This window comes from Rattus norvegicus, chromosome 3, assembly GCF_021556685.1.
Source record: "Rattus norvegicus strain SHRSP/BbbUtx chromosome 3, alternate assembly SHRSP_T2T, whole genome shotgun sequence".
Classification (NCBI taxonomy): domain Eukaryota; kingdom Metazoa; phylum Chordata; class Mammalia; order Rodentia; family Muridae; genus Rattus; species Rattus norvegicus.
The window spans coordinates 169,777,441-169,844,998 of record NC_141536.1 but is presented as its reverse complement, the minus strand read 5'-3'; the positions used below and the strand labels follow the sequence as shown (position 1 = coordinate 169,844,998).

Here is a 67,558-nt window from a genome sequence, read left to right as displayed (position 1 = left end):
TACCCAGATGCCCACACGACTGGGATCCTGTGGTGTCGATGACTTCACTGGGGACCAAGGTCCCACCGCGAGGTCAGCCTTGGCTGCCAGGCCTGGCAACCCTGACCTTCATGTGGGGAGAAACTCGGGAGACCGACCTGACTCTGTCTTAAGCAGCACAAGGCCTGTCCTGTGCCCCATTTGTCCTGGCAGTGGGTAAGGCATTGGGGCAGTAATGCCCAGTCGTCAGTGCACCCCAGTCCAGGTGGAGTCCTTTGTCACGATGCCCACATCTTGGAGACCTTGAAAGAGTCACAGGTAGGATGTGGGGGTCACTGTCATGGTGAGTTTAAGCATCTTAAATGCCATTCTCAGCAGGTTCTCTGACAGGTTTGAGGGCTGCTACTTACCAAGCATATCTGAGTTAAACCTTTGTCTGTTTTTGGTTATCTGCTCTAAACTGTCCCTGTGTGTTAAAATAAATACCTTTTAAAGAGTAAAGACAGAGCATAACCATAATTCTTGGAAGACAAAAACTAAGTTCTAACAATTGAAAACAATGTGATGCCTTCCAGATACCAAGTGGGTTACTATTATGTGACAAGGTTTGGCTGTCAGGGCCACCAAGCGAGGTCCGTTGCTTTTGTTTTTTCCGACCCATAACAGAGATGGCTGCCAGCCATGTGGCTGCCCTTAAGTCAGTGAAGCTATGACCCCTCCTTCTTTATCCCATAGTCAAGATGGCAACCAGCCATGCGTTGTTTAAACCATTCCTCCTGCCAGCCTGGGCGTAGCTGTCTGTGCAAGGTCTGAGACAAACCCAATTGGATAAATGTCTCAGCAGACACCTGGCAGAATCTGGCAATCGAGGTTTAGACCCAAAAGTGTCCATTTTCTAGTCTTAGCTGGAACCCGAAGGCTCAGCTGCACATAAGCCTGGGGCTGTACAGTTGGGAATAAGGGTAGCCTCGGATCAAACATCTAATCATCTTGCCTCTGACTCCTGAATGCTGGGATAACAGCCATGAAAACCACCATGCACAGCTCAAAAATGGAGTCCCGAATTTACATTTGTAGGTTTCCACATTTTCTTCTGTTTTTTTTTTTTGTGTGTGTGTGTTTGTTTTAAGCTTTTTTGTTTGTTTGTTTGTTGTTTGTTGAGACAGGGTTTCTCTGTGTAGTCCTGGCTGTCCTGGAACTCTCTCTGTAGACCAGGCTTCCTGGAATTCACAGAGATCCTCTTGCCTCTGCCTCCCAAGTGCTGGGTTTAAAGGCGTGAACCACCACCACCTGGAATCTTTTTGAGGCTTTATTCCACCTCCTTAGAAACTCTCACATTCCATGCATATACTTTTTGGATTGCTATGTATTTTAGTAATTATCTTTTTCCTCCCAAGAAACATCATTCTTCATAATTTTATCTTCTGAGTTATACTTGGTCCAACATTAGTATAGCGACTTCAGAATTCTATGGGGTGGTAACAAGCCGCCCCAGGTTAGTTCCTAATGTCTTTTTAAGTGTGGCTTTTCCTGTCATTCATGTATGTATGTATGCATGTATGTATGCATGTGTGTATGTATGCATGTATGCATGTATGTATGTGTGTATGTATGTATATATATTATTTTTAAATTTTTATATAACCTATATTCTACAAGAATATAAACTGAAAACACACTTTTGATAAATTAATTGACCAATCTTTCTCTATATATATTTGGGGAGGCCAAAGAAGGGACAGACTGACACTGGCCTCACCTCTGTACGCGGATCTGTGAGGAAGCAGCTCCACTCTCAGACAGGAGACCCGAGTGACTTGTCACTCACTCTCATCACCATGAACTCCTCATGCTTGATTCTGTCTTTATAATATTCCAACATCATCTTAAGTCTTACACAGAGACTTGCATGTACAACAACTGTTCAGTGTAGACTACACCACCTGTACTTTGGTGATAGGATAAACTACACATTATGCATATTAAGCGGCCTTTAACTCTCAAAAACATTAATTTTATATGGCTCAGTGTAACACTAAACTACTAAAAGATATTATAAATCCTTTCTTGAAAGACTACCAGGCAAAGGTCAAAGAATACTGAATTAAAAATGAAAAATTTAGTACTTAGGATTGGAGGTTAAGAAATCAGATTTTCATTATCAGTTTATTCTTCAGAATTTTTTTGGTCAACATTCATGTTCTGGCTAGTTTTATATCAATTTGACACAAACTGGAGTCATCTCAGAGGAGAGAACCACAATTTAAAAATTTTCTGTATAACTGGGCTGCAGACAAGCCTGTAAGGCATTTTCTTCATCAGCCATTGATGTGGGAAGGGCCCAGACCATTGTGGATGGGGCCATCGCTGGGCTGGGGGTCCCTTGTGCTATAGAAAAGCAGGCTAAGCAGACCACAGGGAACAAGGCAGTAAGCAGCCTTATATTATTATTATTATTATTATTATTATTATTATTATTATTATTATTTTACCATTTAGGAGACTTGGTCAGCTTCATTTTCTCTACCAATTAAACAATCAAAAGGCTGGAAATTTTTTGAGAGCCTGCTGGTGGAAGAATGTGTTATGCAAAACCTTTGTTTTAAGCTGCCAGGCTTTGTCTAAGGTCAAAAAATTAGAAGGGGGGCTGGGGATTTAGCTCAGTGGTAGAGCGCTTACCTAGGAAGCGCAAGGCCCTGGGTTCGGTCCCCAGCTCCGTAAAAAAAAGAACCAAAAAAAAAATTAGAAGGACACAAGAGATGGCTCAGTGGTGAAATGGTTTTTGTGCAAGCATGAGGACCTGAGTTCAAATGGCCAGAACCCACCTGCAAATTAGGCGTGGTGCCGATGTGTCTGTAACCTCAGTATCGATCGTGGAGTATGAGGGAGACAGACAGATCCTAGAGCTGACTGGACACCAGTCTCACAGAATCAATAAGGTGTATACAGGTGCGAGTGTGCATGAGTTGTATGTGACTATCTATCTATCTATCTATCTATATATATATATATATATATATATATATATATATATAGAGAGAGAGAGAGAGAGGGAGAGAGAGAGGGAGAGAGAGAGTTTGTGTGTGTTTGTGTGAGTGTGTATGAGTGTGAACGTGTGAGAGTGCGTGTGTGTGATGTAGGGTGAATTTGGGTATAGAAGCAGATGCCTATGACCTGTCTGGATTTGATGAGGAAAACAGCACTCATTCTGCACATTTTGAGTTTTTTAAGTATCTAAGATAAAATCAGAAGCTCTGTGATTTTTACAAGAGCAGGGAGCATGGTTGCCAGGAGCAGAGAGCACAGTGGTCAGGACGGCTGCCTGAAAGGCCAAGTGGGCTAACAGTATGGAGTAGCCACGTGCACAAAATGAGAGCCCCTAGGAGCAGCCAGCAATGTGGAGCGACCTGTGAACACATCTGAGCCACAACATTCAGGACGATGGCCTCTGACAAACCTGCCTTTCTGAACTTGATGAGGTTTCTTATCATTCAAGTCTAACACAAGAAGAAAAATGGGAGGTTCCAACTCGAACACAAGCAACCCAGGCATGTTTTGGACACTTTTTTTTTTCCGGAGCTGGGGACTGAACCCAGGGCCTTGCGCTCTACCACTGAGCTAAATCCCCAACCCCGTTTTGGACACTTTTATGAGACAGACCTTGAGTTGATTCAAATGTGAGCGCATAGCATCCTCCATTAAGTCATCTCACCCCAACTTAGCCACAGAGTTCACACAGTCTTCCACATTAAAAATCCACTTACTATAAAATGCTTATAGCACAATTATTGAGAATATGACCACGGTTCCTGTCAGCTACAATCTATTTCTTATCTTTTATTTTTTGAAACAGAAATGGATTCCAAGAAGTTGGTGGGCATCTATTAAAAATAATTACTAAAGCTGCAGTCTACTATGTGCAGAGAGAGGATGGTTAAGTGCCTGACACAGTAATTCACAAGCAAGAAAAGGCATTGTTACTTTTATTCAAAATAAACAGTGCACCAGGGGGTTGCCTTCAGGGCCATTTGCCTTATGTGTTCTTTTGTAACAAACCTATTGGGGCAGCCTAAACGCCATGACCCTGATGTAGCTACATTCATTGTTAGATGGCCACCCTCCCAGGTGTGCTTGAGACTCAGGTAAATGATGATTGGATCTCACTAAACTTGACGATCCCTTATCAAAAGCTGGACTAGGCTTGGCCACTGGAGCCTGGAAGGGGTGGTATCTGCAGTAGATCTGTAGGGAGGGTTTTATTCACTTAGGTGCATTAAAAAGTCCACGACAGAAAACAGCTTGTCTAAAGCCACCCTTGCCAAGCTTGGATGCCGTCCTCTTGGTGCATAGCCCTGGACAAAACCCATCCATAGCCAAGCACAGCAAGAAGACCGACTCCTGGTTCATAATAAAATTGGGGATATCAGGGAGCTCCTGCTGGGCCTCGCCCTTTCTCAGGACTCCTAGGGATTTTGGCGAGCATCGTCATTTACTTTCATTTAATTGGGTTTATTCTCCCATAGAATAATTTTACCTGATAACAGAACTCCTTACCTATGGCCCTAGATGTCCTTGGTAATCAAGTGAACAATTGCAATGATGGTAGGAGAACTATTCTACACCAACTGTTAATCCTGAGATTGGCCAGAAAAAACATTTTGAGCCAAATTTAAAGAAATCTTTAAATATTAAATATTGACCAAGGGATAGACTTTGCTCAGGACCATTTCCTGGAATTTCCAGCTGAGAATGGCCTCGAGCCATGCGTTGCAGGGGTTTATGAGGACAAACCTATAGGACACTTATTTTCCCATGGGACTTTGTTGTTTTCTAAGAACTACAGCTTCCAGCTTCCCAGGAAGTTACCTGGTCCCTGGGCAGGTGAGGCATACGGGTTAATTTTGGGAATTACACAACCTCGATCTGTTGTCATCATAGTCTCTTCACCTCTATCCATTGTTCCTCTAGTAAGCAGTGTGTATTATAAATGAGGTATTGCCATAAGGAAGGGGAGGGGGGAGGGGGATGTTTGCCCGGAAACCGGGAAAGGGTATAACACTCGAAATGTATATAAGAAATACTCAAGTTAATAAAAAAAATGTTATACTCTGGTAGATTGAAAAAAAAATAAATGAGGTATTGCATATCAAGTAATGGGTATAAATGAAATTTCTACTGCTATGATCCATTACTAGCTTGAGTCCATTCTCAATGTATTAAAATGAAAGCTCTCTCTCTCTCTCTCTCTCTCTCTATATATATATATATATATATATATATATATACTCTTATATTAAACTGACAAGATGATTTCAATTTGAATAGATGGGCACGTTTTATTTGGAAAACACTGGATTTTCTTATATTTGTAAGGTTCTACACTAATAGGTTAGTTCAATAATACGTATGTGAACCCTTCTGTTTAGGGAAAAAATAAGATCAGGCTGACTCATTACAGCAGTCTATTTTGGTAAGTTCAACTTCTCATTCTTACAAGGCTCTGTGGCCTGAGTTGGGGCCTGGTTCTCTCAATTCCAACACTTGGTGACTTTCCAGATCTAGCAAAAATGTTTTAAACATCTATGATTTAGGAAGCAACAAGGGGGAATGGAAGCGGGAGGCAGTGACCTTTAGGAAGAAATATCAACCTTTGAGGAGGATAGAAGAAAGAACATCTGGAATTTAAGACGGGCAGCGTAGCTGGAATTTCCAACCCCTTAAAAACCACACAACCCAGTTGTTAGAATCATAAGCTCTCTGCCTAGATTGGGCAGATACAACACAACATTACCTTATTCCCCAGCTACAGGACCCCCTTCCTACTTGCGGTTTCTCCTGGCCACACGGTTCTGGTCCAGTGCTTCCTCCTCCTGTGTCCTCTCTCCTTCCTTTCCTGTCCTCTTCTCCTCTCTACCTGCCCCACTCTCTAAGACCTCCCACCCCGCCTTTCCCCTCCACTGCCCAATCACAGACTCCGGCCTCTATTGTCCAGTTAAAATGGGGAGAAGGCTCACCTGTCTGGAGTTCCTGACAACTGTGCTCACCTGGGGCAGCCCTGGGAGGAAGCAGAATTAACATCAGAATGTGAACAGCATCAGGCCAACCCACAACAGGGCTGAACCAGAGAGTTGGAAAGGAGAGGGCAGTGCATGGGCAATTACTGGATGCAAGAGAGGATGAGAGAGGATGGGAGAGGACGTCGTGGGGCTGAGAGGAGAGAGAGTCCAGATGGAGAAAGAAGCAATGAGCCCTGAGGAATGTCAGCTCCTGAGGGGTCCTTGTGGGCTCTCGGCAGACAGGGGAGGCAGCCCCGTGTGGGTGGAAAACATCAACAGGAAGCAGAAAAGCCCCTTCCAGATGGCTCCAAGGGCCTTGAACGCCACAGCAAACTCTCGGGATTTCTATCTGTAATTCGTTCTGAGCCCGGGAGCGCAATGATTTGTTCTGGCTTTCCTAGGACAGGTCCTGGGAAAAGAAAGAAATCATAAAACTTAAGTAATTAATTAAATTAAAAATTTAGGGGTTGGGGATTTAGCTCAGTGGTAGAGCCCTTCCCTAGCAAGCGCAAGGCCCTAGGTTCGGTCCCCAGCTCCGGGAAAAAAAGAAAAAAAAATTAAAAATAATTGGAGAGGGAAAGAAAGTTAAGTTTAGCTTTTATATAAAGGAAAAGCCACCACTACTGCAGAAAAGAGAATCTGTTTGAATGAAAAGGTTGCCATACACGCATGTGGTATGACGTGCTTCCATGTCTAGAGCTTGAACGTTAAGGCAGAAGAGTGGAGAGTTTGAGGCCAACCTGAGCTACATATGGAGACCTTGTCTTGAAAAAAAAAAAGAAAAGAGAAGAAGGAGACAAGAGAGGGAAGAAAAAAAATGGGAGGGAAGGGGGCTGCTTTCAAGTGGGGGTAGCTCTTATAAATTAATGGTTGGAATTCATTGTAAACAATGCCAATGTCTACAGAAAGGGTAAGAACATGACAGCTAAATAACGATTGGAGATTTGAAAGTAAAAAAGCAATTTGGCTTGTGTTTGACCTCACGTACTTCCTATTAGAGGCTGGCTCTGCTGTGTTTTACAAGCACCAGTAACTAATGCTTGTAAAATACAGAATGTGTTTTGGAAAGCAAAATACTTTTCTTTAATGCTTCAGACTCATAAACTTAATTCAGGGAACACATAATTTGACTGTCCTATTAGTTCCTTGTTGGGAGAGATGCGGCTCAATCATTGAGAAAACAATCTGAGTGCCTAGGTCTTCGGAGAAGGCTGCTTAAGGGCTAAGGCTGACAATGTGGAAGCAGCAGATGGGTCCCTGGTCAAGGCTTAGGCTGTGCAGATCGTTCCATGTTTATTCCTAAAAATACACTTCCAGAAAGCTATGTGAGGGCTGGCAACATGACTCAGAGGGGATAAAAAAGCTCTTACCTCATAAACCTAAAGACCTGAATGCAAGTCCCAGAGCTCATGCAAAGGTAAACAGAACCAATTCCACAAAGTTACCCTCATCTTCACACATGTGCCATAGTATGTATGTGCCCACACATTCACCATACACTGTACACACAACAAAAATTAATAATGTTTGTCAGAAACTTTAAAAATAAATGTGATATGAATACCATATTTTATAACATTGGATCTTATTCAAAGTGCACTCAGATAACAAACATTAGTGTGGCAATCTCTTTGCATGTTATTTAGAGTAATGCACAATATGTGTGAGTAATATAATCCCTGTTGTTTGTATGAGAAAAGTGAAGCTCTCAGAAGACGAATGGAGGAGTGACAAACCAGCATCGGAGGAGTGAACAGAAGAGCCAGAGGAGAAGGGGCTGTGAACATGAGAGATGAGTAGCAGAGCCAGGCTCACCCAATGGACAGGAAGTGAGGGCTGCAGAAGCTCAGCGAAGTGGGACCAAGGTGGAGGTGGAAGGCAACCTGAGCAATGCAGGTGTCCAGGGCAAAGCTGTATGACTTCTGGGCTAGGAGTAGCTTAGGAACAGAGAAGCCCTCAGCACAGTTTTGCACTGTCTTTCTCGGTCTCACACCTAAGATGCAAACCATCCCTTTGTCTGTATCCAGTCTGTGTACGTCACCCACCCATGTGTTGCTCCATCGCTGTCTCTGTCCCAAATCTACTGTCACTGCAGCTCTGTGTGCAGATAACTTCCGTAGAAGCCCATTGCTACCACAGTGCTGTGTTCTCTCGCTACCTTTATCTTACTACAGAGTGGCATTGCCATTCCACATCATCACAGGAAGAGCAGTGCACGTAATATTTTAAGGGTAAAACAGCCAATTTGCGTCACTTTTACTGTAGGATTCAGTTAAAAATGGCTGTTAACTTGTTGTTGTGTTTAATGTATAGGCTAAAGTTTATCATCAACATCCATGTACAGAAAAACAGCACACATAAGGTTTGCTATTCCACTGGAGTCTCCACATGCATTTCCCATGGATAAGGAATTACTGGTGCTACTGAAGGACAGAGCACAGTACAAAAATACATACTGAATGCACTTGCCAGGACTAATGTGTTTATGCACACACCCAGTCCAAAGGAGAACATGGACACCACCATTTAATCAAAGCCTCCTTACTAAATGTGTTTTCCACATGATGACGCCTGCACCGCCATGGTACCAAGAACCAGGCATAGGCCTGCAAGGTTTAAGAGAAAATGCATATTCCGATCATTTGTGTTATGAAAATGCTCTTACTGAGGTTCACAGAAGATATACCCCAAGCCCACCAGTGAGAGCACAATGGAGAAACAAGTTTACATTCTCAACAGGAAAACAGAAACCTTAACCCAGCCCTGACTTGAAAAGATCTTAGTGCCCGGGTTAATCCACCATGGCCAAACAGAAAGGCCAGGATGTTCCTGTGTTAGGAACAAAACTCAGTAGGGGCAGCCACTGACCGGGCCCAGGAGGGTCCGACATCCACATATGCACAATTTTCAGCCAACTAAAGTTTAAGTAGCAAAATAGTTTTAGTTAAAGCTCTTTTATATGGGAATATTTATACAATGAGTTAATCCCTATAAAGCATGGAACACAAGTCCTGGCACACAGAGTTCAGTAAGTGTTAATGATTTTTAATGTTAATTAAGTGTATTTATGTAAGTGCCTGCCTTAGGAATCAGAGTAAAGAGCATAATTACTCCTCTTGGTCCTCATAGTAAATATTAATTACTTAATGGGGCTCTGAGCACGAGGACATCCGGGAAGTGGCCAGGAATTCTAGGGTTGTTGGCTCCTGCACAGCTCCAGTGCGAGGGCTGCCTGATGGTGGGACTGGCACTCAGCTGATTACCACTCACTCTATTGAGCCGTCGGTCCTCATGGCTGTCAATGTGCTGCACTGGCCATTTCTCACCTCACAGTTTCCTACCTCCGAGCATCTCTGAGCCGAGACACTGAGCCAGTTAAATATTGGAAAAACATACAAACAAGGGCTGGACTGTTTAACCAACCTCAACCCATTTCCCAATTGTTCAGAAACCTTGAGGTTTCCAGAGTGAAGTCTGTGAGTCTGTCCAGGTGCGATGCTGCATAGCTATAAGAACAGCAATCAAGAGGGGGAGGCAGGAGGACTGCAAGCTTGAGGCCAGCCTGAGCTACATAGTGATATTCTGTCTCAAAAAATAAAATAAAGGAACAGGTAAGAGGCCACCTGCCTCAGAACTTTCCCACGCCCTCAGTTTGGATCCCAGAAAACCTAACCAAGAAGGTCCCCAAAATCAAACGGGTGGTGTCTTAGTTGGGGTTTCTCCTGTCGTGAAGAGACACCATGGCCATAGCAACTCTTATAAAGGAAGATACTTAGTTAGGGTTGACTTGCAGTTCACAGGTTTAGTCCATTATCATCACGGGGAAGCGCAGCGGCTCGCAGGCAGACGGTGCTGGAGAGGCGGCCGGGATTTCTACATCTGGACTGACAGGCGTCAAGAAGAGAAACGGAGCAACTAGGCCTGGCTTGAGCACCTGAACTCTCGAAGCCACAGTGACAAATTTCCTCCAAAAAGGCCGCACCTGACAGTGCCGCTCCTCATGGGCCTACGGCAGCCATTTTCACGCGGACCTCACGGGCAGGAAGAACCTGCGTCGTCAGCCGCTGTGCAGGTGGAGGGGGCGCGGCGTGAACCGTGTGCAGACTGGGTGTTCGGGGCAGGGATGGCTTCAGGACCAGAAATACTTTCTTAAGTAAACAGTTTGCTCAAATGCCCACACGTCTCGTCCTTCGTCCCTGTCCTTTAGAATGCGGAACTGACATTTAATCAGGATTCAGGGGAATTAAAGCCCCACACTGCCGAGCTGGACTTGTGATAGATGCTTGCCTGGCCAACCCTTTCCTCTTATTCTTTCAGCCACGTCCTTCATCGCATCTTCTGAGAGAAGACGTGCGTTTGGTTCTGATGTCGCACAGGCACGGGCAGGGAGGAGGAAGGGCCCTGGCCGCTGCAGTGGAGACCGGGATGGAGTCGTGGGTCCTGGTCACTTCTGTTCCTCCTGAGGACGCGATTTTAAAGACAACTCCTCCTCGTGACTGAAGGAGATTGCCACAGCAGGACATAGACCGGCAGCCGGCGCATCAGTGCCTGTCATGGCGTCGCTCTGCACAGGTGCAGGGGAGTCACCGACTGGGGATGTAGAGAAGGGACTGCCGGGGTAGAAGGCGTGAGAATCGTAGTCTCTTGTTCACAGAAGTGAATGGCTCATCCCCACTCTCAGTCCCTCTTTGTTGAAGTTTGTCTTTCTCCTGTTGAACCCGCACTCCTGGAGACGTCTGTTTTCCAGTGCTCCTTACACAGGACACAGGTGGAGGACGGCGCTCAGGCGCCCCCTGGTGGCTTCTACTGAACGGATTTCATATAATGAGACGACGAAGGAAATTCTGAGAAAGGTGCGGGGCTGTGTACAGTAAATTTCCTTTACACAAATGTTCATGTGTGATGCTTATTTTATTAGAAAAAATTTATGATAGTTTTATAAATAATTAAATTTAATAATTACATTATATTATATGTAAATAAATTTTAAAAATAAAAGATTTAAAATAAAATTAAATTTAAAAAAGTTTTCACAGTCTTTAATTTTAGAATAACAAAAAATATTTTACTAAAACATAAGATTTACAGAAGTTTCCAGACACTCCATACAAAATGGTCACAAGCTTTTTCTTTGTCCTTGGGGGCTGGGAGAGGGGGCAGAGAATCTACACTTGAGAGCAAAGTCACAATGTTACTAGTGAGGGCTGTGATGTTTATTTAATGTTCCCATTTTGGACCAGACAATCAAGCTTGTCCATCTACAGCGTCTAAGGTTGGACTTGGCTACAGAGCATATTCTTAAAATCTGGTTACCTGCATTTAACCACTGCAATTAGATTCCTTAAGAGAGTGGAGGAGAAAGGAGGCCATAAAATTAAAATAAAACTACTTTCCCCCTAAAAAATAAAATAAAAATACCCACGCCCTTGGCAGCTAATCCTGACAGCTACCTTCATTCACAGCGCCTTGCATTTAGACCATGATGGGGAAAGGAGTCAAAGCAGAGAGTCCTGCTTCTCAGCAACCAGGGTGATGCTCCAGCCTCTGCTCATGCTTTACAACAGCGAATCAGGACAAGACAGGTCTGCTAATGTGCATGTGATAGCCAAAGATGAAGATGCCTGGGCTTTTATTCTGTAATGTTTCTAAGACTGTGTCCATTAAATGCGAACAAGAAAAGGAAGGAGTCTTGGTAGAACAGGAGACGTGGTATACACTTGGTGAACTGATCGACTTAAATGTTGTTCATGGCATAGAGCCTCGTCCATGCTCTCGCTGTTTCTATGGCTTGGGCTTCGTTGCTCCTCCACTGCTCAGCTACATCGTTTGCTAATGGATCATCTGGATTAGGAACACTTAACAAAGCCTGGATTGACAGCAGAACTGTCCAGATCTGCAGTGCTGGGGACCACTTATCTTTCAAAATATCTAAACATATTCTTCCCAACTTGTCTACGTTAGGATGATAAATTTTGGTCATGAAACGTACTTTAGGTGCTGCCATTGGGTATTCTTCTGGAAGGAATAGTTCAAGTTTAAAAGTCCCTGCCTCAAAGGGGGAGTTCTGGGGACCAGCAATGACCACATGAAAATAACAGGCGCTGCTCTCATCTGGTTCTGCTTTTGTGCCAGTAATTAGTTCTGCAGCAAACACTGGGTTTCCTTGGTGATCCTGTGGGGCAGCCCAGCCATCTTGTCAGATCCCGAGCTTGGCCTCTGTTCCGCTCACCTCACGCACAAGTCGGTCTTTAATTTTAAAAGAAAAATTGTTTCTGGGTGAGTGAGTCTTTGAAGCACACTTCAGCAGCCTATTCCCAATGTGATCTGGACTCCAGCTGGAGGTCAGGATGTGCAAACTTGCTCAACTACATGTATTTTACAAGACTGTGATCCCACACCAAAGGGAAACTTCTGATCTGTAGTTTAGGTGCAGAGCATCTGGGTGACAAACCATCTTCTTCAAACAGACATAGAGCCTTTTGTCATCTCAAATAAATCTCACCTACCTTCTTAGGGAAGAGACAAGAATTCTCCCTTTTTTGGCAAGGGTTTTGCATTTTTATTGTTTTTTAAAAGATTTATTTATTTATTATATACAGTGTTCAGTCTGCACACCAGAAGAGAACACCAAGATCCCATCACAGATGGTTGTGAGCCTCCATGTGGTTGCTGGGAATTGAACTCAGGACCTCTGAAAGAGCAGTCAGTGCTCTTAAGCACTGAGCCATCTCTCCAGTGCATTTTTATTCTTTTTTTTTTTTTTTTGGTTCTTTTTTTTCGGAGCTGGGGACCGAACCCAGGGCCTTGCGCTTCCTAGGTAAGCGCTCTACCACTGAGCTAAATCCCCAGCCCCGCATTTTTATTCTTAATATAATTTCCCAGGATCACTGTATCCATATTTTAGTGAATGTACTTAAATTTAGTTTTCTGATCACGAACAAATTTATAGTAGATCAAGATGACTGGATGGAAGGAACATGCGTTGCACTTGGCAACAGTTTTCAAAAGCAAACTCTGTTAACCATCAATGAGTTGGGAGTTAGATGCTCAGTGAGTGACGCTGAGCAGCCACAACAACGCGGTTGAGTTACACTGCACAATTGTAGAATTGTGTAGTAACAGCACAGAACCCAGACACATCCTCCTTACACGAAAGTCAGCTTAGATGTTTTACAATATTCAGTGTAATGTGGATTCTAAGAAAACACATTGAATTACTAGGAAATCGTGATCTCTGCATGAACATCAAAGACCAGAATTCATTGCCTGTTTGTCAGACAACATTACCAAGGAGAAGCGGTGCAAGACCTCAGAGGCCAATCACGGACACAGGAGGGAAAGCTGTAAGGAAAACCTGCAGGACTTTTCTTTCCCTGCCCATCACTAACGTAGCCAGGGGCACTCTGGTCATTGTGTGTTCTTCCTATGAACCTTTCAAATTCTGAAGAAGCTTGGAATTAAACATTTTGAAAACTAATAGTCACATAACAGGGATCTTTCTGGAAATGCTTCAAAGTGTCAGCAGCAGATCCCACGATCTGATGCTCTGTTGAATGGCAAGGAGGTGGACATGGAGGACGGTCTAGAAAGACTGCCATGTGAATCTTAAAGATACTCATCTCTACCCTGTCCAATCTGTGTCTGTGTGTAAATAAACACTAGTTTTTAAATAAAATAAACACTGTCAGAAGCTGGAGGGAGGCACCTTGGAACCCTCTCTTACATTTCATAACACGATGGGGTGGTCCTCTCTGGCCAAGGATCATTGACTCTGATAGAGCATCTCCTGGAGTGATGGAGTCTGGCTTGAGACGGCCTTTCCTGTGCTTTAAGCTCTAGTCCCTCCTGGTCATTTTGATGCCTCTAATTGTGTCAAGTGAAACAGACTGTGTTAGAACTGATGCCTAGGCTTACTCCATACCCTACAGGAACGGGCGTCCAGGAGCCAACACCAGTGGAGGCTGCTCTCTCTGAGTCTACTCCTCAATGTTGTCATCACTTAGCAATTTCCCGAAGATTAGACAGATAATTTGTAGCTCAGGGTTTCGCATCCATGAATTTCTGCTTGGAAAACCTGGGCGTGATATCCACACCTATAATCTTACCCTTCAAGAGGTAGAGGTCGGAGTATCTCCAAGACGACCCTGGCTGCATGTGATATTCTATCTTAACACATCACTGTCCTCATGGGGAAAAAGAAATGGAAAATAAAAGGAGGTGTAGAAGGAAATATTATCTTCATAATGGGTGTGACTTTGAGTTTTATGGTTATATTATTACTCTGGGAGAGAGTGCAAGATACAAGCTTTTCTGGCTATAAGGAACACAGTATTTTGGAATAAAGATTTTGTCTTTGTGTTTTTAAAAAGTGTGATTAGGCTCTGGGAACCTCAGAGTCATACTGATCAGATTTGAGAGAGGGAGACTGCCAGAAAAATTAGATTCAGGAGAATCAAACAGGATATCTCGATTCTAAACTTTTGTCTTGAGAGTTGTATTTTGCAGAATGTGTCTACTTGGATTCCTGGTCTCAAGGACTTTCAGCTGGGTCAGGTCAGGACACATCGGCTACAGCATTTGCTTCATTCTTCCTACCCCATACCCACAAGGATATCTCAATGCCCATGTACAGCTTGAAGAAGTTATGGAGGAGTCGTCGCCCCAATTCCCTGGACTTTTGAGGGGCTGAAAGTGGTTATTCTAAGGTTGTTTTATGAGGAATTTAGAAATGGTTCTAATTTAACAGGGAGGAATTAGCTAGATTTAGTTATACAGTCATAATTTCATTTGGTAACTAAGCTAAAATCATATCTTTACTTTGGTATAGAATTTGTTTAAAAAAATTGTAAAAAGTACAAGGTTTAGACTCAGTCCTTCTATTGATGCCATTACAAATTTATGAGCTGATTATACATGTGAGTTAAGGGCCAAATAGCAAATTCATGGCTCTGAGTTTGCTAGTGAACTTTCAACATAATAAGATAAAAACCCCTAACCCTAAGCTCCCCACCCCAACCCTAAACACTAAACCTAAATCCTAAACCGAACCCGAACGCCCTAACCCTAAACCAGACATGGAGTTGCAGAGTTTGGAGTCTGCCCAGCTGGTTTCCTGTCTTGCTGTGAGGATTACAGCTCAGTGATTCCATGAATCTGAGGAGAGACTTTGAATTTTTAACATTGTTGAGACTGCTATAGATTATGGGGACTTGGGAAGTTGGATTAAATGTACTTTGCATTATGCTATGTTTAGGTATGGGCCATACAGACTCATGTGTTTGAACAAGTCAATGGGAACCAGAGAGTGGAATGCGATGATTTGTATGTGCTCCGCCCAGGGGGTGGCAGTACTAGGAGGTGTGGCCCTGTTGAGGGAAGTGTGGTCTTGTTGGAGTGGGTGTGGCCTTGTGGGAGGAGGTGTGGCCTTGTTGAGGGAGGTGTGGCCTTGTTGAGGGAGGTGTGGCCCTGTTGGAGTGGGTGTGTCACTGTGGGCACGGGCTTTAAGACCCTCATCCTAGCTGCCTGGAAGCCAGTATTCTGCTAGCAGCCTTCAGATGAAGATGTAGAACTCTCAGCTCCTCCTACACCAGGCCTACCTGGATGCTGCCCTGCTCCCCGCCTTGATGATAATGGACTGAACCTCTGAACCTGTAAGCCAGCCCCAATGAAATGTTGTCTTTTATAAGACTTGCATTGGTCATGGTGTCTGCTCACAGCAGTAAAGCAGTGGGTGTGGCTTTAAAGACTGATGGTCTCTGGTTTTCTGTGTCACTTCAGAAAAGTTGGAGTTATCACAGAGAAAAGAGCCTCCCTTGAGAAAGTGCCTCCATGAGATCCAGCTGTAAGGCATTTTCTCAATCAGTGATCAATGGAGGAGGACCCAGCCCATTGTGGGTGGGGCCAACCCTGGGCTGGTGGTCCTGGATTCTATACAAAAGCAAGTTGAGCAAGCCATGGGGAAGCAAGCCAGGGAGCAGCACCCTCCATGGCCTCTGCATCAGCTCCTGCCTCCAGGAACCTGATCTGCTTGAGTTCCAGTCCTGACTTCCTTTTGTGATGAACAGCAACGTGGGAGTGTGAGCTGAATAAACCCTTTCCTCCCCAGCTTGCTTCCTGGTCATGATGTTTTGTGAAGGAATAGAAACCCTGACTATGACAGTTATGTAGTCTTTGTTCTATCTCAGTGGGAACTGCGTGGCTCTAACTTTCAGCCTGATAGTCCAAGTCGAAGTCGCAGAAAGAAAAAGGAACACTTGGAAAAGTGATTTTAGCATTTATTACTAAGTTGTAAAACGTTTCCTATGAAAGCTCTCTAAGCAAAAGGGGGGAAACAGAATGAATGAAAAAGGGGGATAAGGGAAAATATTTCGCTCTCCTCTCTTTGTCCTCAGCACTTATACATCTTTCAGCATACAAGTACGCATGTTAAAGAGTTGAGCACAAGTTTACACATAAATTTAAATCAGACATTGAATAAAAAGCTAACATCAGTGAATGTTTACATGCATATCCATTAGGAGAAATTACCTGGCTAAACGTTCATCACCTGTCTCAGCTCCACAGGTTCATCAAGATTTTAAAACCAAGTAACTAAGTTATTAGTGAAGTTTTGTATAGATAAGCTCAGTCAATATCTTATCTTCTGTCCTAAAATAAGTCATTAGTTCCTTTTGATGACCTTTGGTTAATGGTTTTACAACCTCTTGGAATGTGCTGAGTGGTAGGAAATCTGACTGCCATCTAGAAGCAATGAACCGTTAACACGTGGGGAACTGGCAGAGCTCTCATTGCTGTTTTGACTATCAGAAAGGACCTACTAGCAGTCCTGCTATAAAATATCTTAACAAATACTGATATAATTTCAGGAATTCTTACAGGATCATCATTAAGTATCAAGAAATCATCTATCTCTCTACGTAGCATCACTACAAGACAGAAAATCTTCATAAATCTGCAGAGAGCTGCTCAAAATGGTGGGCTAATACCTAGTGATTGTCCCATATGTTTAATGACAGGAAAAGCATATTAATAGCAGGAATCTTTCCTAGAGTGATTTTCTCCTGGGCCTTGACTACAGGAGGACATCTGCAATGGATTATTATAACCAAGGCAGACCATTTCAGGAAGATCACCTGCCAGTTATTAGCTTGTTGCTCCTGACACTAACCTAACCATGACCCGGAACTGCCCTTCCACCCCTAACCTGTCCCTAAGCTCAGCCTCAGCCCTGACCGTCTAATCATATCCCCCTAACCCTCTAACCCTAACCCTTAACTTTGTAACCCCAACCACCTTAAACCCTAACCCTCTAACCCACCCGACCTCACTACATCAAACCCTTGGCATTTACTTTGACCAGGTGATTGAACTGTTATGGATCTATGCAAATTTTAAAACACAGAGAGACTTTACCACACTGAGCACATCCATAAGGTTTTTCTCCAGTATGGGTTCTTTTGTGCATCCAGAGATAACTGTGAAGGGCAAAGGCTGTACACTGCTTCCATTCACAGGGTTTTAGTGAATGGAAGTGTGAATACTTCTGCTTTAGTGAGGACTACAGAAATGTGCAAAGGCTTCGCTATATCCAACACATTTGCAGGGGGTCACTCTGGTGTAATATCTTTTATGCCTTTTGTCTTAATTTGGATTTTATTGCTGTGAAAATGTAATATGACCAAGGCAACTCTTATAAAGGACAACCTTTAATTGGTGGGTGGTGTACAGATTCAGTCTATTATCATCAAGGCTGAAGAATGGCAGTGTCCAAGCAAACACGGTGCTGTAGGAGCCGAGAGTTCTACATCTTGATCAGAAGGCGGCCAAGAGAAGACTCTTCTGCCCTGGGTGGAGCTTAAGCATAGGATCTCAAAGTCCAGCCCCACAGTGACACAGTTCCTTAAAGGCCACATCTCCGAATAGTGCCACTAGCTATGGGCCCAGCATATTCAAACCACCCTATCTTTGAAGATCATTCCGACCTGTAAAGACTTTACCACGTTGGTTACATCCATAGGGTTACTTTCTAGTATGTGTTCTTGTATGCACTCGGAGGTGACCTGATTGTGAATAGCCTTTACCACATTGATTACATTTGTAGGGTTTCTCTCCAGTGTGAATTCTTTTATGTACTTGGAGATACCCATGATGTGCAAAGGCTTTACCACATTGATCACATTCATAGGGTTTCTCTCCAGTGTGTGTTCTTTTATGTACTTGGAGATACCCATGATGTGCAAAGGCTTTACCACACTGATTACATTCATAGGGTTTCTCGCCAGTATGAGTTCTTTTATGTACTTGGAGATACCCACGGCAAACAAAGGCTTTACCACACTGATCACATTTATAGGGTTTCTCTCCAGTGTGAGTTCTTTTATGTACTTGGAGATAACCATGATGTACAAAGGCTTTACCACATTCATTACATTTATAGGGTTTCTCTCCAGTGTGTGTTCTTTTATGTCCTTGAAGATGACCAGGGCAAACAAAGGCTTTATCACACTGATCACATTTATAGGGTTTCTCTCCTGTGTGAGTTCTCTTATGTACTTGGAGATAACTATGATATGCAAAGGCTTTACCACACTGATCACATTTGTAAGTTTTCTCTCCAGTATGTGTTACTTTATGCATTTGGAGATGACCGTGTCGTGCAAAGGATTTACCACATTCGTTACATTTGTAGGGCTTCACTCCAGTATGTGTTGCTTTATGTACTTGGAGATTAGTGCTAAATGCAAAGGCTTTACCACATTCATTACATTTGTAAGGTTTCTCTCCAGTATGAATCCTTTCATGTCTTCGAAGATGACCAGGATATGCAAAGGCTTTGCCACATGGTTTACATTCATAGGGTTTCTCTCCAGTGTGAGTTCTTTTATGTACTTGAAGATAACCAGGATATGCAAAGGCTTTACCACACTGAGTATATTCAGAGGGCTTCTCTCCAGTAGAACTTCTTTTATGCCTGTAAAGATAATTGGCACAGGTGAAGCTTTACCAAATTCTATATACCAATGAATCTCTTTACCTGCAGGACTTAATTCTACAATGTGGTCTAATTGTAAAGAGAAATCACATCTTAAGGTTTTATCACTTTGTTTACAATCATGGTTTCCCCTTCATTGTGGGTTGTTTTGTGTCTTTTAAGACACCTGTAATGGTAACATGGCTCACATCTGTAGCGTCCTTTTTCTCTATGAGATTTTTTTCACATATTTGAAGAGGAATGGAAGATCTCAGAGCTTTACCACACTAAGTACATTCATAAATTTTCCTATATTGTGAAATATACTATGTTTGCATACTATATTGGCAAAGAAAACCTGGACAAAACAGAACACAATTTCCACATTCCTAGTACTCATAGGGAATTTCTGCAGTGTGAGTTTATTCCCAGTGTAGTTGGAAAATCAACCAATTATAAACTTGTTCAAACTGAGAACGTCTACTCAAATGGGGACTGCTACATATATTCTATTCATATATATTTAATTGTTCTGGGAGAGAGAGAGAGGTACATCGCTTCTTTCCATATCCCTATGTCCACATGGCTTGTATCCATTGTGACACATGGTATAGCTATTAAAAGGAGAATAAGAAATTAAAGATTTCGGGGTTGGAGATTTAGCTCAGTGGTAGAGCGCTTGCCTAGGAAGCGCAAGGCCCTGGGTTCGATCCCCAGCTCTGAAAAAAAAGAACCAAAAAAAAGAAAGAAATTAAAGATTTCTACATTGCATTTACACCGTTTGAAGTTTTGTTCATCAGACATGTGCTAATGGGATTAAGGTTTCTTCTCAACAACATTCTTGACTCTCATAAACTGCCCCCTCACTTAAACTTGGCAATGTTACTATATAAGTAATCAATTTTACTAATGTATATTTGCTTATTAGAAACATAAACTTACCGCCTATCAATATGTCAATGTAGATATATATATATATATATATATATATATATATATATATATCTTTTGCAGTATGTGAGTGGTGTGAAACTAAACAGAGTGGCCGTTTTACAGAGTAGCTTTAGTGTTGCTAGGATTCAAATGGTAATGTCTGCTAAGGCATCGCTTCCTTTTCTTCTTTCTTAGAGGAAAACACAATCAGACGCCTGACATTGAGGCACATGGATTTGTGAGAATTTAATGATCACAGATGTACTTGAAGAAGTGCTTTTTTACATTGTTGCTTTTCTTTAAAACTTCCAGGACACATTAAAATTTCTTCAAAGCATATTCATAGCAATTTGCACTTGAAAATTACCTTCCATGTCTTCTGGAACTTTGACAATGTTCTTCAATATTATGGTCTTCCCAATTGTAGCCTAAAATATAGTTCCAGAAAATGTATAAATATGCTATTGGAAATTAGGCAAAATTTAAGTTGCTATGTTTAGCAAACCTGATTTATTCACCTCCTTCTTCCTCATTCTCAATTGAAGTTACAGAAAAGCATTAGTAGCAAAGAGATAGTTGTTCCCTTATTTTAAAAAGTGAAAGAGGGGTTGGGGATTTAGCTCAGTGGTAGAGCGCTTGCCTAGCAAGTGCAAGGCCCTGGGTTCAGTCCCCAGCTCCAAAAAAAAAAAAAAAAAAAAAAAAAAAGTGAAAGAAAGTTCACTATCTTACCTACAGCAGTGAGGTTCCAGTAGGTCTCCAGCATCACATCTTTGTAGAGATTCTTCTGTGAAGGATCCAGCAAAGCCCATTCTTCTTGAGTCAAGTTCACATGCACATCATCATAGGTCACTGCATCCTAACATATCCCACACATGTGTACATCAGAAACCATGATACTGACATCACTGTAAATGTATGCTTCACCGACAATGTATCTGTATGATTCTGGTGCTTCCCCCACTTATTTCTTGACACAGAAGATCTAATGTAATTACCAAGTCATCGAAGAAGGAAACTGAATAGTGAGGTTCACCTCTGTCACCTCATTGCCCTTTGAATAGGATATAGAGCCTTGCAAGAGAAATGCCAATTAAAAGAGGGAGGAAGAGGGAAGAGGGGAGGGAAGGAGGGAGGGAGGGAAAGAGAGAGAGAGGCCATGACAAGCAAAGAGTACTGAGCACATCAGAGAAATTGTATGAACAGTTACTAACTACGGAAAATGATGGACAAGCTGAGTGTATTGCCTCTTGCAAGCCTTGAATCCCAGCATTCAGGAGGCAGAGGCCGGTATCTCTTGCTGAGTTGGATGCCAGCTTGGTCTATCCAGGACGTCCAGAGGTGCATATTAAGACCCTGTCTCCCCTGTAAAAAATCAATCAAAGATAGGAAGGACTCGGAGGTTTTTACTGGAGTTCCTACAAAGAATTACATATTCACTCCAGTTCTGTATTCATCCTCCAGAATCGTGAAGTGCCCCGAGCGTAAACTCTAACAGTAATGAGATCTTACTAAGGGGGATGCATCCTTAAACCATACGGATGGACAGGTGAAATATTGGCAATGTAAAGGTTGATTCTAAACCAGCAGCACAGGACAGGAGAGAAGGCTCAGCCTGAAGAGCTCTCGCTGGTCCTGCAAATAACTGGGCTCAGTCACCAGGACTTACAAGGGGCTCACAATTATTCATTACTCAAAGTGCAGGGATCTGAAGCCACCCCCTGACTACTATGGGGACCAGGCATACATGATGTGCATATTCATGCACAGGCAAAATACTCATATTCATTCAAAAAATAAAAACAAACAAGAGGTAGGAAGAATGTCACCTGCAATCCAGTGACTCAGCAAGCTCGGCAGTGAAGTGCAGGCAGTATTAATGTCCTGAATACACGCCATACTGAGAAAGGGAATATTCTCCCTCCCAAATTTCAAAGTTCACAATGTGGATGAAGATCGGCAGAACAGCATATGCTTGACTTGTACCAAAACCAACATCCCACGCCCATCAGTCAAAAATATAAAAACAAACAAACAGCAAAATCTAGGCATACTGGTCCACATCTGGAGCCAGGGTCACGTGGACCTTTAGGTTTGAGGCTCGCATGTTCTACACACCTACTCTCAGGACAGCCAGGCCCACACAGAGAAACTTTGTCTTTAAAAACTGAAACCAAAACAACAAAATTAGAAATATAAAAACACCAGGCTCCCAAAATAGTTTAGCATTGAATAACAACAGTTTCAACTGCAACTCCTGTGACTTAGGGAGTGTATAATGGTGAAGGCAAGACAACATGAGAACGAAGCTGACTGATCAGGTTCAATCACAACACAGTAGACACACACACACACACACACACACACACACACACACAGACACAGACAGACACACACAGACACACACAGACAGAGAGACAGACAAACACACACACAGAGACAGACACACAGACAGAAGATACACAGAGACAGAGACAGACAGACACACACACACACAGAGACAGACAAACACAGACAGACAGACACACAGACAGAAGATACACAGAGACAGAGACAGACAGACAGACAGACACACACACGCCCACACACACAGACACACACACACACCAGGAAACAGGGTGAGTCTACAGACACTCAAATCTCATCCACAATAAGCAATAGAAAGGTTCCTCCTACAAAAGCTTTTATTGAGAGGACTGAGTTGGCCAGAGCCAGGCTGACTCCATGACAGGCTGAGAAATGACAGTTTGGGAGACTAGGCCGAAGTCTCTGTTTCCCAGAACTGGAAAAATCCAAAACAAGTCGATTCCAGGAAAACAACCCCTCACAGGAAGCCAATCAGGAGCTGCCAGGAGCTGCCCCTGTCACCAGTACTGAGCCAAGACTAGTTAATCAGCAATGGTTCCAGAAATTTCCCTAAATTCCCCAGATATTGACCAATCCCAAAGACACCCATAGCCCTGGAAATTGAGCCAACCAATCGGGATAAAGGTCACCTGCTCCTCTCTGGAATTCCCTTCATTGAGTTTCAATTGAGCTTGCAAACCTCCCATGTCTGTCTCCACCCTGGTGAATGGTAAACCCCTGCATGACAGAATTCTGCAGAGTAAAACCCTCTTTCCGTTTGCAAGGTATTTGAGTCTGGGGTCTTCCTTCAGTGACTCCTGGACCCTAACATTATAAATTCCCCCACAGAAAGCTACAAAGGAGAGAAGAGTTCAAAGACATCACCCTGTCTGGGAGTTTTCTGACTCCATCAACTACATTCTCACCCCGGTCACTGTAGGCTCATGGTCATCCATGATGAAAATGCATTTAGTTTAACTTCAATGATCCTAGCAGCCTGCAGCAGCCCCTACACTCTACAAATGCCCAAAGTCTCGTCTGACACTCTTGATTGCCACATCTTGTAAAATCAGAGAGCAAGTTATATCTTTCCAACACACAAAGGCACAGGATACGCTTCCCATTCCAGTAGAGAGGAATGTGTACACAGGGAGGGAGGATTGGACAGAAGCAAGAAACCCAGCAGGACAAACACCAAATCCTGTAGCTCTGTCTCAGGCAAATGGGGCCTCAGCCTCAAAAGGCTTACATGGCCCTATCTCAGCAACTTCTCATACATCTCTCGGCTTTGTTACCTCCACTCCCTATATGCAGCTCTCCATGACAGGTGTCCCATAGCTTAAGGATCTCAATATCTTCTGGTCTCAAAATGCAACTCAGGCTTCACACTCACCGGTTCATGCAATGCACTCTCACACTCTCCTCCCTCCCTGGGGTTCTGCCAAACACAGATGCTTGAACAGTGCTGAACTGAAACCACAGGGAAAGAATCATGACTTAAATTTTACATCTTTCTTATTTCCAGAACTCGGGTGATCCTGCAAGGTTTGGATTCTAATGTGACCCTGCCACGCTTGGACCACAGCTGTAGTAGGTTTTGTATGAAGTTCCTTCCTGGGTCTAGGATTCACTTTGCCTACTCCTTCCATTAACTGAAGGCTTAGCATGAGGGAGTGTTTCCCTCAGGACACCTTCTGCGATGGTTTGTATATGCTGGCCCAGGAAGTAACACTATTTAGAGGTGTGTCCTTGCTGGAGTAGGTGTGCCGCTGTGGCCATGGGCTTTAAGACCCTACTCCTAGCTGCCTGGAAGCCAGTCTTCTGCTAGCAGCCCTCAGATGGAGACGTAGAGCTCTCAGCTCCTCCTGCACCAGGCCTGCCTGGATGCTGCCACGCTCCTGCCTTGATGATAACGGACTGAACCTCTGAAGCTGTAAGCCAGCCCCAATTAAATGTTGTCCTTGGTCATGGTGTCTGTTCACAGCAGTAAAATCCCTAACTAAGGCACCTTCTTAGGCTTTCGATCCTGAGCAAGGACCTGCTCTTTAGTGGCGATGATCTCTTTGAAAATTCATACCTGTCTCAGCATTTGGCTGCCACCTGAAACTTCCCAGACCTGTTTTTCTCTATAAACCACAGACTCTGTATTAATTCTGCCCCATTTGTTGCTTTTTTTCCCCCACTGTAGTCCTGAATGAGGTACTAGTAATAATCATCCAACAGATTCAATATTCCACCTAAAAATACAGCCTATTGAGCTGGAGAGATGGCTCAGTGGTTAAGAACACTCTCTGCTCTTATAGAGGTCCTGAGTTCAAATCCCAGCAACCACATGGTGGCTCACAACCATCTGTAATGGGTTCTGATGCCCTGTTCTGGTGTCTGAAGACAGGTACAGTGCACTCACATAAATAAAATAAACAAATCTTTAGAAAAATAGAGAACAGGTGTCCTAAGTATACTTCAACAAATTACTTCTTGTTAGCTTTTGGCTTTGCTTCCCACACTACTGTGGGGTATGAAAAGGCTATGAAAAATAAACTCAAGGCCCTGCGTGCTGCTGCTGCTGCTGCTGCTGCTGCTGCTGCTGCTGCTGCTGCTGCTGCTGCTAATGCTAATGCTAATGCTGCTGCTAATGCTGCACTAACCAGCAGGCCTCCCAAATCTAACTCCTGGCTTTGCATCTTTTTTCTGCCTTTCCTATCTTTCATCCTCGAATCTCCTCACACACTGTTCAACGCATGCTGGTGGGTTGACTACAAGGAAAGAAATTAGATTCAAGGATCTCTTTCTCTTCCGTCCTTGTTTCTCTCCTATATGGTGTTAGGGGTAGAAGGGGGAGGAGGGATTAATGGGGGAGAAAAAGAAAAAACCATAAAGTAGCAAAGCCCAGCTACACTGGTTATTGCTAAAAGAGGAGCTGACCTAGGGCACATTTTGCATCCCATGTATGCTGTCACCCTTAGGTCCCTTTTAGGTTCAGGTTGCAGGTTATGCTCTGAACAATTTAAACATGGACTGGAGACTGCAGGTCTAGCCACTTAAACAGATGGGACATTTACACAGCGAGTGGAAGGTCCCAGACGATGAAGAACATAGAGAGTAGACAGTAGAAAAGCTGGGGTGGGGAGGTCTTACACAAGCTATGTCTTATGCTAAGTTCGCTTCTTAAGAAGAGTGCCACCTCGTACACCACTCACATGTGGGAAATGGAAGGAAAGGCGAGACTTCTATGAAGTCACAGAAGCAACGGGTCACACTCAGGAGTCTAACCAAACAGTGGGAACTCAGGGAATCTCAGAAACATTACTGACCAAGCCAACAGTGGCCTTGGGACCGACACCAAAACCTCATACGGTGGGAAGAGTTGTGTTCTCCCAATCTGAAGCAACCCCTCCCCGAGGCCCTGGCCTCTGACCCTTACCATCTCCCCCAGCCATATTCATGGTGTAGAGAAGGAGCGCTGTTTTCCGTCTATACCTCGGGCCTCAGGATAAGGTCACAAGGCCTAGGCCTTAGACTGGCTCTGCCAAGCATATTCCTGGGTTTCAAAAGGAGCTATGTCATGGGGACCTCAGGGAAAGAAAGCCTTGCTTGACCTGCCCAGCACTCAACACAACCATGGATTTTAACCTTTTCAAATGGTTGTCACCAGGTGTCATCCTGCCCATGTGGCAGAACTGTGTTTTTCTCAAGAAGAACTGAATGTTTATTGCACACCGGGCCCTAATGTTGATTGTGCTCCTGTAATGCCCCACTGAGCAGCTTGTTAGAGGCCTGCTCTTTGACATGGCGATGGGCCTGGTGGCTGGTTGTAAATCAGGCTTGTTTCCTTTGTTACGGCTTGGAGCCATATTTCTGGACAACCCTGGTGGCATCCTGATCTCTAGCAGACCAGGTTAGCACACTTACCTGTGGGGGCTTTACAGGCAGCCCTCCCTCAGCTAAGTTCTCGGTGTGACTTTCAATATCCTAAGAATTAGTAAATCCTGTACATCGTCAATTCTACTGTTTTACATCACAGCGCGATATTGAATGGCTACCCAGCATGAGAGATGCCTTTTACAGCCTCCACAAAATAACTCCAAATGGATTTTACACCTTAATTTTAAATGTTAAGAACGGAACTGGTGGGCTGGAGGGATGGCTCAGTGGTTAAGAGCACTGACTGCTCTTCCAAAGGTCCTGAGTTCAATTCCCAGTAACCACATGGTGGCTCACAACTATCTGTAATGAGACTGGATGCCCTCTTCTGGTGTGTCAGCTACAGTATATATATAATTTTTTTCTTTTTAAAGAAAGGAACTGCTAGAGACTGGGGCTCTCTGGATTTGGCATCCTGACAAGCCACTCTCCCAAATGCTGTTCGCGGATGCAGCCCCACAGTGAAGTTATTCGGGGGCTACCACTGGGTCCAGCTAGTGGCTAGGAGCGCAAGAGACCGCACACGTGGCCGCGTATGGATGCCGGTGACCCCCCTGCCCCAAGAAAAACCCACAACATCGGCTCCCACTGCCCAGCCCTCTGCTCCTCCCGGTCGTTGGCAGTGACCCTGTGCTCACCATGCCACAACTGCAGAGCCTGCCTGAGCGCGCCCCACAGCATCCAGTTGCAGGACAGAGGATTCGAGCCCGTGCAGCTACCGGGAGGAATCCGCCCCCGCGTGGTCGCAGAAGATACCGCCTCCTATTCTGATTGGCACGAATAGAGGCTTTGATTGGCCAGTGAGTCTTGAATGGCACGAGCACCTTCCTTAGGATTAGAGCGTGCATAAGGGACTCAGTAGAGGTTCTTGGCCTGGGCTTCCAGTCCAGGACCGGATCTTTTCCAGATCTGCAGAGATTGTAGCACTTGTGCCCGGTCCACCAATAGCCTAACTATCTGTCTCCCGGACCAGCCCCAGGGAGGCCCTACCACTCCACCCACCACTGCTCAGTCGCCCGCTCCTCCCCTGTGTGGCCAGTGACCCTGTGCTCACCAGGTCCTGACTTCAGCCTGAGCTCCCCTCGCAGCACTCAGTAGGCTCTTTCCCTTCTTCCTCCTGGAATCAGGGTAAATAGCTTGCATAGCCCATTACTCAACTTGCAGTAAGTTATCGATCTGTGTCATAAGCGGAAGGGGGCCCAGGATATTAATAATTAAAGAGAGATTTTGGGAAAATAGGATTTTTGGTTTGTGGCTGCTGAGATTCATGTAATTTAACAGGGAGGAATTAGATAGATTGAGTTATGCAGTCATAATCTCATCTGGTCACTAAGCTAAAATCATATCTTTACTTTGGTATAGAATTTGTTAAAAAATTTTAAAAGTACAAGGTTTAGAGTCAGTCCTTCTATTGATGCCATTACGAATTTCTGAGCTGATTACACATGTGATTTAAGGGCCAAATAGCAAATTCACGGCTCTGAGTTCGCTAGTGTACTTTCAAGATAATAAGATAAAAATGGAAAACAGTCCAGATTGTTCTATATAGATAGATGGTTTTCAAAAATGTCAGAAATCCACAACCTCTCAGGTCTGGAAGCCTATGTTTATAGATAGTTGGTCATTCTCAGATTTCTGACTGGGTTGAAGACTGATTATAGTCTCATAGCCTATCAGGCTGTTTAACTCTGAAAATACATATTTTATTAGATAGTTATCAGATAGTATACAAGCTAGCCAGGATATAACACAGATGTTAAGCCTTTCTTAAGCTGGAATGGATAACTAAATGTTCTGCTTAACTGATATAGTGTTTGACTGGGTGTTAGATATATTTTATGCTTTTAATTACAAAATGATAATAGTTGTGCTCAGCTTACATTTGAGAGAAATTTTTTTTTTTTAGTTAGACAAAAAGGGTGAAATGTGGGATGGTGTCATACAGGTGAGGCAGGTACGGGATAGAATGAGGCCTGTCATCGGACAAGAAGGAAGGGTGGGCAGGAGAAAAGCTTGAAGGAAGAGGAGGAGACTGAAATGGAAAGGACTGGAGACTGGAGGAGAAGGTAGAGAAGCCACGGAGAGGACATGGAGGCTGACGTTAAGGTTCCACTCTGTGTATTTACAGGTTGTTATGAATGTTCTTAAGGGATGGATGTGTACAGGGCCTTGTATGTCTACGTGGGCGATTATATCTTATCCATCGGATCAGGAGTTGTTGTGTTGTGTGTTCTCTCATGTGGAGGATGGAGGTTGGGAGAGTGTGTGGCAGCAGAGACACTGGGCCGCCCCAGGGTTGGGATGTGAGTTTCTGCCAAGACCAGATATCTTGGGGCACTGCAGTGCTAGACCCAGTGGGAGTAGAAGAAAGCCATTTAATATAATTTTACAGCAACAGATATAGATGAGGAAAAATGAAAGGAAAGAGGAGAAGGAGGGAGAGACATTTAAAAGATGTTATTTCTGTATCAAACATGCAGAGATCTATCTGCTTGTCACGATTTCTTAATAAACCAATGTATTTTCTTAGAATCCACATTGTATTGAATATTGAACACTACACAATTTTACATAGGAGGCCTGACCAGACGTGATATCGATGAGGGGGCCTGGAACCAACGTCCCATGTATACAGAGAACTGACTGTTACCTACACCTTACAGAAAGTGTCAAGGTGATCATCAGAATCTAAGGGAAAATTCATTAATGCAGATGAGTCCGACCCATGCATGGCTACACAGGGTCAGTGTGGGGAGGTGGCAGAGTCAGTGATCAGCAAGATCCCTCCCTCCTGTCTCTTCATAGCCTGCTCTATGACCAGAGTTGTCCAAAGAGAAAACAGAAGGCCAGACCCAGAGATAGTAACCATTGCTCTCTGCTTTTTAACTTCTCTCTGAAGATATTGGTTGGGAGGTCACCTACAGGAAGTGCATTAAACAGCATCCACCATAAACCTGACGGATCTCCCTCTTCTGTGCACAGCAAATGCCCATTACTCACAGGTGCAATGGTACTTTTCAAGGGAGGACACAGGGAGAGAGGTGGGATCCACTTCTCCTGCTTGTCGTGGGCCAGCCTCTCTGTGGTTGATGGAGCAAGATTTCTTCCATTCAAAGCAATGAAACATCTACTGCCGTGCGCTAAGAGGCAGAGATTTTGCTCACTGTCTTCATTACCTGCCCAGGACCTTGAGTTTAGATACGACCATGGACAGAATCCCCAGGACGGCACAGTGGCTTTATAAGGACAAGTAGAGAAAGCTCGTTATCACATCTGCTCTGTCTCCCTAGTGATGCCCTGGTCATGCTACGATGTAGCAAGAGGGCCCTAGTCAGACACTGTTGCTGTGTTCTTGAAACTTCCAGTCTCCACAGTAGAACCCAACAAATCTATTTTCTTTAAGAAATTACCCAGGCTGTGTCATGTGGTTACAATTACAGACAATGAACTAAGATAGTATCTTTTGTTTTGTTTTCTAGTCCATTTGAGTATAGAAACTTTGAGGGATATAAATATAGATTTAAAGAATGTATTAAGGGCCAGTGGAGTGGGTTGATGATCTGAGTTTTAGCCCCAGAATTGATATGGTGGAAGGAGAGAAGTAACTTCTGAATGTTGTCCTCTTGTCTCTACACCTGCACTGTGGCACTCACATGTGCGAGGGTAGGAACTCCACCCACACAAGTAAATAAATATTTTAAAGTCATTTTATTTGTATCATTTAACTCAACAATATTAATAAATATATTTATTGATTTAGTGACACAGTATCATAAAGCACATGCCATACTGTATTCATTCAATACCATTAATTTTTCTACTTTTGTTTCCAGTTTTATAATGAACTTTTCATGTGACTATTTGCTATAGGTATTTTTTTAATATTTATTTATTTATTTATGTGTACATTGTACAGCTTTCTGCATGTACACATGCAGGACAGAAGAGGGTATCAGATCCCATTACAGATGGTTGTGAGCCACCATGTGGTTGCTGGGAACTGAACTCAAGACCTCTGGAAGAGCAATCAGTACTCTTAACCACTGAGCTATCTCTCCAGCCCCGCTGTAGGTATTTTTATAATTCCTACTCTCAGTGTTCAGTCTCTTAGAATCATTCTAAAGTGCAAGACTTTTGGTTCTGGCCTATTGAAGGCTGTGGCCGTGACAAGTAGAAAAGAAGTTCAAACCACAAGCTTCTGTTGACTGGAAAATGAGCTCAAATCATAAGCTTCAACCTTATGATTGACTAAGGAAGATGATTTTCTCATTGATCCCATCATAACCTTCAGAATTTGAACAATTACCCCTCTCTTGATTGATGTTTAAAGTCGGTGTATAGTGACTTTTCAACATTTCCCCTGTGAGGCCCTTTATTCCGATTATTAGCCCTTTCTCAAGTGCATTTCCTTCTTTTGCTTTTAAGCACTCTCTCCAGTGGCCTGTTACCACCCTAAACTGACGTTATTGAAGGTGTTTCCAGATTTAATGTCGAAAATAATTTAGTTGTGGTCACATTCTACATTGTGAAGCTTTTGATTTGACATTAGACGCTTCTTCCTAATGAGTAAACTTTAGGAGTGGAAAACCAATATTGTCTTCTCGTAGGGGAAATAGAATGTGGTCATTCTTTTTTTTTTTTTTTTTTTTTGGTTCTTTTTTTCGGAGCTGGGGACCGAACCCAGGGCCTTGCGCTTCCTAGGCAAGCGCTCTACCACTGAGCTAAATCCCCAACCCGAATGTGGTCATTCTTGATCATCACAAGGACAAACTACTCAGCTTCCTGATTTGGGTGCTGAGAACAGAACACAGAAAAGAACTGCTCTCGACTTTTCAGTCATTTCTCCAGCACTCAAATTTGGGTGTATTTTTAAAAAAAAATAATAAAAACTGGACAAATCCTTGCTGAATAAGGTAAACTAAAAATATTCTAAAAGTAAAGCAGAGAGTAGAAAGGGACAGATGAAAAGGGGCAAGCGAAAGATTGCCTACCAACGAATACCCTCAGGTTAGCTGCTGTTCTCCCCTTCAGTGTCCGGTTATATTCTGCTTTCCATATTTTGTAATTGATGTACTTACTTGGAGCCATTTTATAAAGAAGCTATGTCTTTTATCCCTAATCTGAAGCTCGTGGAAGTTTCTCTTTCAATTTGATGTTTTGTTATTTCTCTGATAAAAGCAGCACACTTTGGACTTAGTTTTGTTTATTTGTGGCTCAGGATCTGTTTGCAGACTGAAATATTAAGACATAGCTTCTCCAAACAATTCTTTTACTCATTCCTTGACATTCTCTTTTTATGTTGGATATTCTCATTATTTTATGTTTTGTTGTCCATTTTATATCTCTATGGATCTCTGCTCCATTTTAACCGCACTTGTGTGTGCACACATGTGAGTCTCTCTTTCTCTCTCGCCCCACCACGTGGGTGCATGCAAGGGTGTGTGCGTGCATGATTTTGTGTGTGTGTGTGTGTGTGTGTGTGTGTAAACCTCAGAAGTGTATGTTGAGATCAGAAGACAGTTGAGGAAGTTAATTCTCATTCTACCACATGTATCACAGGAGTTGAACGGATCATTACACTTGGTGGTGAATGGCTTTAGCTGAGCCACCTTGCTGCCTCTGATTAAACACTTTATTGTACCAGTTTTTTTCCCAACATAGGATTTCACTGTGTATCCTTGACTTCCTGGACCTCGCTTTGTAGAGCGTGGTGGCCTTGAACTCAGAGAGATCCACTTGCCTCTGCTTCGAGTGCTGGGATTAAAGACGTGTGCCACATCACCTGGTTATAACAGGATTCTTATTTCTTTTGCTTACTTTACAGCCAAAACATGACTCAGTTGCAAAGACTTGCCTGATAGTGACATACACTTCATCACGAGAATACATTTTATGCAGACAGGTACTGTAAAATGCTGACATACGTCCATGAGCCTATGGCTTTACTGGGACCACCCATTTCTTAGGGGACATTCACTGAAGCCCATCAGAGTCTTTTCTTGGAATACATTAACCATTTCTAAACTAAAGCTCCTTAGTTGTTGTATTAAAACAAATTTGAAAGTTCAGAGTCTCCTTTTCCCTTGTGTTGAAGTCTGATGAATGCAGTCATCACTAGAATTTCAGTTTAAAAAATTTTATTCAGGGCTGGAGAGATGGCTCAGTGGTTAAGAGCACCTGACTGCTCTTCTTATGAGTTCAATTCCCAGCAACCACGTGGTGGCTCACAACCATCTGTAAAGAGATCTGATGCCCTCTTCTGGTGTATCTGAAGACAGCTACAGTGTACTCACATATAATAAATAAATAAATCTTAAAAAAATTTATTCAACTTTCATGGAAATAAAAACATCTTTTCTTCTTTTAAACATGGCAGCATGGGCCATGCATAAACAGCTTCACAAACCAGGAATGAAATATTAGTTGTTACTGATGGCTTCACAACGTTTTGAAAGCAAGTGTTTACTCTGAAATTTTAGTATCAGTTCATTAAGAACATTGTCAAGTACTGGAGAGATGGCTCGGGGGATAGGAGCACTGACTGCTCTTCCAGAGGTCCTGAGTTCAATTCCCAGCAACCACATGGAGGCTCACAAACATCTGTGATGGGATCTGGCGCCCTCTGCTGGCCCGCATGCGCACACGCAGGCAGAACGCTGTCACTCACCGCTTATCCTGTCTTGAGGTGGCTGCCACTCTAGGAGTAATAAACTGATTTTGTTACATGAAACGTTAGTCTACACATCTAAACAAGCATATTGTCTTATGCCAGCATGAATTTAAACATCTCTCCACAGTCAAGGATGACACAAACATTTAGTGAAGAAAAAAATCCTTGCATGTTGCCAGCCACTACCAGTGCAGTCAGGGGTTTCACGCACCCCAGCCTCAGTGACATCTCTTTTAAAAAAGGCATTTGAGGACAAAAGAAGCATCGAAAGCTGGATTTCTCGTGAAAGTACATGTGATGAATCAACCCAGATAGTTGTAACATTTCATTCTGTGAAGTTTTATAAAGGAAAGTGAACTGAGCGAGTAAAGCCGGGGTTAGTGCTATGCAGAGCACTCAGGCTTCTCTATGGTTCTGCCTTCTTCTCGGAACTTCAGAGCCAACAGCTACCTCCATTACACTAAGACGCTCAAAGGAGTTTCCTTTGAGATTTCAACAGATACTTAGACATTTTAATGTTGCACTATTTTTAAGATACAGGCATCTAAATGCAGTGAGACAGTTAGGAAACTGACCAAAGCAGATAACATTGCTGTTACTGCAGCTATGCAGGGCCCAGCCTCCCGATCACTTTATGTTGAGGAGGGACCTTTTGTTTATTATTCTTGTAATTATACATAATATGAAAGCTGGCATTTTTATCTTTTTAAGTTGATAGTTGAGTGGCATGAAGTACATTCACAGTATTGTGGGATTATGATTCCCGTCCATCACCACAATTCTTTTACCATTTCAACCTGAAATTCTATACCCAATAAATACCAGCTCTTCACTTCTCCCTCTCATAGCCCTTGGCAGCCACCATGCTACTTTCCATTGCTATAATTTGATGTCTCTAGGTTCTTTGTACAAATAAAATCATATAATATTTGTCTCTTGGCAGCTAGGTTATTTCCTTTTGTGCAAAATCCTTGGAGCAGCTATGTTCTGGCATGTGCCGCAGCTTTTAGTCTGAATTATGTACCATTTGTATACAGTGTATGTTCATGTGTGTTTGCATGCATCTCTTGACCAAATGCTGACATTGTGTAGTGTTCCTCAGGTAACATCCACCGTGTTTTTGAAGCCGGGTGTCTCACTTGAGATCAATAATTTAGGCTAGGCTGTCTTGACAATGGATCCCAGGCCTCCACCTGTCTCCACCTCACCAGAGATGGGCTTGCTGGCAGAACATCATATGCCTGACTGGTGTTTTGGAGTTTTGTCATGAGAGAGAGAGAGAGAGTGTGTGTGTGTGTGTGTGTGTGTGTGTGTGTGTGTGTGTGTGTGATTGTGTGTATGTGTCAGCTTGGATCTATAGTAAAGTTTTAAAAAGTGTTTCAATAAATATTTATTATACAGAATAATGTAATTTATTATAGTGTGTTCATGCATGTATATAATGACTTTTGACAATATTCCCCAACCCCCCCTAATTTCTCTTGGAGTTGCATTGAATCTTCACATTGATTTTGGAAATATGGCCACCTGTGAGCATTTCAAACTTCTAGTGTCTTCTTTAATTTCTTTCTTCAGGATGTAAAATTTTCATTATAGAGGTCTTTACTTCCTTAGTCAGGTTTAATTCAAGAGATTTTTGCTTGGATTTTTAAAGTGTCATGAAAGCATTATTCCCCTGATTTCCTTCTTAGGTTACTTTCATTGGTTTATAGGAAGACCACTGGCTTTTCTATGTCATTTTTTGTATTCTGTCATTTTGTTGAAAGTAATTATCCATTCTTTAGGTTTTCTGGTGGAGTCTTTAGAGTCTTTGATGTATAGAATGTTATTATCTACAGATAGAGATACTTTGACTTCTTCCTTGCCGTATTATATTCCTTTTATTTGCTTTACATTGTTCTAGCTAAGATTTTTCAGTACCGTCTTGAATAAGAGGAAAGTGGGAAGCCTTGTTTTCTCCATAATATGTCAGCTACAGGCTTGCCATATATATTGCTATGGTGAGATGTTTCTTCTACTCTGAGCTTCTTTGGGACGTTTGACAAGATTGATGTTGGTTTTGTCAAAAGCCTTCCATATCTATCAAGATGCCATTTGATTTCTATTCCATAAAAAACAATAGGTTATTTGTGAAATTTATAAAATTTATTGATTGACAAGTTGAACCAGCACTACATCTCTGGAACCACCTTGATCATGGTGATTTCTTGATATATTATTGAATCGAGTTTGCAGATATTTTTAAAGAAATTTTGCATACATATGAGAGATTGTGTGTGTGTGTGTATGTATGTGTATATATATATATATATATATATATATATATATATATATGCTAATAGTAGCTTCATAAAGAGTTTGGTAACGTAACCTTCCTTTGCTGTTAAACAGGACAGTTTGAGAAGCCTTCGTGTTAGTATTTCATTGAAGGTCTGGTAATTTTTCTAATTGGGAGATATTTGATTACTGCTTCATTTTTATTGCTTTCTACAAACTGCTCTATTTTTTAAATATCTTCATGATTTACATCTAGTAGGACATACACATCTAGAAATCTATGTATTTTATTTTAGATTATTCCAATTCATTGGAATATATGATTTTTAAGATAAAAACTAACAATTTTCTTGAATTTCATTAATGTGTGTGGTAACAGTTCTCCTCACCTCCAGTTTATTTACTTTGAGATTTTTCACCTTGATTATTTGGTATTTAATTGGTATTTATTTGGTATTTTGCAGGGGGCCAGCCCCAACAGGTCTTCTCTTTGTTGGTTCTTCTTGAGGCAGCGGAGGGGAAAGAGCTTCGGTGGAGGGTAAGACTTTGTCTTACGAGATATTTAGGGTTGCTGTATAATAATAAGTTTACTTATCTAAGTCTAAGTTACTAAGTTATTGTAGCTGATTTACTTATCTATGTCTAAGTCCCTATGCTCTGCTACTCTAACTGACCGGCCTTCTGTGTTCTTCTGAGGGAAGAAACTGCAGTCTCTGGCATTTCGCACCACATTCTAAAACAGCAGGAGATAAAGAAGAAGATTAATTGCTAGAGCTTTTTCCCTTTTGTCCCTGTGCCTCTTGCTGGTCAGGCTAGGGGGAAGTTTGGAGCAATAAACATCTACTGAACCAAGAGAAGTGAATAGCGCTTGCAGAAGGAAAAACTTTTACATAGCCACATATGCATAAATGTATATAATTTCACACACGGATTCAATAAATGTGCATTTATACATTTCCACTCAAAATCGACTGGGCCCAGCTTACATACATTCTCACAATTACATTCTTACACATACACATGTATACATTCTCACAATTACAAACTTACACATCCATACTTACATATACACATGGAGCAAAAGACCAAGCACCGATCAGAAAGAACTCACTCATTCTGGATGAAAGATGAGCTCCAATCTTTATTCCATAGAGAAAGAAAAAGCTTCTACCCTTTTAATGCTAAGTGAATTAAACCCAAGTTTGTAAGAGAAAAGGCTTGTTCCTTTTAATAAGACTAAGCCTGCCTTGCTATTAAGAAATGACCTGTTCCGTCCCATGGTAAGGAGAAACCTGCCTGCTCCTTCTGCTCTCTCCAGCTTCTTTTTTCCTCTTTTCCTCTGCATTCTGAACATTGCTCTCTTTAAGTTACCTATAGTCTCCTAGTTATTCCATTCTGCATTCTTCTCAGCCAAGATCTTTTTAGCTCAGTTCTACTTGGCTCAAACCTGACTCCAGCTCAGTCCTTCTCCAGCACAGTTCTTCTGTGTCTCTTCTCTTTGTCCTCAGCACTTAAACATCTTTCGGAATACATAATCACATGCTACAAAGTTCATCACAAGTTCATATGAAAGACCAAAGCATAAACTGAAATAGAAGTTTACAACAGAGAATGTTTACATGAATATCCATCAGGAGTAATCATCTGGCTAAACATTCATCACCAGTGTCAGCTCTGCAGGTTCACTGAAGGTCTAAAAACATACCTAAGTTGTTAGTGAAGTTGTGCATAGATAAACCCGGGCAATATTTTATCCTTTGTCCTTGTACCTGTAATAAATCATTTGTTCTCTTTTTATGACCCTTGATGATTGTTTTACAACCTCTTGGAAAGTGCTCTGAGTAGGAGAAAGTCTGGTTACTTTCTAAGAGCAATGAACTGGTGACACCTGGGAGACTGGCAGAGTTCTTACTGCAGTTTTAATTATCAGAGAAAGACTTAATAGCGGTCCCACTATAAAAGAGCTTAATAATCACGTTATAATTTTTGGAATTCTTTTTTTTTTTTAAATATGACAGCTCACAACCTTTTTTTTTTTTTTTTAAAGATTTATTTATTATCTATACTTACCCTGTATCTGTCTTCAGACACACCAGAAGAGGGCATCAGATCCCATTACAGATGGTTGTGAGCCACCATGTGGTTGCTGGGAATTGAACTCAGGACCTCTGGAAGAGCAGTCAGTGCTCTTAACCACTGAGCCATCTCTCCAGCCCAATTTTTGGAATTCTTACAGGATAATAAAACTTAATAAGTCATCTATTTGTCTGTATAACATCACTATAAGGCAGTATATCTTTGTAGATTTGCATAGATCTGCTCCAAAGGGGTGTGCTATTACTTAATGATTGTTATATGTGTTTAATAATAACAGGAAAAGCCTTTAATAGCAGGAATCTTTCCTAAAATGAATCCCTTACAGCCTTGCTTAATAAGGGCAAACCAGTCGCAGACTATATAATAGTCTGGCCATCTCAGGAAGAACACCTGGTAGCTATTACCTTGTCCTGTTATGGCTCCCGATAGTATTTAATTGTTTTGAGAATTATACTATATTTATGTCATTTTCATCCCTCCCTTTCCCCCAACCTCCTCCCATTTCCTCGCTCAAATTTATGCCCTTTCCTTCTTTCTTTCTCTCTCTTTCTTTCTTTCTTTCTTTCTTTCTTTCTTTCTTTCTTCCTTTCTTTCTTTCTCTTTCTCTCTTTTCTTTCTAACCCTAACACCTAACCATAACCCTCTAAACCCTTGACCCTTGACCCTTGACTCCCGATCCTAACCCTATCCCTAACCCTAACCCCTAACCCTGGGACATTGTATATTTTTTCCTCATTTGTGTCCATGTTTTAAATAGGAAATGTAAGGTTCTTGGTATCCTTCACTCTGTAGTTGTAAGACACACAGACTCTTCCTCTCACACTATGCAGTCACTGTTGGGGTCTAGTCTCATCTCTTTCTCTTGTACAGTTCCCCAGTGTTTTCAATTAGCAGCTCGTTGTCTCGTGTCTTCCAATGGTTTTGTTCTGCAGAGTCTGTGGTTGTCTTTATTGTAGATCCCGTCTACTATGCAGGTCCTTTTTCTTTTCTAATAAATATTCTTTCTTTGGTGATGATCTGACTATAGACAAAATTTTTTTTTGTTAAGGTAATTTTGTTTTTTGAACCAAAGTCCCATCATGTAGCCAAGACTTAGAACTCAGGAGATGTCTGGGGAGGTGAAATTAGTGGGTAAAAGGCTTGGTATTGCAAACCTGAATTTGATACCCAGAACCAACAATGACACAGATACAATACAGATAACCAATTCCACAATGTTGTCCTCTGATCTCCGCATGAGTGTTGTGACATGCACCCATCACTACACACTACCGCACACATATGCACTAATACATTTTTTAAAAACAATTTATGTATGAGTACACTGTAGCCGTCTTCAGACACACCAGAAGAGGGTGTCAGATCCCATTACAGATGGTTGTGAGCCACCATGTGGTTGCTGGGAATAGAACTCAGGACCTCTGGAAGAGCAGTCATCTCTCCAGCCCACTAATAAATTTTTAAATACGGGGGAAATGGAGTCTAGTTAAAAATCTCTATTCAGCTAAGTTGTGAATTCCCAAACAATGAAGGCTATCTACATGGTCAACAGTCCTTGTAAAGACAGGAACTGTCACAGTTTTGAACTACACCAAGGCCTAAACACATGACCTTTGAGTTTGACTTTTCCCAGCTATAATCCTTTAACTCACAAGGACAGTAAGATTTCTCTGTTGACAGGCAAAAAAGTTATACCTTAACTCCCTTGTAACACGGTATATTAAGAACTGTTTGAACCTTGTTATCTACAGAACCACTCTATGATCTGAAAAAAAGAGGGGTGGGTGTGGACGGTTACTGAACAACCCTCCAAAAGGCCACCCAAATCTTTTTTTTTTTTTTTTTTTGGTTCTTTTTTTCGGAGCTGGGGACAGAACCCAGGGCCTTGCGCTTCCTAGGTAAGCGCTCTACCACTGAGCTAAATCCCCAGCCCCAGGCCACCCAAATCTTAAACATGGCTATTGTTAGGATACTTGACCCAATTATTGTGAAATTCTTTTCTGGGGCCTAAACCAAAATACCAGCTTCCCTAAGAAAAGTTCACTGAATGAACTCTGGAGGACACAGAAGCACGGAGCTGTACCTTCCCTCCTAACTCCTGCTGCCACTGCTGAGCTGGACCTCCATGTATTCCAGCTTCCGTCTCTGTAGAGAGAATCTCTTGTGCACAGTGGAAAAGCATTCACTTGTCATTAAAAGCCTATGGGCAATGAGTGAACGAGGAAATAGAAGATGGGACATCTGACGCAGAGGGTGAGAGGAATTCTGGGATAAATAATCAGACATGAGAAATTCACCTGGACACAGAAGATGGTTGCATTAAACTGAGGACCAGGTAACCAGCCGTGTGGTAGGACTTAGAATAAACAGGGCAATTAAGTTATGTGCTAGTTGGGGAACAGGCTCAAGCCTAAACATTTACTCATAAATATAATTAAGTCTCAGAGCTGTTATTCTGGGGAACAAAGAGGCCGGGTGGAAAACCCCAAGGTAATGCCTCTGCACATCTGTGCCACCCTTGGGTAGCAGTTTAAAATACTGATTTTGAAGACATCAGCTATGCAAGGGAGGAATCTGTTATTTTAGATCTCCTTACTACGTACATTCCTCATCGTGCGTACGACTGTCCAGCTGCACAGAATGGAACTTCTCACATATAAATACGTCCACCTTATGGAGTAATACCATGAGTGGTTTGTTACTCTTCTTTGGTAGAGGATTTCATGCTTATGGCTACTTTTAAATTCCTATCAAAATCATCCAGAAAGTCCAACTCACAGAATAGTATTGTTTATTAATCATACAAGGTGAATCATGTAATTCCAGAATTTTAAAGTGACTTTCAGTATGTTTATAAGTATTTTCACAATTTCTCTAAAAAGAAAAAAATCAGGGCTAGAGATACAGCCAGTACTTATCTAGCATGCATGAGGCTCAGAGTTCAATCCCTGCACTGCACAGAATGAAAATGGTTCATATGTAGGAGGGTCAAGATCATCATGGGCGGTGGTGGCACCCAGCACTCCAGAGGCAGAGGGAGGTGGATAATGAGTTCAAGGTCAACTTGGTCTACACAGCAAGGGCAGCGCAAGGACTACACAGAGAAAACCTGTCTTGAAAAACTAAAAAACAAAAAAGACTGGCTAAAACCCAAGTTCCAAGTTCGAATGTAGGACCAGGACCTGAGCCAAGTGACATCCTTGCGTGGAGCTCCCAAGGACCTGAGAGCCGCTAACTTGCAGATGAGCTCTATTCACCCAGGTCCTTCACCACAGAAGATCGGCTTCCTACCATACAGTAAAGACCTTCAGCACACAGAAATCATGCTCACAGCTAGGCAAGTCCGGCCCTAATCCCTCCAGCGATGTCCACACTGAGCATTGCAGCACTTATAGAAGGTGGTCATTGGCTCGTCCGCAGAACGGGTCTGAAGCTGCATGAAGTAGGCACGAGGATGCTCACATTTTGGACATGGCTCTGGCAAACAGAAAAGCAAGTTTCCACATTACAAACACTGTTAAATGTGGGCAAACATTTCATCCTCATGCTCATCTACACTCCTCTGCCAAAGGCGAGGTTGCCAATAGCAACACCCTTTCCACAGCACATCAACAAGGAGACCAGAGAGACCTTGTTTTATAAAAGCAACAAAAGTCCTGAAATTTGAAAATGAGTAGAGGCTTAAGGTCTTTTTGAACCCCCTCCCCTTCCATCCCTGGGTTCCACTTCCCTTCTCAAATCTGGTTGAATGGCTGGAAATAGCCTGGGAAGGGTCTGTTATTGTCTCCTTTGTGGGAATGTAACAAAAACACAGCCCACTGAGGTAGCCGGCGGCCAGAATCTAGCACTTGGGAAACTGAAGTAAGAAGCTTGCAACAAAGCCAGCCTGGAATACACAGCAAGATTCTATCCTAAAGATAAACAAATAGCTTAAAACAAACACATAAAGGCCTCAAAGTCACTCAGTAGCTAAAATAAGATTGAGATGATCTTTCTGTCTCCATCGCTCAGCTGTGCTACCGTCCCTAGCTAATGACAACAGAGGAGATCTGGATATTCCTCTACAGAGGAAAAGATTGCCAATCACACATGTGCTCGTCCTTCTAAAAGAGGTACTAGGCCATTTTCTCTCATTCCATTATCACATTTAAATTTATCAAACAAATCAAGATGTAAACATTTACTTTTTAATACCTCCAGTTGCAAATATCAACCCCCCCCTAATTTTTTATAATTATTTTATGTGCATGTTTTGCCTTTGGGTAGTCTGTGCACCACGTTCATGCAGTGTCCCTGGATGCAAGTAGAGGGTATTAGATCACCTGAAAGTACAAGTACAGAAGGTCTGAGCTGCCAGGTGGAAGTTGGGAAGGAAACCCAGTCCCATGCTCTCAACCACTGAAATCCTACCCCACAGCTATTTATCGGTTGACAGAATGGCTGAGCCAGGGTCTCAAGAAGCCCAGATAAGCACTGAGCCTTCTGCCTCCACTCAGAGAGCACCAGAATCGTAACTGGAATCATAAGCTTGAGCAACCATCCTTCGTCCACAGTTATAATTTTTTTAAATCCATGTAATAAAAAATAAAACGAAATGAAAATAAAAGACTAGGGCTGATCATTTTCTCAGTGTTGGTATTTGAAAATACATACAACACAATTTTCATGAGAAGTCCACACCCACTAGAGCATGGATCCCCCCTTCCCAACAACTATATATAAATCAATGCTGAAATTTTTTGTAATGAACTCTAAATTTGCTTCAAAAAGAGAATATTTGCCAGATTTATTTTTTAATTATACTTGTCCACATCGGACTTGAGACTCTAAATGAAACAACGGTTCAGGTATCACTATAGTAACTTTGCTTTAAAGAATCCTTGAAAGAATCTACTTTTAAAAAAATGTTATTACAGCCAGGTGTCAGTGGCAGATACTTTAGTACCAGCATGTGGGAGGCAGACAGGTGGATCTCCGAGGTCAAGACACTCAGAGCTACACAGTGAAACCAGGTCTCAAAAAAACAAAATCAATTAACAACAACAAAAATGTAAAAGACTTTAGAGTGCCTACACTGTAATTAAAACACATCACCAAAATATTTCATGCACTAGCTATTTGATATTACATTGTTATTTACATCTTCTTAAGTTCTTTTACACTTGTGCACGCCCATGTGTGCATGGAGGGTGGTACAAAATCTTCCCATGAGTCAGTTCTCTCCTACTATCTGGGCTCCAAGAATCAAACTCAGGCTAACAGATCTGGCAACAAGTGCTTTTACCAGGGTATCTTGCTGGCCCTAATAACAGACAGGACTGCATTATAATACTAAGTTTATTATTAGTATTAAACACCGAGGGCTGGAAATACAGCTTTCTGGGTTCCAACACAAGCACCACACACACAAACTAGCGAAACAATATAAATATAAAATATAATAATAAGTAATAACAAACAAGGTTGAGTCACTGGCTCTGTTACGGGAAAATCCTCACCTGCAGTAGAGTCCACATTCTCCCAGGCAGCTGCTCCACCAAGCACATCATCCACTTCTTTTAGCTTTGGATACTTTCGGTTTGTTACCTAACAGACACAAGCCACCAGATTGGAAGTAATTGTACAGTTTTACAAGTCGGTCACTAAGCCACAACTCCCTCCAGCATTTCCTCTACAAAATTTGTCTTCTTCAAAGAGCAGTGTGAGTCACTAAAATGTAGGGGTTTTGTGACTCGGATGTTCCTCCAAACAGAACAGAGGTTCTAGAGGTTCAGACCTCTAGAGACCGAAGGAAACACCAGACAGAACTGAAAGGAAAAAACAGCCTAGTAAAACCTTGCTCTTCTCTCATACCCCTAGGACACCTAATAATCCAACAGGAAAGACAGACAAATGAAGTCACTTAGCTGGGTATACCAGCACCCCAGGTCACATTTGGATGCTTTCCTATGTTTATCAGGCATCCCTGGAAATTAGAAATTCTGTCACAATTCATCTTACCACAAATCCTGACTCTAAACCCCTACCACACAGCTCTAATGTGCAAACATTAGGAACGAGGAGTCACCAAGGCCCAGTGCTGCACAACTGCAGTCACTGAACTAAGGCACGGAGGTAAAGAGGAACGGGAATTAAGGTACACAAAACACCGAGGGCTGGAAACACAGCTTGCTGGGTTCCAACACAAGCACTACACACACAAAGTAGCAACAACGATATAAAACATTAGAAGACAATGAATTCTGTGAAAACCTTAAGGGAATGAGGATAAACAGAAAGAACTGGGTTTGGCTTTTCTGTGCTCTGTGTGTGCTATGCAGCCCAGATGAGCCTTGAACCTATTCTCCTGCCGAGTGCTAGAATTATAGGTGCACAAACAGCCGCACGGGCTGACATTTAAATAAGGCAGTCATTATTTTAAAAGAGGAGAGGGAGAGAGAAACAGGGAGGCACACATGCACCAGAGACGGGGGAAGAGGGAGACGAGAATGAGAAGTGCGTCACTCTGCGTAGTTATTCAGGGAAGACCGACTCGGGCGGAGGGAAGAACCTGACAGCACTGCGTGCAAGAAGATTCTCAGGAATCAAGATAGGGGATGGGAGCAAACGAGCAACTAAAGAACCCGAGGATTTGAAATCAGAGGTGAGGAGCGGACTGGAATCTGCGAGGTCCAGCGTAGGGGGATGAACTAAAATTCGCACAATTTCTGAGCGGGCAGCGGGGAGGTCCGAGCGCGCCGACGCCTGCCCTGGGCCCCGCGGACCGCAGGGAGAGCTCCGGCCTGTGGACCTCACCTTGCGGGTGATGTTATGGACGTACGGGCACGTGTTGCAGGCGAAGCGGTGACAGCGCTGCCCCTCCTCCACAATGAGGCCGTTCCCGCAGCCCGGGCAGAACAGCAGCATTGCTCAGCTCCCACACTGTGTGGCGCTGCCGAGGTTCAGGCGCCCAATCTGAAGCCGTCTCCCTTCCTCCGTTACGGGCAACCGGCGATCGGCAACACGTTCCCGGTAGGCACTGCGGCGGGCAGCCTCGCGCATGCCATTGGTCACCGCCGATGACCCTTCCCCATCCAGCCAATTGCATGCTGTCTGCACTCGCTGTCCGTGTAGCTTCTGCGCGTGCGCACATCTCCCTAGCTGAAACGCAAACTAATGGTGCCGGCAGATGGCAGCACCTGGGGAGCCTGATGGTGGTGAGCCGGACTGGGTGATGAGGTGCTGCTGAGCTGCAGTATCTAGGCCTGGAAACTTCTACCCTCTGTAAAATCTAATTCAGGCCTAGAAGGTTTTCAGCTTCTGAGACTCACTGCGGAATAAGCGCACCCCTTCTAGTTCTGAGCGCTGGTTGGCTGGTTCAACTCAGCTGTTCCGGCTCAAACTGATTGAATTTGGCTTCTCTCTCTCAGCCTTTCCTCAATTGCTCTGCTTGGCCTCATACTAACTTTGACAATCTGTTCTAATCTTCTGGCACATTCTGTCTTCATCTGTGTCTAGTTTGTTCTCTGTAAAAACTGTCCCAGGAAAACTGTCTCATGAGAGTTGGGCATACCCTATTCTGTACAAAAAAACAAAACAAAACAAAACAAAAAAAACAAAAAAAAAAACTCTCTAATTCCCCACTTTGTCGGACACTCAAACATCACTTTTAAAAAAAATGATTTATTTATTTAAAGTACACTGTAGCTATCCTCAGACACACCAGAAGAGGGCATCAGATCTCATTACAGACGAGATGAGATGTGGTTACTGGGATTTGAACTCAGGACTTCTGGAAGAACAGTCAGTGAACCACTGAGCCATATCTCCAGCCCTAGACATCATTTTCAAATATGGGTGATACCTTCTACAATCTAACCTGACCTTCATTGTTGGGCATTAAAGGAGCATTCTAAGGGCGTGTCTGTATTCCAGCCAGCGGGATTAAAGGTTGTGTGCCAAGGGCCGAGTCACACCACAACTAGAAACAGGTTTTTCCAGTAAACACAATCCCAGAGTTCATGGTATGATAAAGAAAAAGCCTGCAACAATGAACCTCCAGCTTCCAACCTTAGTCCTGAAGAGCTGATCTAAAACAGCTGGATGGTAGGTATTCCAGTAATAGCCTGAGGTCTACCATGTAGATTCTGGAGGCCCATGCGCAACACATGCACACTTTTCCTAGTCACTTGTGTCTCCTTGTTCCCAAATATTTGCAGGTGAAGAGGCTAAAGCATGGAGCCCCAGCTCAAGTCTCTGTTGGTTAACTCTGCATGTTTCTTTGAGGGATTCTTGGGGGGATAATTTAGGGGCTCTGATCATTATTTTACTAGGAACTGAGAAGCAGCTCAGTACAGGTGGGAGACCCATCATTATCTTTGCAAGGATTCTTGACAGAAGTGTGAAGAATGCAAACTACAACCCATGCCCAGAACAGGACTTCAACAACATCCCTCACAGGATGATCCAGAAAATAAAGTTGAAAGTCAGAGGCGATGTGCCCCAGGCAGCCACAGAGACTATCACATTGTTGCCTCCTTAGAATATCAAAGGGAACTGCTTTTTGTAAAGCCTCAGATTTTCTTTTTGTCTGCAAAACCCTCCATAGTAAATGGATATACACAGCTGTGTGATGGCTATTATTGGTTGTCAACTTGACTACATCTGGAATGAACTACAATCCAGAAATGTGAGGGCACACCTGTGATCCAGACCCTGAGACTGGAAGACCGGTTTCTGACCTGGATCTTGACCACAAAAAGCTTAGGTTCAGGTTAGGTAGCGCACTCTCTCTCTCTCTCTCTCTCTCTCTCTCTCTCTCTCTCTCTCTCTCTCACACACACACACACACACACACACACACACACACACACACACACACACACACGTTTAATCCCAGAAGATGCAGATCTCTAAATTCAAGGTCATCGTGGGACAAAACAAGTCCACACACACACACACACACACACACACACACACACACACACACACACACACACACACACGTTTAATCCCAGAAGATGCAGATCTCTAAATTCAAGGTCATCGTGGGACAAAACAAGTTTCAGATCCAGGCGCGGTGGTACACACCGTCTGCTGGAGGCCACACGTAAGGACATTGGAAGAAGGAAGATTCACTCTTCTTTGCAGCAGCACATCTGTTGGAACTCACTCTATGGAAGACCAGCATAAACACCTAGCCTGTGGGACTGAGCAACTACTAGATTCTTGGGCTTCCCACTGTTGGGTTAGTTGGACTACAGGCTGTAAGTCATTACAATAAACCCCTTAATATATTGAGACATTCCATAAACTGGGTGACTCTAGTGAACCCTGACTAATACACCTTGTGAACTTATTTAGTAAACTCTAACATTGTTGAGACACAAATGTATTCATCTATGTTTCTAACATGGGGGCACTTACAACACACTGGAATGGATAACATCATTCACCACCTCCAGGCCTCAGCCCTTCCTTGATCCTCACCTTCACCACAGACCCTTGACCTATCCGATCTTAAGTGACCAAAAAACAAAACAAAACAAAACAAAAAACCAAAACAAAAAGCAAACCCAAACCTTTCAGGAAAAAAAGCCTTCTTGTGATTGCTTTTCTTGTTTTCTGAAACAGGATACTACATGAAGCCCAGATTGGCCAGGAGCTCCCAACCCAAATGCCTTTACCACTCTGTGCCACTGACCCCGAAAGTCTAACAATTCTTGCTGTTCCTTATCTGTTCTGTCTCCATGACATCATTACCTCCCTGTTTCTATCACTAGTTCACCAATGCCTTATGTTCAGTTTTCAGTTAAGTCTCAAACCTCAGCATTCAGATTTATTACTGACATACAGGTTCTCTATATGAACATTTATACGAGTATGAATCTCTATGAGATTCATGCTAATTAAAGCAAATGCTCAATGTATTGCTTCCCTTGAACATTCTCAAAATATGAGTACATGACTAAAATAGCAAATAAAGTTGTTCTTCAGAGTTCTCTTTTACAAGTACTATAAATTAAACAATACAAGTATCTGGTGAAGGAAAATTTAATGTGGAAAAAGAGGTGTACCAGTAAAATTGTCTTTAAATACTTATTTGATATGCATGTTTGTTCTCCCTGCATGAACGTAAGTCACCACATGTGTGCCTGGTGCTCATAGGACGTCAGAAGAGGAAGTCAGAACCTATGGAACTGGAATTACAGTCGGTTGTGAGCTACCATGTGGGTGCTAAGAACTGAACCTTCTGCATGGGCCATCTCTCCGACCCCATTATAGAGTCTTAAAAAGAATGTAACCAAGAATCCCATACTCAACACAGAAGCAATACTGAGAATAAAATGTCTTAACACTTTTTTATTGATTCATTTGTGTTTATCCATGTTTCCCCTCATTTAAAAAAAAAAATCAGTGTTTCTAATTTCTTGGATTTTCAACTTTAAGTTCCACGTTGACAAATCTATTTTTATGTACACCTTTGATTCTTACATTACAACAGAAGTCACATGTTTAAAAATACCCACTCCTTAAAACATAGTCATTGTCAATATTTTGTTTACAGTACAGATCCTGAAGACAAACACTTGACTATATTAAGATTTATTAGTCTGAAAACAGAATGTAGGATATTATTGTATATACCGTCGGTATATACTGAATTCTGGCAGCAAAGTGTTTATGAGAAAATTTCAATTTTCCCTGGTAGTATAATATAAAGGCCAATCTACTTCTCACTTGTTACAACTATATTTAACTGAATTATGGTTTAAAATCACAAAGTGATAAAATATAAATACAAAATACTAAGAAAAGTTTAACATATAAAGAGAAAGTGTCTTATGTATTGTAATTTTTTAAAAATCCAGCATAAAGGCAAATGTGGCTTTTCAAAATGTAGCCCATATTCAGTCACAGGGAAAAAAATTCAATCAATCCTCCTAATATACAAACTTCACAGGTATCATTTATTTAATTTTATGTCCAAAATTTTCCAGGTAACATAAAAGTCTAGCTAACAATTAGAGTTAACATCAGGAAAGATCTGCAAACTACAAACATTTGCAAGTCAAGTTAGAGCATGCATTTCTCTCTGAAAGAAAAGAAGCCCAAATTGGAGTTAAAAGGCAAGTAAAAACAACTTTGAACTTTCTTTAAATAGCTTATATTTAAAGTAATGTAAGTGTACATTTTATTTATAATGTAGGGCATTATATGTTTTCCCAGCTATACATGCAGACTATACTGTGTGGTAAAAATGATTCAACTAACTTGAAAAAAAAAATAAACCAAAATACCCATTTAAGCTGGAGAAATCACATAACTATCAAATTTCTCTCTGCAAGTCACATGTGGCTAAGCTAAAAATAAATCATAAAATCTCAGTACTGAATCCTAAATTAATACTCTAATTTGGGCTTATTATTAACAATTTACACTATTTTTTTTCCTTTGGGCTAGAAAAAAAAATTTTTTTTAAGAGCCAGCTTTTGGAATCAGCAATGTAACTTCAAGTCCTGCCCTCTGAAAGCCAGAAAGGTTGCTTTTTTTTTTTTTTTTAAAAACTTGATAGTTCTCAACACCCATGGCCTGGAGATAATAGATTTCACATCACTAAGTTAAACTGCTCTAATGCAATGGAACTAGTAAAATACATGTATCTGTTCTTAAGAAAATTTACAAAACTAACAATTTTTTCTCCAGAATTATAAAAGATAAAAATCTATGACCTGGTACTCTAATATGATCAAAGAAAGACTGCAAACCAAAGTCAAGAAGCATGGGCTTTCTATAGCACTGCAGTCTCTCTACCTGCTCTGAAAATTCTCATGTAGATACCTTAGAACTGCTCTGGTCTTTGCAGTTGTGATTCATGAATCACTGCTATGGTTCAGGAAAAACTTTTTCTCTCAGAAAAAGAGATTACTTGATGGTGGTTCCTATAAAGTATCAGAAGGAATTGGGGGGAGGACCAACTGCTTAGAAGTCTTTGGAAATTCCAGAAAGACATCTGGCAGTTCTATACATTATCCCTCCCTTCTGTATCTCATTATGGTTGATATTTCACATAATATTTGATTAGTTTTATTAAAATAAGGGGGGATTTTCAACATTTCCCAACCTAGAAAAAGGCAAAACTCAGAAGAACTCAATGCCAGCAACAGAACCGGCACATAAAATTCAAGCTGAGTGGGGGTATGCCACCTTGACAGGCTTGCCCCTTGCTTCACACAGGATCCAAATCCAATTTAATTCAAGTCCCAGTGTGAAAGTTTGCCTACATAAGGAGCAGACATCATGCAGTTCCCAAAAAGAGCTCCAGTTACAGTAGAGCTCAAAAGATGCACACCCTACCCTGCCCCCAAGGAAAATAATTCTATGCAGTTTCTGGTTAAATTGTGCTTAAATAAATCACACCAATACATGAAAAGTTTTAGAGGATAGACAGGAACCAAGAAAGGGAAGAGACATGTACCTGGCCAGCAGCTTCCTCTGGGTATCCTGGTCCTACTCTCCCACAGCTCACTTTTCCCTGTAATACAGCAGGTAGTACTTCAGGGGGTCAGGTAACGGGAGGCGCAATACCCTCTGACGAAGGAAGTTCACTGGTGGCTCAGGCTTGGCCTCCCGCAAGGTCCTCTCTGCCACTTCCCTCCGATCCTCCTCTGCATCCTCACAGCTGGTGTCATCAGAGGGGTTGGAAATTCGACTGGCAAAAACCTCTTTGTCCAAAAAGACAATGGTCTCCATCCTGCGGCGACGGACTCGCCTTCTTTTAAACATAGGTGTGCTCTTCAGACCACCTCCTCTGGTGGCTTCCTGGCGCATAGCCCTCTTGATGCTGCCTCGGATAGCAAGCCGGGCCAGGTCCTGCAGGCTGCGCACGGCTGGTGGTGCTGTGGACAGGGGCAGAGCAGTGGGCATGGGTGGGGCCAACCCACACCTAACTTGCTGAAAGGACTTTTGAAACCTTAGGGTTTGTTCTTGCAGACTAGTTTATAACTCTATTCTGCTCAGTGACATAATAACATCCACTCAAAAATACAGCAATCTACGTTTCTAACACCCCTTTATATACTTTAATAGTTTTACATGAGTTTAAATACATTAAACAGAAAATCTAAATCACTCTTTTCCCTCCAGGACACATAACCTTCTTTAAGCAAGAGGCTTCTCTATAGAAGGGACTCTCCTGTTATCTGCAACATTTGTAACCAAAATAATAACCCCTGCCTAGAACCCACCAATATCTGCCCTGCAGAAAGGCAAGAAATGTTGTTAGGCGAGGCTCTAAAAAACGAACAGTGCCTCCTCCTTCTTTTTTGAGACACCAACCCTTCTCTCTTGCCTTTTATGGAGCTGTGGTACCTTGCCTGCATCCTGTCATTCTACTGAGCAGTTGAGGCCTTGTATCTCAACAACAAATGACCTGTAGTACATCCTGCTCTCACCAACTCAATTAAAAGATTAGTTCCTGAACATTTGCAGGATGTTAAAACTGTCTCGTCACTGGCCACTGGGCTCCCAAGTATCCGCTCTACCTGTCCAGCTTTCTCTGAGGGCCACCAGGAAAACTGATTCAGTTCACTATGGCCAGGTTCACAGTCCTTCTCTATGACCTGACTTCTCTTAGGCCTTGTGACACTCCCAAAGGCTCAGTGTCCACTCTACTCCTCTCTCAGTATGACTGCTGATCCTTGGTATAACATCTATTCTGTAAATTTAAAGAATATAGACCAGTTCCCCAGGTTGAAACTCAGCCCCAATCAAGTCAAACCTACCCCAGACTCAGCACAATACCTTAGGCTCTCCTGTTCTTCCTCAGAAAGGTCATGTGTCCCGGAACCCTTCCTGTTGAGAGGCTGGTGTTGTCTCAATCTTTTTCTCTTGCATGATAGGGAAAACCCCATCAACTTCCTGCCTGACTTCTGCCTCCAACCTGCATGCATGCCACTTAGGAGGGTGCTCCAGGCAGTGCATGCCAAGCTGCGTGGTCTCTGAATGCTGGCTTTGCTATATGGTTTCTCTTATTCCCTTGGTCTCATCAACTTCAGTGATCTAGAAAAGATAGAAACTGCAAACACCCTACCCGACTGATCGCTTTAGTAATTCTAACCAAATCACACAAATGTTTATTACTCAACATTCACAGTGAGCATTTTAGGAGGCCACACACGCCTAAGGTTCCTAGCCAGGCTTGACAAGTCCTCACACAGAAACATTCACTTTACACTACGTTTTCAAAGTGTTCCAAATGTTTTCATGAATTCTTGTCCTCCAAACCCAGCCACTGTGCCAGAGGATGATGCATTTCCTCAGTACAGGCCATAATGGTTTAATAACAAAATTTCAGAACACCAGTCTGACAAATTCACCCTACAAATGATTAACAGGATTATATCTATAAAAATGTGTAGCATCTTCAATCTGAAGCTTTCCACAGTCACAAAGTGATTTAAAACCCAATCTACATTCCAGCCAGCTTTTCCAACATATCCCACAATGACCACACCATGAAGTGTGTGTCCCAAACTTTGCCCTGGTTCTACCTTTCTATTCCTCTCTGTAACTTTAGGTTTTTTCCACCATTTTTATAAGTTCTCTATAATAATAACTAAATATGAAATTGGATGGTTTGGATTACATGCTGCTGAGTAACATCTATAAAATTAATCAAGATTTCCTCCAGCCTCTGCTCCCAGAACGATGACTGAGACTAATCATTTATTGATAGATGATTAGGCTATAAGTTTTGACTTGTTTTCACTTGAGTTCAGCTTCATGGTTTCCTCTCCTTGTCTGTGTACATCTGTCTCAAGAGGTCCTGGGGCGAATTTCCCCTTTCTTCTATCCTGAGTTCAGACACTTGCTAGTTTACATCCTCAGCATTTCTGCTCAAATCTTCCATGCTTCTCGCTATTTCTCAGAATCCTCTCTCCTTGCGGGATGTCTGACCTACTTCCTGCCTCAGCTTATTGTCCATGGCTTTTTTATTGACCGGTGATATGTAGTAAGAGATCCTCTCTATACCTCTAAGAAAATTTCCTTTCACCCTGAAACCAAGCATGACATAACATTATCCATCACTCCAAGCTCTTTGTATGTTTCACTGTTGCTGCTTAACAAATGTCAAGGCTTCTATGTTACCTGGCACATAAAGTAGGACAATGTGGTAAATGATTCTTCACTAACTGAAGTGTTTTTGAAAAAAATTAACCAAAATGTATGTGTTAGAACTATGTATAATAATTCACATTCATACTTTCTCTTTACACACACACACACACACACACACACACACACACACACACTTTCCAAATATTTTACATGATCAGAAAGTATGATCAATAGTTTTCATCTGGAAATTCTAAATCATCGTCTTGAAATCTTATTTATAATCTTCATTTGGAAGTCCTAAATCTTCATCACTTTGAAATCCTACTTTTGTGAAAGCTGTTTTAAATATCGGGTGAAGGTCATCCTACATTAGCTTCATGTACAGCCTGCATCTTAGAGAGATGTAAACACAAAGATTCAAAACATATGAGGCTACACAAAATTTCTCAGTCACAGAGCAGAACAGGTTGCTCACCCATAGTTGCTTAAAGCAGCATGAGACAGGTACTGGGAGGAAGAGGACTATATTCAGGTGACAAGCAAGGCAAACTGCCTATAATTCCCAAAATAAGCTCCTTTTTTTGTGTGTGAATCTGCTACTCTCAAAAGTGTGGCCAGCAACAACATTTTACAGATTTAAAAGAAGATTAAAATCATCTAAGATGAGCTAAACAGAGATACTTTAAAAATATCTAAAACATCTTGTATAATTTGAGGATGCAAGAGGGAAGGATAACACTCTTTAGTATCAAAAGGTTTTTGCTCATTTTGTTTCTAATCTAACTTTAATCAAAGATAAAAGACAGGTAGGATGCTCATACTCACGTAGCTGGACAAGTCTGGACTGTCCTGACTCCGAACGGCAAGGCTGGACCAGAGGGGCAAAGGAAACAGCCAGAATCTTTTTTGTTTCCCAAGCAGAAGGGCCTGTACGTGTTATCTTGGTCAACTATCTCAAAGACAAAACAAGAATATCCAAAGGATTTTGTCACCAGACAATTTATATTTAAGTGTAATCATTTCTATATATCAAATCTAAATATGAACAGCCTGTCCATGTACAACTAATGTGACAGGACTAACAACAACTACCATGAATATTCTTGTGCAAATGCTTAGCATGAACATACTCAAGCTCCTTGACCTACCTTCTGTTTATACGAAACACAAATGATAAGTCAGTTAAAGGACTATAAGAAAAAATAAAGATAACAAAGATAAGATTCATACAAATAACTTTTTAGGGTTCTTCAAAGCAGTGGCTGGAGGTAGGTGGGGAGGGCCTGTCCTCAGTAACCAAAAATGTACAACAGCTACAATACTTCAACCATTTACCCTGAATTCTATGTCCTGCTATCAGGAATACAGCTGCAATGGCATCACAGGCACAAAAACACCTGAGCTTTAAGCCATCTGCACCTGCAATAGCTGGAGAACAGGAGAGGCCCAAGTGCCAGATGCTAAAACTTTGTTGCTGTGACTTTCACCAACATCAATGTGTCGTCCTAGATACCTAGGGCAGCTGTCCCCACTCTGACAGCACTTCAGGGTGCAGTGGGATACACTAGCTGACAGACGGATTAGTGCCAGCAAATCCAATTAAACTACACAGCCTCTGTGTGCTCAATGTGACGAGGACAGTCTACAAATGCCCTTAATAGGTCATAAAACTGAGAAGATTATATGATTATCTTTTCTAAAAACATCTAACCCAGAAACTCATCCAAAACTAAGATTCTCTAAAAGGATTAACCAGTACAATTACTAAAGATTAATTATATTAAGATAACAGCAAAAACATTTTTTTCGGAAAATTTTAAAGATTTATTTTTTACATTATGTGCCAGTACTTGTCCAGTAGAGACCATCAGATCCCCTAAATCTGTAGTTTACAGACTTTGAGTTTTCTGAACTCAGATCCTCTGTAATAACAGCATGCATTTAACTCCTGAGCCATCTCTTTATCACCCAGACACGTCAAGAAAAACTATCTTACTATTTTTTGCATGTATGGGTGTTTTGTTTGTGTGTTAGCCTATGTACCTGGTATGTACCTAGTACCTGCCAAGGCCAGAAGAGTTCCAGATCTTCTGGAACTGGGGTTACAGATGGTTGTGAACCACCGTGTGGGTACTGGGAATTGAACCCAGGTCCTTTGAAAGATCTTAACCACTGAATCATTTCTCCAGCCCCTTCAGAAACCTTTTTTAAAAAGGGGTGTTTCTAGCTATAATGATCACCAAATATTTAACTATAATACATAAATTATATGTGAGACCTTAAAACTATAAACCTGCATTTCATAATCTAGATGAACAAACAGAAATAGAATGAGGATGCCTACCCTCTTCAAGTTAATCTAGAGCTAAAATGATCTCAATCGAAATTTTGTAAAGGGCTGGAGAGATGGCTCAGCGGTTAAGAGCACTGACTGCTCTTCCAGAGGCCCTGAACTCAATTCCCAGCAACCACATGGTGGCTCACAACCATCTGTAATGAGATGCGATGCCCTCTTCTGTTGTGTCTGAAGACAGCTACGGTGTACTTATAACATAAAAGAATAAATAAATTAAAAAAATTGTAGTGATAATAAAAAAATAACAAAGCCTTATTAGTTCTCTCCCTTTGTCAAAAGTCATATTAATAAGCAAACAATAATAACCAGAATTTATCCCTGAAGTATAGGGGAACCAAATCACTAATAGTAGTTTTCTCTTTATCAAAGTTAACCAGCACCTAAATACAGAGAAAAAAGAAAGAATTTAAATGTATTACTCTATGGTTAATAAAACAATGAATCAGGTTGAGTCATTCCATGTCATTCTACAAGGTAAACAGAAAAGCTGCTTAGGCCATATACTTGAATGGTGCCTGTCTTCTAGATCTAAGGTTCCCATATCCAAACAACTGCAGACCAAAAATATTCAGAAAGTCATTCATGTATTACTGAATATGTAGAGATTTTGTTTGCCATTATTCCCTAAGCAACATAGTAAACAACTATTTATATAGCAGTGACAATCTATCAGCTATTACAAGTAATTAGAGGAATTATAAAGTAAAAAGGAGGACATGTGTAGGTTATATGCCACTAACATTCTATGTGATTTTATAAAAGGATCTGAGGCGTCTACACAATTTGTTGTAAGTAGAAGAAAATGGTCTTATAATCAATCCTTTGTTTTTTTTTTTTTTTTTTTTTTTTTTTCAGAGCTGGGGACCGAACCCAGGGCCTTGCGCTTCCTAGGCAAGCGCTCTACCACTGAGCTAAATCCCCAACCCCTATAATCAATCCTTTGTATACTGAAGGTAAAAGTCTATTTTTTTTAAAGATTTATTTTTTTCATGTATATGAGTACACTGTTGTTGTCTGCAGACACACCAGAAGAGAGTATTACAGATGGCTGTGAGCCACCATGTGGTTGCTGGGAATTGAACTCAGGACCTCTGGAAGAGCAGCCAGTGCTCTTAACCGCTGAGCCATCTCTCCAGCCCAAAAAGTCTATTTCAATACATGGCTTACATTCTTGTGTTCTCCTCCATCAAAATATGCCAAAAGTAAACACTACTAAGACGCTGGATCTAATTGCCAATAGGTAGAAAATACAAAGACAGAAGAATATGTGGTCCACTGCCACAGTGATCTATGGGCTGGAAATTCCAGAGTTTAGGACATACTTTAAGATTAAAAACCTAGTTCCCTGAACAAATCAGTTGCAAAGAAAGTATGAGAAAAAATAATGCAAGAGATTAAAAATAAGAACGAGGATGATGGCAAGTTGTTACAGTGCTTGCCATGCAAACACGAGAGGCAGAGTTCCAATCCCCAGCACACAAACACCAGGCAGGCAGTGTGGTTCCCCTGTAACCCTAACACTGGAGGTGGAGACGGGATCCCCAGAGCAAGATGGCTAGCTAGACTACCTGAATTGGTGAGGTCTGGGTTCAAGTGAGAGACCCTGGGTCAATACATAAGGTGGAAAACAATCAAAGAAGACACCATATGTCAATTCTCTGGCCTCCACCTACATGTGCACATGCATACATACAAACTGGCACCCACCCACATGTGACTACATATACATAATCATACACAACTAAGAGATTTATTAACTGAATGTGACTTGTAAACATCAAAATGATATAGATTCAAAATTAAATGACTTAAAATTTCAAGCTATTCTATACAAGGAAATTTTTGAAAATGGAGGAATGTGTAAAATACTTTCTATCAAAGTATTAAACAAGTACACTAACAAGATCAAAATTTACAGAAGCCATCTAGGAAAGGCTAAGGCAAGCAAATGAGTTTTCTGATAATGGCCCATTTTATAAGACTACGATGGGTGAGCTCTGAGAATGCAGGGTCCTTAGAGACTTCATCCCAGGATTGCTTTTTGCTGTTGACATGCCTTTCCTGTCCCTATTACATAGCCTAACAATTCCTGGGCATGAGCCCACCCTATTGGGCAGATCAACATGAAGATGTAGACAAATTTATGATTTCCTAATTCCCGATAATGATTTTATAGAATTCCTAAAGTAATTACAAAGTAATTTCAAACCCTCTATAGAATAAAAGCTGCAAACAGAGCTCTGTAAGCCTTCATGTGTCATGGGCTAATTGAACTAGAAAAAGAAAGCAAGCTTGGAACAATGTACGATCAAGAAAAACATTTCTGCTAGGTTAAGAACAAAGTCACTATCTGGTAACTAAAGGTCATAAACTGAGAATGGACGATTTATTGTAGGTGCAAGGATAAGAAATAAAATATTGACAAGTTTATACAAAACTTCAAAAAAATAAGCACAAAGAAGATGATTTGTCTCTTGACAAAACCACACTAACTTGTGACATAAAAATTATTGCTTTAAACCTGTAATGAACTTATGGGGGGCTTGTAACAGATAATGAATGTCCAGTCAGATACTAGTCTTACTGGAAGGACATGTAAATAATTCTGTTGTAACTCCTTAAACCTCGATCTATGACATGAATTATTGCCTGAAAGTTACTATCAACTTATTAGCATGTAAAAGTATTTAGAAGATAATGTAATTAACCTGTTGTAACAGCTCTACCTGACAGCTGTATGAGGCGAATATTTAGAAAAGATATAAATACTAAGAACAGAAATAAAGGTTGTTGGAGCTTCTTTTCACTGCTTCATCCTAACCCTAACCTGATGAGCAAGGAGCCTCTAGTCAAAGAACCTGGGTAACTAACTTTTTTTCTTAATTCCCTGCTGCTGGAGTTTATTGCCAGAAGCCAGCAGCTTTTGGCTACAGAATAACAAAGAGTTAAAGAAAGAATTTAACAAAAGTTAGCTATTCTTGCCCCAGCAATTGTCTATGCCACCCATCACTGCTTGCCTCAGTCTGGTCACTGGCACAAAATAAAAAAGGAGCTGGGGTGAAGAGAAGGAAGAAGAAAGAGAAGGGGAGGAAGAAAGAAGAAAACAGAAAGAAAAACAAGTGTGAGAGAGACAGAAAGTAGGAGGTTCACACATGGTGCACAGGGTATGGAAGACCTATATATAGCTTTGTATTCCTCTGTTAATAAAATGGCAGAAGGTACTGCGAGGAGAGTACACAGTGTCAGCTGTGTAGAGAACCTGACCTTCTCTTCCAAGGGCATGACCAGGATCCCTCCGACTTTGAGAAGATTTTTCATGTACTCTTCATGTTCTTTCTGCACACCAGCCCCACAATAGACACGGTCATACTGACAACAATCTGGAGCAATCTCCAGGCAATTGCCAGTTACAAAGGAAGGTTCACAGAAGTCAAATCTGCAAGAAAAAAAGTTTTCTGTAACTACATGTATGGTTGTAACAAGTACATAAAAACAAAGTTATGCCTACCATGTTGGGAACAAGCAAAAGAAACTTATTCTAAGTACTACTACTTTGCTCTCAGACTCTACCTTTATTTTTTTTTTTAAAGACTTATTTTATATATACAAGTACACTGTAGCTGTCTTCAGACACACCAGAAGAGGGCATCAGATCTCATTACAGATGGTTGTGAGCCACCATGGTGATTGCTGGGAATTGAACTCAGGACCTCTGGAAGAGCAGTCGGTGCTCTTAACCACTGAGCCATCTCTCCAGCCCCTCAGACTCTATTTAAACTAAATTCAAGGTTCCAGGCCCTAGGGGATCTGAAGACTTCCCTATAGCTGAACAACTTCTGTTGTAAACAGCTGTCTAGTGTCTCAGGGACAACTTGTAAGGAGACAACTGTGTGAGTCCAGCCATTGCAAGAACACTTCTGGCAAGGTCAAACAAGTTCATGTCCTCAGGCCTAGGAACAACACCTAACTCACTTCTCCAAATGTTTTCTTAATTGTCCGTTAACAGGCAAAGAATACAGAAACCAAGGTGCTTAAGTCTTAAAATCAGCTGACCCGCTCTTTTGTCTCCTTATCACTCTGAGCTCCAGACCTAAAGTCTAGCAGAACAAATTAAAGACCTTGAAGCCAGATGCCCAGGATAAGGAGGCCCAGTCTCCAATGGGTTACTCCCTTGTTTAACCCACAATGTCAACGTCCAATCAGATAACACTGGACCTTCCCTCAGGTCCCCCCTCACTTTGTGTTCTCATCCTTTAAAAATGTTGTATAATCTCCCTTCTGGGACACGGTTCACATCCTGAACTAGCCATCTGCCTGGGTGCTCAAAAAATAAAGCTTTCATTTTAAAGCTTCTGTATCTCAAGTGAGTTTCTTGGCTTTCACTCTGAAGACAACCACAGGTTTTAATTATAAACTGCAGAACAATGTAACACTTTGCAGACCCAGGAGTTAGAAGCTACATTTCCAAATAGAATCATACTACATAAATAGAACCTATACATTACAAACAAAACAGAATCATACTACATAAATAGAACCTATGCATTACAAACAAAACAGAATGAAAGTGAATGTTCCAACATGATCCAAATACAAAGCAACACCAGCCACCATTTTTCACTGGTTTTACAATGCTCAGCACCACACTCAGTTGCCTGACAAGCAACTGGAGATTTTATTAGATTCTGACTTATTTATTCACTGTGTTACTCCACCTGTGTATACATATAGGTGTGCCCCAGCCTGCATGAAGACTTCAGAGGACAACTTGTGGGCGTCAGTTTTCCTTTCACCAGGTGGGTCCCAAGGGTCAAACTCGGGTCATCACTCTGGGCAACAATACCTTTACCCCTGAGCCATCTCACCAGCCTCAACAGTAGTTCTTTGTTTTTTAGACAGGCTTTTCCTGATTAGCTAGCCTTGAACTTGCTATGTAGACCAAGCTGCTCAAACTCACAAATATCTGCCTGCCTCTGTCCACCATTACTGGCGAAAAACACTTTTTATTCTCTGAAATTTCCATTCTTTAAGAAAGCAATTAGGTGATATAAATTTTCTATAATGAAACATGAAAACTAAGCAAAATAAATTTTTTGGTTTTTTTCTCTTACTACAGTAATGAAAATCTGATGTTTCGTATCATAAATTATAAAACACAAAGCTGGCACCGTGTGGTGACACACGTCTTTAATCCCAGCACTCAGAAGGCAGGCAGATCTCTATAAACTTGAGGCTAATCAGGTCTACACAGTGAGTTCCAGGACAGCCAGGGCTATTCAAGGAGACCTTGTCTCAAAAAAATAAAATAAATAAATAAAAATAAATAAAACCATAAAGCAATTAGTACCAGAGAATATGAAAACAGTAACAAGGGTACACATATAACCTAGTATCGTCCAACCATACTTTAGCTATGTCTTCTGCCATATGCATACTAATAAACTGGCCTTTTCTATCTATAATTTACACCCTTAGAGACAGTGAGTAACGTCCGATCCTACTTGTCAAAACTGTCGCTGGTCCTGATGAAGACGTCCAGTTTCTGCTTTGCATACTCAGTCACATCTGAATGAAGCTCCACCCCATGGTTCACACCAAAAGGACCTGAAAGGTTTGAGAAAACAAAGCTCTTAGAATGAGGAAAAGAACCCTTGCTCTTTTTTTCTGTACTTTAATTACAACACAGATAATTCTGTCCTGTATAATTACAGAAACTCACAAGGGTTTGAGGTCTCTGCATATTCGCTCTAAATCACCCAAGGGAGTCTTTCCATGTGTAACACAGGGTCCGTTCACTAACACAGTATTTGTTTGGGTGACTTGGCCTCTCAAACATTAAAAGAATCATTTGCAAATTGAAAAAAAGGCAAGAGTAGTAGCAAAACCTATGTTTACAAATGAATTTTGTATTAGTATTATCTATATTTTACAGCACTTTCATTATTACTGCTGGCAACATCAAGTGCCACAGTGTCTAGGCTTACTCTTTTCCTAGGTAGTAGTGAGTGAGTGAGCGAGTGTGTGTGTGTGTGTGTGTGTGTGTGTGTGTGTGTGTGTGCGCTTTCGCCACACACATATGCACAGATGCACATATCCATGAATGTTCATGGCAGAAGTCAACATGAGGTATCTTCCACTCTCCAGGTTACTTTTTGAAACGGGTCACACTAAATAAACCCTGGGGTCAACAAATCAGATAAAATGGCTAGCCAAGCAAGCCCCTAGAATTCTATTTTCCAGCTCTGAGAATACAGACACACACAACTACACCTGGCTTTCTTTTCTTTTTTTTCACATGTGCTCACCTTTACATGACTTGAACTCAGGTCTTCATGTACACACGGTATTTACAGTGAGCCATCTCCTTGGCTCCCTAGGCGCACGCTCTTGCGTATGCGCCTCACCCCCCCACCTTGGTTTTTCAAGGCAGGGTTTCTCTGTGTAGCCCTGGCTGTCCTAGAACTAGCTCTGTAGAACAGGCTGGCCTCAAACTCAGAGTTCTGCCTGCTTCTGCCTCCAGAGTGCTGGGATTAAAGACAAATGCCACCACGACCACCACCACAAGGCTGCACCCTTAGGCTCTTTCCAATAGCATTTATAATATAGGCAGTTTTATTACGTATTCCCCCCAGTCAAAACCACTGCCTTAGCCAATCAAAAACAAATTAAGATTAAGAATCATATCAATTATGAAGAAATGCAAACAACATCTGAAATCTTTGCCCCACTAAAATGTTTTACACAAAGCAGGAATTCAATAGCTCTTCAGCTGATAATCCTGATAATAATATCAGAAATGGTCACATTCATATCCATTCTTATAGCTTGTAAAAAAAATAGCCTAAATGGTTCCAAATATCATAACCTAGTAAATCCATTCTCTCTGAAAATTCCTTATAAATACATAAACTTACTGATCTTTTAGTAGCAAACAAAAGAGAAACTGTTATATAGAACTTCACCTACCAAAGAATTTTAATGCCACTCAGTGGAGAAGAAGAGCAAAAGAGTGATTAGATTAAATCAATAAATCATATAAGGTCACGATTTATAGACCTTTGCTGTTTTCCATCATTCATAGCAGAATGCAGCAGTACAGGCAGGAGGAGACCCCGTGCCCCAAACTCAGAGCCCACCGTGGGTATCTTCAGTCGTCCACCACCTACTTCCAGCCTAATAGGAGGCCCATGATCTCCACCATGGTATGCAACCAGCCTACAAAATCTTCTATCTAAGATGATACCAAATTGTACTAAGGCAGAGGGGACTAAGCTCTGTATCCACACTCACCTAGAATGAGCCCCACCATGGAGCTGAGGTAGCCAGTACCACTGCCCAAATTCAGAAATGAGAGCCCAGGCTGCAGATCCAGAGCCTCCATCACCTCCGAGTAGATGCATGGGGCTGAGAGATGAATGTTTCCATGTTTCCACGCCAAGTCTTTGTACGCATTTTCTTTAAATTCTTCAAGATAATAATCTGCTCGATCAATAGCTCGGAAAGCCTGCTCTACTAAGTCCGTCCGGATGTACTGGGCTTCCTTCAAATTATCAATGAGCTCATCGTTGTCCTCACCAGCACTCACAGCACCGCCCATGTTCCAGATTACAACCAAGCAGGACTACAATTAAAATTTTAATAACTATTTACATTAAGGGCAAGAGCAAAACAAAGAAAGCTCTAAATACATGCTATTTCCAAATTCTGAGTTCTGAATGTAATAAAGACAGGAGTATATTTTGTCAATAACTACTTCACCCTCCAAAGATGCTGGCACTGGGAGTGGAAATTATAGGGTCAAAGGGGATAGTTCAAAGAGTAAAGCACTTGCCATACAAAAGCCCATGACCCAAGTTTACTCCCCAGAACCTACAAAATGTGGAGAGGAGAGAAACTAGTGCCACAGGGTCATTCTCTGATCTCCTCATGCACACAATGGCATGTGTGAGCCCTCATACCATAATTTAATTAGAAAAAAAACCTACTAGCTCGGCTAGAAATTTAAGCTAACAAATAATAAGCCATTTGATGTTTAACTGATATTCATCTTTTAAAAAATTTTACATTTATTATTCTATTTAGAAAGTGTATTTGCTGGTCTATAGGTGCAACAATTTGCAGACATGGAATCTACACATCAAACTAAGATTTTTAGGCTGGGTACCTTCACCTGCTGAGCCACACAGAAATTCAAATTTAAATGGTATTCCCATGTCAACCAGAGTACTACATCTCAACAAACACACAAACTACCCACAACAAGTGATCCACCCAACCTATGATTAGGTTACTCTGATGCTTAAATTTTAGGTAAAAATATTCACAAAACTTTCTTCCGAAACAGAACATGTTGTGATAGATACCTTAGTGTAACAAATATAAAATCTGTTTCAAGGCTAAAGTTTAGCAGTAGGAAGGGTCACCAACGGCACTCGGTGGCCTACTTCCTAAACAGCTTCCTTCCCCTTGCCATCTAAGAAGTACACTTATTCTCTTCTCCTAGCCTGTCTTGGTGAAGAAAGCATCCCCTTTAGGTCCTGATCCGATGAACAGGGAATACTTTTTACCCTGGAAAGGCCTTTTTCTTCCTGGAAAATGAAAAATATCCTTCCCAGTTTTATACTGACCTCAGGTGACTTTTCCAAACTAATGGTTTTATTTCGTAAAAGATGGTGATGCTGATATAAACTGCTGAAGAAAAGACTACCAAACCACAGGAAGATTAGACTTTCTGAATCAAAACAGCTCCTGCTCAGGAGTTCAAAGTCATCTTCAGTGAGCTCCAAGCCAGCATGGATTATTTAAGAACCTGTCTCAAACAATAACAACAGTTAAGTTACATCCTGCTCCCTCAGTCTTCTCTCTAGAACAATGAAGATGGCCCCCAGACACACCCATCCCCAGACACACCCATATGCACACCCGGTGATAGCAGTGCTAGAGATTTAACCCTAGGAATGAAAATCAACCACCAATCTGGCATCTTACAATGGGTTAAAAAAAACTTTGATACAAATTCTTTTCCATTTTATGATGAAATAATCCATTTTCATAATCAAGAAAAAGATTAGATTTTCAAATCCCAGTTCAATTAAAATTTAATCTACTTTTAAAGTGAATTCAGTGCCCTTGCCCCAAGTCCCTAGTGCTAATAAACTTGGGCTTAATCTTAGATAAGCCACTTAGTTCTATTGCTACACTACGGATCTAACATAGTCATATTAAAATTCGGGACACCAGTTGAAAATAGAGTAATGTATTTATATGCTTACAGGCCAATTTAGGAAAGGACCTTTAAAAAACGCATGTTCTATTAAATCAGAAAAGCCATCTCTTCACCCTATCTCAGTTCTACAAATTAACAGTCTTCTGCAGGTAACACATTGGATATATTTCATTTGTACTAGATATTTATGTTACTGAGTTTTTTTCTCAAGTGAAAGCTAATTCCATGTTAAAAGAACAGAATTTCAGTAAAACACAGCAACCTGTTTTTACAGTTACTACCTACCAGACAGCACACATTCAACAGCAGAAGGTAGGGCAAGCTGGTCTTAGTTACTAAACTGCTCAGTCACAAACAGCGAGAACACCACAAAGACCCCACAGTGCTGTGGTGAAGCCAGCACGGTTTAGCCAAAGGCTTTTGTTTTGTACACAGCATGGAATCAGGGGTTAAAGACTCACAAACGAGCAACATTCTTTGTTAATTTCTCAGGAATATTTTGATAATCAAGTATAATGTGCATTATATTGGTAAATTGTCATGTGCTCTTTAAGTTTGTTGAAACCGGATGATGAGAGCAAGGACTCTCCTGTACCAACTCCAGTGTGTTTGTTTCTAGTAGTTTCCAAATGTTCTCCAAGTACCTTCCTGGAGCGTGGTGGATACCTAATTCTATGACGGGGAAAAGGAAGAGAAAAACAGCCTGAGAGTAAAACATTTTGTCCTTGAGAATAGCTGAAAGATTAGCCATTTACAAGACTATTGTTTGTTGCATAGTATAGAAATGCTTCGTAGAAACAAGAAGCCAGATGTTCAGACATGGAAATCTCATGGAGAGAACAGAATGTTCAATTGGTAACTCCAGCTGACTGCCTCAACTTCTCCAGCTGATTGCTACTAGATGACTATAAGCGCCCAACTTGATGATGATGTTATCTGCTTACATATATACATATAATTTAAACTTGGAAGCTTCACCTGGATTCTCTATCAGGAGTTCCAAATGGGATTTTCACCGATGACTTCTGCTGTTATCTTTTGTCTGGACTTTCAATTGGGCTGCCCAGTCATCCCTACTACGGGTGAGTACTCAACCTGAAGCTTTCTATGCACTACTTCTGTCATTACTCAAGTTCTCTCACTTTTGCTTGCTATATAGATACTTAATAAATTCATTCATTTAAAACAAAGTGTGGTTATTGTAGATCATCCTCTATACCACAAAGACCACCAAGGTGGCCCTATCAATTGCTTTGGGTGGAGAGTAGGTGAATAATGATCAAGTGTAATATTTAATTTTAGCTTTGTCTGACAATCTAATGTTGCCTTGCACAGAAGCATCACTATTTTCTGCTGAGAGAGATGTGATCAGTCACCATGTCCAAAAGAACAAAACAAAAACCAAAAACAAAAAAACCAAAAACAAAAACAAGCTTGAAAATACTCTCTCCAAACCAAATAGTATCACTGCACAAGAATTCGGTGCAGTAGAATCCAATCCTTATTTTTAGGAGGCTGTTCTTCCTTCACTACACGACACTATTTACTACTTGCTGTAATGCTTGTTACAGTTTCCATTCAGAACTGATTAGCACAGGCCAACAGAAGAGAAGGACACAGGAAAACTCCAAGCAGAGGACTCAACATGGACAGCAACAACAAAGGGGCCCCGTTTCACACCTACGCTGCGTTTGAAAAAAAACTACACTAGCTGCCCCACAGTCAAATCTGGATGTCATTTTTTTAGGGGTTACCTTGCTAGGGACATGTATTCTAAACCATCATCCTGCCAGCAGAATGATGGAAATAACTAAGGTTTCCTGACTTGAAAACCAGAACTCTTAGAAGGAATGCATCAAGTGCATACCACTTGTGGTCTGCAACTGAATCAAAGTATATAGTTTATGCTGACTAGGAACAGATCCTACTGTTTTATGCAAAGAAAAGCTTTGGGACTACCAGAATTGAAACAAAGAAAAATGAGTTTCTTCTCACAAGTGCCCCAGCCAAGGTCTCAGAGGAGGATGGAGAAAAGCCAGGGCCAAGGGAGAGTCTAAATGCCACCACCTCAAGAGGGCCCACTTCGAATATCCTAGTAAGAGCACCAGTGGAAGGGGAAGCCCTGGGTCCTGCTAAGACTGAACCCCCAGTGAACTAGTCTATGGGGGGAGGGCGGCAATGGTGGGAGGGTTGGGAGGGGAACACCCATAAGGAAGGGGAGGGGGGAGGGGGATGTTTGCCCGGAAACCCGGAAAGGGAATAACACTCGAAATGTATATAAGAAATACTCAAGTTAATAAAAAAAAAAAAAAAAGAAAAAAAAAAAAAGAATAAAAAAAAAAAAAAAAAAAAAAGAGGGCCCACTTCAATTCCCTTCACACAAAATCAGTGTGAGCCTCTTAAATACCTCGTTTTAGAGACAGCCTACCAGACATAATGGAGCCCACGTTAGCCACAAGAACAGAGAACAGTGCAGGACACGAGAGAGCAAGGGGCAGATATTCAGACGACTGAATTGATGGCAGAGGCACTGGCCTAATAAAAAACAAAGGGTCCAGGCCCCTGCAAGGTTTCTTCAGCTACTTTGGACCTTTCCTCAAAGGGGTCTTTCTTTTCTCCTCTGTAGGATACTCTGTCTTCTTCCAAATATCCGCCCGAGGTATAATCTGTTTCAAACACTGCCAATGCCCGACTTGCCCTTGAGCTAATTGCTAACTTAATCAGAAATAGGTTGTAGATACAGAGCAAACAGATCCCAGAATTAGCAACAGGCGGGGGAGGGGGTCACGCTGGAGGGGAGGGGAGGGGGTCATTGGAGGAGTGGGGGCGCTGGAGGCGGGGGGGCGCTGAGAAGGGGACGCTGGAGGGAGGGGGACGCTGGAGGGGAGGGCGTCGCTGAAGGGGAGGGGGCGTTAGAGGGGAGGGGGACGCTGGAGGGGAGGGGGCGCTGGAGGGGAGGGGTCACGCTGGAGGGGAGGGGGCGCTGAGGATGCAGCTTAGAGGGCGCTGGGCAGGGGGATGGGGGGCGGGGGTGGCAGGCGCTGGGGCTCGAAACTCTCGGAAATGGTAAGAGACACAGACGCCGGGGGTCAGGTAGCCAAAGCTGGAGAAGGGAGACGGAGGGAAAGGCCGAGGGGCAGAGACGGCTCTACCTCGGCGCTCAGCGGCCCTCGGGTTTAGCCTCGGGTTCTTCGGACGCTTCTGTCGCTTCGCACGGACCGCAGCCGCTGTAAACATCCGACGCCGCCCCTGCGCGTGCGCGGGCTGTACCTGAACTGAGCATGCGCGGCTGGAGGGCGCTCTTAAAGGGGCAACGGCACTGCCCGCGGGCCCGCCCCTTTCCACCCGCGGCAGAGTCATATGGGGGAGAAGAATGGATGAATGTGTCCCTGCCTCAGTGGTCGCTACGTGTTCTCCGAGCATGTCCGGCCTAGTGATATGAGAGGATGCTGGCGTGTCGGCGGGAGAACGGCATTTTGCCTGCAGGAGCGTGGCCCTCCGCTTATGCCCCACAGTAGAGAAGGTAGGAGTGACAGGTTGGGTCCACTCGCCTGCAGGAGTCACAACACAAATGATGGCCGGCCCTGCCCCTGCCAGACCGGCCGGCCCAGGGGATGGCCCTCTGCAC

General features: G+C 42.1%; 3 protein-coding genes, 1 long non-coding RNA gene and 1 pseudogene across 11 annotated transcripts; 1 reads left to right on the top strand and 4 right to left on the bottom strand.

Annotated features, from left to right (window-relative positions):
• Positions 1–11,769: 11,769 nt before the first annotated feature.
• Positions 11,770–12,227, bottom strand: Ube2n-ps1 (ubiquitin-conjugating enzyme E2N, pseudogene 1; annotated as a pseudogene).
• A 5,498-nt stretch (positions 12,228–17,725) lies between these two features.
• Positions 17,726–26,925, bottom strand: LOC134486517 (zinc finger protein 431-like). The gene is made up of 3 exons (XM_087655310.1): positions 26,844–26,925; positions 20,668–20,794; positions 17,726–19,005 (listed from the first exon to the last, which is right to left on the bottom strand). Exons 1-3 carry the CDS (start codon positions 26,844–26,846, stop codon positions 18,728–18,730), a joined length of 408 nt encoding a protein of 135 aa, XP_087511436.1. The 5' UTR covers positions 26,847–26,925; the 3' UTR covers positions 17,726–18,727.
• Positions 26,926–40,023: 13,098 nt separating this feature from the next.
• Polr3k (RNA polymerase III subunit K) lies at positions 40,024–44,211 on the bottom strand. Its single transcript, NM_001014259.1, is given in 3 exon segments — positions 40,024–40,726; positions 42,748–42,835; positions 44,045–44,211. Coding segments are annotated over 3 exon segments (327 nt in total). The 5' UTR covers positions 44,156–44,211; the 3' UTR covers positions 40,024–40,598.
• On the top strand, positions 43,759–47,588 carry LOC120101836 (uncharacterized). The gene is made up of 2 exons (XR_015684921.1): positions 43,759–44,260; positions 47,368–47,588. It is a non-coding gene; the product is annotated as an uncharacterized LOC120101836 (long non-coding RNA).
• On the bottom strand, positions 47,573–67,162 carry Pcmtd2 (protein-L-isoaspartate (D-aspartate) O-methyltransferase domain containing 2). Of its 8 annotated transcripts, none has more exons than XR_015683039.1 (8): positions 63,332–63,513; positions 61,995–62,325; positions 60,206–60,308; positions 57,969–58,140; positions 53,174–53,301; positions 51,032–51,289; positions 49,707–50,127; positions 47,576–48,323 (listed from the first exon to the last, which is right to left on the bottom strand). XR_015683039.1 is itself a non-coding variant. In NM_001107810.1 (7 exon segments), coding segments are annotated over 5 exon segments (1,080 nt in total). In that variant the 5' UTR covers positions 62,302–62,325; positions 63,332–63,513; positions 67,083–67,162; the 3' UTR covers positions 47,573–49,753.
• Between the last annotated feature and the right edge of the window lie 396 nt (positions 67,163–67,558).

Excerpts from the sequence above, each read along its gene's own strand:
- Pcmtd2 (XM_087652471.1), bottom strand. The coding sequence starts at position 62,301 with ATGGGCGGTGCTGTGAGTGCTGGTGAGGACAACGATGAGCTCATTGAT. Across the intron at positions 53,298-57,968 it reads TCATGCCCTTGGAAGAGAAG|TTGACCAAGATAACACGTAC; the intron begins GTCAGGTTCTCT and ends TCTTTGAGATAG. Across the intron at positions 50,128-53,173 it reads GTCCAGACTTGTCCAGCTAC|CACCACCAGCCGTGCGCAGC; the intron begins GTGAGTATGAGC and ends CCCTGTCCACAG.
- LOC134486517 (XM_087655310.1), bottom strand. Across the intron at positions 19,006-20,667 it reads CTGGAACCTCACTGCTGTAG|GCATAAAAGAAGTTCTACTG; the intron begins GTAAGATAGTGA and ends TTATCTTTACAG.